The 72,089-nt window shown below is 31.3% G+C and overlaps 3 protein-coding genes, 2 long non-coding RNA genes and 2 pseudogenes across 6 annotated transcripts; all 7 read right to left on the bottom strand.

The window, feature by feature from the left end:
* Positions 1-8,989: 8,989 nt before the first annotated feature.
* Positions 8,990-9,791, bottom strand: LOC128179667 (C1q-related factor-like; annotated as a pseudogene).
* Positions 9,792-31,173: 21,382 nt separating this feature from the next.
* Positions 31,174-31,888, bottom strand: LOC128179668 (EMILIN-2-like). The gene is made up of 2 exons (XM_052847179.1): positions 31,684-31,888; positions 31,174-31,580 (listed from the first exon to the last, which is right to left on the bottom strand). The coding sequence occupies exons 1-2, from the start codon at positions 31,865-31,867 to the stop codon at positions 31,174-31,176; spliced, it is 591 nt and encodes a 196-aa protein (XP_052703139.1). The 5' UTR covers positions 31,868-31,888.
* Positions 31,889-34,828: 2,940 nt separating this feature from the next.
* LOC128180580 (glucose transporter type 1-like) lies at positions 34,829-39,342 on the bottom strand. Its single transcript, XM_052848703.1, has 4 exons — positions 39,205-39,342; positions 36,907-36,991; positions 35,225-35,352; positions 34,829-34,942 (listed from the first exon to the last, which is right to left on the bottom strand). The coding sequence occupies exons 1-4, from the start codon at positions 39,322-39,324 to the stop codon at positions 34,829-34,831; spliced, it is 447 nt and encodes a 148-aa protein (XP_052704663.1). The 5' UTR covers positions 39,325-39,342.
* Positions 39,343-40,233: 891 nt separating this feature from the next.
* Positions 40,234-43,477, bottom strand: LOC128179675 (uncharacterized). The gene is made up of 4 exons (XR_008243115.1): positions 43,418-43,477; positions 41,095-41,179; positions 40,565-40,692; positions 40,234-40,296 (listed from the first exon to the last, which is right to left on the bottom strand). It is a non-coding gene; the product is annotated as an uncharacterized LOC128179675 (long non-coding RNA).
* A 360-nt stretch (positions 43,478-43,837) lies between these two features.
* On the bottom strand, positions 43,838-47,690 carry LOC128179674 (uncharacterized). Its single transcript, XR_008243114.1, has 4 exons — positions 47,631-47,690; positions 45,308-45,392; positions 44,778-44,905; positions 43,838-44,509 (listed from the first exon to the last, which is right to left on the bottom strand). It is a non-coding gene; the product is annotated as an uncharacterized LOC128179674 (long non-coding RNA).
* A 369-nt stretch (positions 47,691-48,059) lies between these two features.
* Positions 48,060-57,492, bottom strand: LOC128179655 (solute carrier family 2, facilitated glucose transporter member 1-like). Of its 2 annotated transcripts, none has more exons than XM_052847166.1 (12): positions 57,348-57,492; positions 55,147-55,245; positions 54,266-54,438; positions 53,959-54,083; positions 53,334-53,504; positions 52,859-52,966; positions 52,570-52,658; positions 52,310-52,408; positions 51,849-52,064; positions 49,521-49,605; positions 48,991-49,118; positions 48,060-48,722 (listed from the first exon to the last, which is right to left on the bottom strand). In XM_052847166.1, exons 1-12 carry the CDS (start codon positions 57,465-57,467, stop codon positions 48,534-48,536), a joined length of 1,602 nt encoding a protein of 533 aa, XP_052703126.1. In that variant the 5' UTR covers positions 57,468-57,492; the 3' UTR covers positions 48,060-48,533. The 2 variants fall into 2 exon arrangements, with proteins under 2 accessions (XP_052703126.1, XP_052703127.1); XM_052847167.1 differs by lacking the exon at positions 57,348-57,492 and adding an exon at positions 57,288-57,343.
* A 2,320-nt stretch (positions 57,493-59,812) lies between these two features.
* On the bottom strand, positions 59,813-60,536 carry LOC128179665 (complement C1q and tumor necrosis factor-related protein 9A-like; annotated as a pseudogene).
* Positions 60,537-72,089: the final 11,553 nt, after the last annotated feature.

The raw sequence follows: 72,089 nt of genomic DNA, 5'->3' as shown, positions 1-72,089 counted from the left end.
GAGTGGAATGTGTCCTAAAACATGACCCTTTCCTGTTCCTGAATAGTTGCATCCTTTGCTTGTAATATATAAAAAAACACTTTTAACCTGTAAACAGACTATACAACTTCAAATTTCGGGGCTAGTGATATTGTTTAAAGAATATCAGAGGCAAGTAAAGTTTCAAAAGTTGTATTTTTATGTCCTGCAACTTTTTTTTAATTGAATTTTTGTTCAGAAAACGTCCGTAGATAAATAAAAAATTGCAAGTTTTTGTGCTCCATAAATTGCACTTATAAGACTTAAAGAACTCTAGCTCCAAGGTCTTCAGTCGTTCTTTACAATTTTGAAGGTATTTGTGGCGTATTTTTAGTGAATAACAATAATAAAATCTGATTAATTGCTTCATTACTTTAATTAAGGATAAGACTTAAAATATATTATACTGTATAAGGCAATCGCATAACAAACATACAAGCAATAAATATACATAAATAATATTATATTTCTACGTGGCGTAAATTGCAAATATAAAAAACACCACTGCGTTTCCTTAAAGATTGTTATTAGGTTTAAGGACGGAGTCTTCTCGTTATCAAACATACATCTTATAATAAGAAATTCATGAAATTTTGTCAAAGTCAAACGCATCATATTACTAAATGATTCTATCAGTTTAATCAAATTTGACCTTTTTGTTTTCGCATAAAGGTCAGGTCAAGGTCACTACTTTTTTCCTCAACGTAAAGAATGATAAAAATAAGTGTAACTCTTTGTAGTTCTGTAGACATTTGCTTAAAATTTGAAGATTCTATTCTTCAATGAAATGATAGAATATCAGAATGTCTATCAGCTTATACTACTAAATGGAATAAATATTTATATTAAAATTGATATTACTTAACCCGCATTTCCTTTAATTTTCTTAAATTTTAATTATTTTTTTATGCTTCCAATAATAAAATATTTTTGTATTATGAAGACTTTATATGAAGATATAAATTGACAGAAAACTAATATAAAGACCATTTAATAAGAGAGATAAGTCACATAACCAATTTGAAAGGTATATTTTTGCAGACCTATTTTTGTATTCTTATGAAGCAGAATTGATTCAAAAACTTGTACGTGAAACAAAAATCACTTTCTGTGGCCTTCAACTCAACATGTAGGTATATCGACGGCGTATTCTCAATTAACAATTGTTATTTCCATTCTTACGTCGACTCGATATATACCAATAAATATGAAATAAACGATAATACAGAGTCTGCGTCAGCTGTTTCATATATGGATATTTTACTGGAAATGGGCATTGATGGTAACCTAACAACACAATTTTATAATAAACGCGATTACTTCAATTTTTCTATAGTCGACTTTCCTTACTTATGTAGCAATATACCTTCATCACCTGGATATGGTGTTTTTTTTTTTCAGTTAATTTGATACACAAGGAAATGCTCTTCGTATGAACAGTTTCTAAGGCGAGGCAAGCTACTGACAAGTTGATAAAACAGGATTATCAATAGTCTCGTTTAAAGTCATCTTTTCGTAAGTTCTATGGTCGATACAACGACCTTGTCAGTAAATACAATCTTCCACTGGGTCGCATGCTGACTGACGTTTTTCACACTAATTGTTAGACCATAATTTGTCTACGGACTTTTCTGTTTTTTCCCGATTACGACAAAGAGTACACGGCGGGTGTGACCGGTCAGCAGAGGATGCTCACTCCTCCAAGGCACCTGATCCTACCTCTATCTTTTTAGAGGTCCGTGTAGCTCTGCTTTGAATTTGTATTTTGTTTTATGGATTTTTGAGATGTTTGAGAGTTTGTTATTGTTATTTTTCATCTACTTGTTAACAAAAAAGATTTTTTCTACAAAGTTTCTAATACATTTTTTTAGTCGCGAAAACAAACTAAATAACATTTTAACATGGCTGTTCCATGTTTGTTTCTTATACCTAACTAAGAGCGTATATAATAGCTTTATAGCAAGGATACACAATATTTCATACAAATAGACATCAGTAGGAAAATTTAAATATAAGCATTGAATGCTTATTTTTGGATATCACACTAAACGGTGCAGATTTACACCAATTAGCCCCCCTTTTATTTTTTCAGATTTTTAAATAATCAAAAATTGTCTGTTGCTGCGCAGTTCGGCCGCTGTTCTGAGCGAATAAAAAGACACTGTCCTGTTCTTCTATGCACATTTTTCATACAAAATGGCATGTAGGACTTCAAATGTACAAGATGGCCGCACACCCCTTCAATGGCTTTTAGAAATGTTTTGAAGAACGGAGGGAAAATTTATTTATAAATATGTAAGAATCTCGCAAAATTCAAATTAGTATTTAGATATGACATCGAAATACAAAATTTCAAATAATATCCGTCACTTTCATTGATAAAAGTATGTAATAATTAAGCAGGTTTTTTTCAATTTTCAGATTGAATAACACTCATTTTAGAAGATTGTTAAATTTTGTTGGTCCATGAATAGGGACTGTTGTAGTCAATTATAGCATTGCATTTTGGAGGGTTATTGCTTTAAATAACAATAAACTTATAGATTTGACATCCTAAAGTCAAGAAAAAAACATGGTTTTGCGAGCTGCGATCTAAATTTCTAAATATATTTAAAATAATCAGATCATGTACACAAGAACACACACAAATCTTCAAATTTTAGCGGATCTATATCTCGTACTCTTCTAGATACTTATAATAGAATCATCTTGGATGTCTCCGAATAGGTTGTTCTCGAGATCAATGTATAAACCTCAGGAACAAAAAAATAGGTCCTCTGCTTGGGGAAAAAGTCTAAGAAATTGACCATCAGAATCCAGGGTATAAACCGTATTTTCATACGTACGCAAACAACCATGTGACCAAGGATGTCTGTTACAACGGCATTGGCAAAAACCATGCTTCCTTTTTTTTCTCCGTACGAGAATCGTTCCTCATTAAATTTGTCCGTTACTATCAAGGCCCTCCGAAACAAATCTGATACACAAACGTCCCCATTAATGTTCTCTGTAATATAGTTTGGCGATAGGAAGACTCCAGCACTTTTCCCCTCTCCCCCTTCATCATTCCTAAAAGCAAATCTCCATTGATGGTGGAGAAATAAACACTGAATGCCGTCCAGTCTTCAGTGTGTATAAGCTGAATGATCCTGAAGGATGAGGCTTCACAGGTCATTCTGCTTACAAACTTTCCACTGATAAACACCATTCCGTAATGTACATGGCACGGGTCAGACGACTCTGTTGAAGTTTCTTTTTTGGTTCGGATATTCTTGACACTAAATGAATGCGACTTATGATTTTGTCCCTTTCTTGTCTGTTTCTCTTCTGAGAATGAATTCGTTAAACATAGAGATATTGCCGCTTTTTAAACTCCAAATCGACCATTTTAAACAAATATATCATATTATAGCTAAAGCTTCAAACATGATCTGTATGAAAACATTTAAGAAACATTTTTGTCAGGGAGATTTTCATTATAAACATATCAATGAAATAAAATTGTATATTTAAGTGCAAGATCCCGACTTCGCTTTTATGTATATGTATACATGTAGGTCATTGTTTCTTTTGAATAAGAAGGCGGAGTGTCAATCGAGCATGTGAATAGTATGCTTGAGCATAATAAAGTATGCTTGAGGTGTTTATTAAGATTTTAAACTGATATTAAAGAAAGCAATCTAAAAACTCTCTGTTTGGCCTAGGGCCGACAAAATACGTTTAGATTTTGGCGATTTATGATACTGTTTTGTTTTTTATCTCGATGCTCAAAACATGAATGTGTATAGTTCTGAGTCACGTGTTTAGGGCTTTGTTATTCATGAGACGGGTTGAAATTTGTAAACAACCTACCATTACCATCAATCACACAAGATATTGCACTTTTGGAAAAAAATTGATTGCAAGACTGTTCCAATTTCTTTAATGGATATGAGTTGTTAATATAACTGTTATCACTGACCGTATAAACGACAACCTGAAACATAAGTCAGTAATGCTTTCATAAAGAAAACAAGCTTTCAAAATGAGGCTATGGCTTAAAACCTATAAGAAATCGATGTAAACAACATACCCCTGCTATATATATATCCAATGTAAATTAATCGAAACGATGCCTAATTACAATGTTAGGAAGTAAAAAGTAAAATCAAACTTAAACACGTCAACTTTTGAAGAAACGAATGAGACAATAATATATATAAAACGTTTTATTTTATTCCTTTGTAATTCATAGGGGCGATATCGGACGCTTAGAGGATTCATAAAAAATTTGAGGCGTAAGATATAATTATCCATGATTTTATGATGATTATCTATTTTTGCCGAAGTCTGTCTTCTATTTTACAAAGAATTGTTATGTTTTCGGAAAGTACGGAATTCGTTCTTTTGTTTTAAATTTTCATTTTTAAATATATATAAAATCGTTAACTTCATGGGCTACGGGTTGACATTAATATAAAAGTTAGCATTATAGCCCAGGGACATCAATTTTTTTTCCGTTAGAACAATAAAGTAGCTTACTAGGTTTACGGTTACATAAGTCTTCAAATTTTTTTGTCTGTTTCACTTACAGCTTACTGGTAATATTTTTTGTGTTTTGGGGTATTAAAAAGACCTTCATAAGAATATCTTTCTTAATTGAACCGCTTTTAACTGATGGAAATTGTCTCTTTTATGTGTATATGACATGGTTAAGTTTTTCCGTATTGTGTTTTTCAAAATCAAATCTCTGCATCATTGTTTTCGTTTTGTATTTCAACCAGATACCTTCTTGCCAAACATAGTTTGTTTAGTTTATTTTCGCTATGTTTTTTTCCGTATATCTTCTCGGATTAACAGATCAAGTATCAATGCATTGTTTTCAAATTAATCATATTGGACCTCTCTTTCTAAAATATTCAAGCCCTTATATTTTCAACTAAATATTAAAGGGTATAGGGGATGACTGTCTTCAAACTGCGTAAACTGAGGTCAGTAGTTAAATTCTGTTCACTGTATTTTCGTCCGGCAACTGAATTTTGATCATTGACCCTTTGTCAAACAGTACCCAAAAATTCAAATACATGGTTAATGATATATTCATTGAGAACATACTCATTGATATCAGCGGGTTTTGCCAGGCGGTACAATGTGCGACATCGAAAATAGCCAGCCTTTTCGTCGTCGTTAAACGTTTCATATCGTTGACGATAATATTAACATTCTATTTCCCGAAATGTCTTTGAAAATAATATTTTCTTTTAACATGTATATGCGCTCTGCATTTCTAGTTTTCTTTTTAATATTCTCCCTAAGAACAAACGATCTGCTGACTCCAAAAAGCCTTGAATTACTTGTTGCCTATAAACGTTTGTCTTCCCAAAATGTGTCGTTTTTAAAGCGCTACGCATAGCTCAGGGCTTTATTGTCATTAGACTTCTACTTCCGGTGCATCGAATAACTTCCCCATATGAGCAGAAATTTACATCATTTAAACTGGTTGGGGAACCAGTTTCAGGGGTTTACGCACAAATACACAGGGCTTACGTACATCATTGCGGGCTTATTAATTGTTATGACACTTCAAATGTACTTCCGTAAACTGGAATTCTGGGAGATAATTACTAGACAGTCCGTGTTAGAGATATTCGAAGAAAATATGAAATTGGTCGGTTTTTTATGTCAAACTGCGCATCGTCGCTTTGCATACGTGTACTCTGTTACACACTTACTCCTCACATACAGTTACAAGGAAGCATATATTGACGCAAGCTTCAAATGGGCCGCAGAAAATAATTATTGTAAGAATCATCATTGATTGTTTACATAAAATCACACCAAAGAGACGAAAATAACGAGTTGGTTTACTAATTTTTATGGTAAATTTTAATATATTTTCAGCAACACGTTTAGAAGTTTAACATTTTACTACTATTATTAAGAATCGAGTTCGTTAGCATTCTTAACGGTAATTGTATGACCATTGCCATAGTATGAAGTATAGGAGAACACATTGATTTGTATGTATTCAAATACAAAGTTCAACTCATCATTATTCTCTTGGAGATTATGTATTTCAAATCATTTCTATTTTTTGTTGCATTGTATTGAATTAAAACCATATGCATTAGTTTATATGATTTCATAATAAAATAGAAATGGATAATTTTAAAGCTACGTGTAAGATCATATGCTCATCTGGTAGAAACTGCACAATTTTAGGGCAAAAAATTAAGCCGGGTAATTTTTTTCCTAAATGGAATTATAAATCTTATCTACACTTCAGTTTATGAAGATAATCATGCGTAATTAATTGCATGAGGTTCTCAAAAGTTTTAAAGAATAAGGTCAGCTCAAATTTTCAGGTCTTTCATATTTTTTCGTAAGTTATTGATATTTCATGAATCAAATATATCATTTATATAAAATTTCATGTCATTCAGGTCTTTAGTATGTCCCGTATACCGATCCCGATACATTGTTTTGTATAAAACAATGTATCGAATAAAACATATTTCTGCATGCTTTACTTTAAATTCATTTTAAAAAATAAGCATTATATTAATTCTATAAAAAAAAAAACAACTATCCCGCAGAAACGCAGTTACAATATCTAAATGTATATCAAATAACGGACCGCCTTCTGGCGGTCCGTAATGAAGATAAATGTACATCCGCATATTATTTATGACCTTGGAACTATTTGTATCTTGTATTTTTATAGATTGTGCAGTCTCTTGTAACCTAAAATCTATATTACACTGGCTGACTTTCTTGGCTTTTAAAAAAGCTAACCTTGTGAGGAAATATAGTGTGTAAACAGAAGCTGAATGTATAAAAATCAAACCGACTTGTAAATAGCCGTAGTTCTTGGTGCTCGCCGCTCTCCTCACAATACATATATATAAGGAACTGACTAAACACTTCAAGTTTGCATGGTATAACAACAATATAAAAGTGCAAACATTAGACAAACAAACGTATTTAACACGTCGCACACAAGGTCCAGATGTGAAATAAAGTGTAACAAAATCAAAAGCTTTTATATATCATGATTCAGGCAAGTGTCCATTTACAAGTCGTGTCCAGCTTTGATTTAAATTAACTTTAGTGTATATGATAAATCATAAAATACACATGTATATGTATATCTAAAGGAAACGTAATTTCGACCAAGTTTTTTTAATCAAACTTAAATTGAATAAGGAACAAGTATTCCTTTTAAACGAATGATCGGCAATAATGATATATTGATAGCTAGAAGCAATCAACATGATCAGATTGATGTAAACTATTTCAAAAAGTACTGTATTTTTACAAAATATAGAATATTTTGAATCTGTACACCATAATTTCATCATTATAAACCGTCAACAAATTTAATTTTGAAATAAATTTGGGGAAAGCCGTTCGTAAACTCCTTGTCAATTTTATATTTTTAACGTAATTATTAAATGTTAAAGTATCTTCTTCTTCAAAATACTGAGAAGGGCTCTTCGAAGAGCATTAACACGTATACAAAGAAAGAGTTGTATTAAAATAATTTAATGCGACTGAAAAACATTGAATGCCATTATAACTTGCTATTGAGGTCGCATTATAACATTGTTTATAAATTAAGCCGTCTTCCTAGCTACTATTATGCAACATCAATAGATCGAGATCGAGATCAGTTCATGGAGCATCTTTTTATGATTTGAGGTCAGTTCATCGAGGTCAACTGCATTACTGAATGAATCTTTCGATCGAAATTCTTACGCGTGAGACAAAATGTGCATTCTTGAATTAACAGGTCGAACTGTATTTTATGTAATGTATAACCGCCGGGTTTGTACCGTATGGGGTATTTTCCGTACCGGCCGATTACTAGGGAATTAGCTCAACACTCGCTGTATTTTCCACATTTATTCCAGTTAACAACACAATTATACAAACAGTTACTCTCCACTCCGTACACATTAAAAAGGGGGAACTCGCTTATTAATAATTCTAACTTAATGTTAACCTACATATGAAAGTGAGGGAAAACGTAACGGGTTAGACGGACGACTTGTATCTTGACTCCTAACCTCTAACTATCAACTCTGACTCTCTACTCTCTTCAACTAACCTAGAATCATCTGTAAAACATATAATAATATTTTACTGGCGTGACCATCTAAATAATTGACATGTATAAATCATCCAATCAGAGAATATATTTCTTGATCCTAACTGACCATCGTCCAGGTAAACGCCCATTTATTCACCTGCGTTAATCCGCTAATTGTTATGTAATTGCATTAACTCTATTAGTGTCAAACACACATTTCTTAGCTGAAACCATTGTCCTTCAATCCTGCCCTTCTATAATAAGTATATTTCCTAAAGCTACACTTGATTACTTTGATGTCTTATTTCTTTGTTACAGTTATGACGTTTGATAAACATTAATTTACATTCTATCACATCACAGTCAGCAGGAATTTCACGATAATTAAGAAGAGTAAACAACATTAATTTACCAACAAGCTAAACTATAGAAAATGTTCGCAACATGTAAAATATACATTTTACATGGTGATATATGTTTGCATCTCTTAAGGTAAATAAATTGAAATAAAACTGAGTAAAATGTTATATAAATACTAAACAAAACTTCGAGTTTTTATAAGAACTACTTATTCAAGCGGAATGTGTGCGCACGTGGAAGCATTAGCCGGATGCCTCATATGGACATAACAGTGATCGGCCGAAGCCGATCACAAAAGTTTAGATGAATACAAGTTCAACGCCATTTTGACCCTTCTGACATTGACTAATTTCAATTGATAGTAATTAACATATGTCAACATTTCAATAAGACTCATTTCTACCTATATGCGGTCTCCTGAATTTGGTTTACATTAGCCTCATCATATTTTTTAAGATATCTTCAGTGTAGTTTAGATATTGTTTAAGTTACCTCAGGTATGCATGGAATACCATAATGACAAAACTATAAACCAGTACAATGCTTGAAATTTTTATTCGGGTTAGAACTTAAAAAACTTCAAAACATTTCAAAATTGTGAATATGTGTGGTATTTTGTTCCTTGGTCAATACAATAGAGCTCCTGAAAATCCTGAATATAAGTAATGGCGAATGTAACCGTTTTGTGAAACATTTTCAACTTTGACATGGTCCCCGAGCTTCAGCTTCACAATGACTGTCCTGCTTATTTGGACATATGTATCTTTTTGTGTAAATAAGACACATGAAGTCTACCTACTGTAATCTTGTTGACGTTAAGATGTAACATAATTCCGGTTGTGGATAAAGAATCGACAACAAACATGTAGGTTCCCGCCACAGGACACGTGAACACTCCCGTTCTGTCGTCATATCCGTTCCCGTCATTTGTTAGGACTGTGTCGTATTTTACCGTTTGTCCAGCCCCGAGCGTTAGAGAATTCGATTTTAAGCCGACAGAAAAGCCTACTTTTCTTAAAGTGCTGGACGAACCTATAGCCATATGAAAAAAAAAATTGAGACAGTTGACTCCTTTAATTGTGATTATAAATAGGTGAAAACAGTTTTTAGATGTGATTAAACTATCAAGGATATTTAATTACCTGAAGACAGTTGAATCAGTTGTTTTAGAGCTGAGGAATCCAGGGTGACAGTGGCTCTAGTGTTGTCGTAGATTAGCGACTTTAACAAATCTACCTTTGTCCTCATGCCAGTCTGTACATTGCTTCCACTGAACGCAACATCAAGTAAAGCAAAGGACAACGCAAACAGAAGAATCAGCAACATTTTGTTTAATTTTATCGACAAGGACGTCTCTTTCTAACTGTATTAGAAGTGTTCCCCTGTTGGTTTATATAAGTAATAATACAACACCTGTTACGCATTTGACATCATGCTATTTCAACATTAATATATATCCAGTAACTTAATATTATGGTGTAGATGGATATATGAATACATGCAACTTTGCTTTTGCAAAACTTTGTTTAAAGTTTAGAAAACGATTTTTTAAAAAAAATCAGAAAGAGTTTATTTAAAGAATAAATATGAATGAAAGTATTTCAAAATCAAATTTATGTTAGTTTGACCTGGACTTAACTTAATATCAAACTATAGCAATGCATAAACCAACTATTTGTCATTTCAAAGTAAAAAAAGTCTGACAATTTAATTATTGCTATTTTCGAATGTTGTCATCGGAACGCTTAGGTATATTGCGCATGTCCTCATTTCTATCAATTCTATCTTAAATTAAATGATTTTAGCCGTTACCTCCCATCCTCCTGTTAAGGATATCCATTTAGTTTGATCGTGTTTCTGTTGCCCATGTGTATTTCAGAATCTTTTTCTTTATAAAAGGCCTATTTTAAATATATCTACAGATAATTGACATGGCTTTACAACAAACTACTTAATACCCAGGGATTCGTTTTACAGAAGAACTTAACAAACCATTTGTACTTTCTTTTCAGTATCATGAAATAATCCTTCAAAACCATATTTAACAGTTGTAAACTGTAGTTTACGAATGATAATCTAAGTTTATCTGTCTGAAAATAACGTTAACGATCGATTTTGCTGATAAATATACATTTACATCTTTAAACAATGATTTGCATTCGTTAACTATGGTTAAGCATTGTTAATCATATTTTCACACTCCTGAAACTGCATTTATCAGATAAACTATGTTTTGCAATTGCAAATGGTTATTTTCACTGTTAATTATATTTACACTATGTAAAATATAGATTATCGTCGTTAACTGTAGTTTTCCGTCCCTGAACTATAGTTTACAAACGTTAAACCTATTTTATCGACTGTGAAACTATGTTGGGCTCATTTGTGTGAATTTGGCGTGCCATATTTACTTACATTTCTAAATTAGACTTTGAGAGTTTTTTGTGTTTTGTTTTTTGGTTTTTTTTGGTGTTTTTTTTTTTTTGTTTTGTTTTTTGTTTTTTTTTTTGCTTTTTTTTCATTTTGATCCTGTTTATTCTCGAAAACATTATCGCCATGCACACTACACAAATCGACAACTAGAGTCTTTGTTCACTTTCGGTTTGATCAGTTACAGGGAAAAACAAAACAGGCTTGTTATCTTGAAAACGCGATTGATTTTGCTTAACGAAGTGTACGCCAGTGTAAACATTATATAATGTAAATCAAATGCACTTAAATGGTGTGGTGTAGGGATCTCGAGTTTAAATATGGCGGACAAAGATGATGTTTTTACACAGAATTTGATGTTCAGCGACAATCCTTGGCTTTTCTATCATAAATAAGTAAAATAAACATATTAATTTCATATTGAACAATTCTTTACGTGTAGTATTTGTAAATTAGAGATCGGGACATATATTTAAGTTCAATCCAAAACATCAGATATTGATTAATTTGCCTCACTGGACATCAGAGAATTACATATACTAGTATTTTGAGTAACATACTAGTATATAAAAAATATCTTGAAAAAAATAATTATAAATAAACATATTTATAAGATCATTTTTGCGTGGACCCTGAGGTCCACGCAGAAAATATATAAGCGAGGTTAAACCGGATGGTATGGGGAAAATTCAGTCTGCGCATGAGCTAGCCTGGTTCCTGTGCGTAATGGGTAGCTCAGGGAACTAGGCTAGCACGTTTCTCTGAATCGGGATCGGGATTCCGTGCCATATGCACACATAAGTTCAAAGGCACTGTAATTGTAAAGTTGTCGGTAAACAGTACAGAAACAAAGTATTCCTTTTAAAGAAATAATCGGCATGTGATATGAACTATCAGTTTTATGAAATAAGTTAATGTTTTGCCGAAACTACAACATGCATCAAATAGCATAATTTGAAATGTTTTGTTGTTTTCCGAATACACATGTAACTTAACTTTACTTTTATAGTAGGCGAGACTTGAGAACTTCCCGATTAAATTTTGAAGCATTTAAGTATGATTGAATAATTATGCCACTGTATAAAAATTTAAATCTGAAAAAAATGCATCAAAATATGAAATATTTAATTTACACAAAGCTGTCACTGCATAGTTAACAAAGAAGTGTGAATCGTCATGTATGCGCAAATAGTAGAATTCACCGAATGTCTGATATTAAACATGCAAACTTCATTCATAGATAGATCATAATTATTTTAGAAGTATGAATCCTTTAAATTCTGAGATAAAAAGTCAGGGCTATACATATATGTATACGTAATACAACGTACAAATTTAGTGGTTAAAAGCAGAGAGCTAGAGTCGATGGAATCTCTGACAATCTTAAGGCTTTCACGTTTTCGTTCGAAACACATGCAAATAGTCCACGTATTGTAGTCCTTTTTTAAAGGACAGCAACTTGTTTTTAAAATTGTTGAATTGTCAAAAGGAATAATTTGTCGCCCCCTTTACTTTGTAATGGGAAAAACCTAACACATGTATAGGTTATTTTTGCCTTCTGTTATATCTGTGCTCAAATGTATACTCATATATATAACATAAACATGTATGCAAAAACATTTTTTAGGGAAGTTTAAACATAAAAAATACGTCTGCAAATTTTACAGCGTGTACATTGCACTCTGTAGAGGAAAAGATGCATTCTGATTTCAAAACCACGTGGTTTAACATGGTCTCAAGCCTGCCAAATTTGGACAAATATTTTTATTAAATCCAGTATTAAATCATTCATTTGATCCCCATTTTGTGCTTTAAAAAATGCTCTGGCTGGCATTTTTTGCATTTTGAAACATATGGATCCAATCTACTATTTTTTTATCCAAATCTAAAAACAGAAATTTAAAAAAAAAAAAAAAACTATGACAATTTACCGTATATCAGGTTTTTTCCGCCTCATGTTTTTTCCGCGAATCAGAACCTATAACAGTACATAAAAATTACGCGAATCAAATTTTCACTTTTTCATCGTCATACTGAAAATATAATTCAAGATTGTTTAAACCTTTGAAGTGAGAGGGGAAAAAGTATCTAAAATTGTCACTTTTCATGATGAAAACTTGGACAAAGATACAATTTACGCGATTCACTGAATATGAATTAATTACCGATAATTATTATCAATGCGCAAACATTCATCGATCGAAAGATCATGTACCGTTACATATACCAGTAGCTGAGGTATAATTAGACATCCGTTTAGGCAAGGGGAGTGACCGTTTTAATTAGCCTGTCAGTGGATTATTAAATAAACAACGAGGCTTATACATACATGTATCTGTTATCTGGGTCTCGTCCTCCGATCCCGCAATTTCTACATTTAACTAAACAAACTGAACGCATGCAGTTCATCATACTTTTACTTGCAAGTTAACTTTATAAGGAAAGAGAAAACTCTATTACAAGAACAAAACTTTTTTCCAAATTTACGCTGATTTTTTTTCCGCGATTCGGAAATCGTCGCGAACAAAGCGGAAATTGGATGCACGCGGGAAAAAACTGATATACGGTACATGTACGGCATGTAAAGCCTTCGATGAACGATAACTCTTGCTGATTAAAGCAATTTTCATTTCAAACCTATACAACAAAATGCTATACTGAACGAAAAAGCACCGCTTTATCATTTTTTGTAATATAGATTGACAGTGTACCGGTATATAACTTGTATGTGTTGTTTTCGTATACATTTAACATCTTTTATTTTAGCTGCGATGGTCAAATTTTGCTTTTTTATCCCCTATGTTTAAACACATCATCAATTTCTGAACTAACTAGAGCAGAGCTCGTGGCAAAGCCACGAGTAGGTCTTCCGTTGTTGCTGCGAGTTGGAAATATATGATATGGTGTCAAACGATTTTATTTATATTCAAAATATTTTTTGCTTGTAAAGTGTGCTGAAAGCTACGGCAGTTTTAACACTGTAATGCACACAGGGTACTCAAAGATTAAAATGACGAGTTTTATTATGACGTCACAAACGTTGAACGCTGTTAACTGCAACGTCACAAGCGAAAATCAAAGTTCACACTTGCAGCTGTTACTGTGGCTCTTCAATTAATATGAACTAACCCTTAGAATAAGATAGGAATTTTAAGGTATAAATCACATTTGCAGACAAGGCATGAAGTTGAAATTATGTAAATATAAGCATTAAATCATGATTTTTTAAAGTATACAGTCTCATAACTGCAGCAATGTTTGCATACAAATTTTCATAATGCGCTAACGCGAGTTACTCAATTTGTATGCACACACCGCTGCAATTATAAGACTATATACTTCAAAAAATCATGGCTCAATGCTATAGTAATGACTAAACTTTCAGTTCTACTACTACACCGAAAAGCTGCAAATTACGTGCGAGAAACGTTTCGAGTAAACCGTTTAGCGTTTCTTGTGAATCGTGAAGCACTTCATGTAAACCGTTTAACGTTTCGGGCAAAGCGTGCAGGGTTTCGGGCAAATCGTGAAAATCGTTTCGAGCAAAGCGTGCAAGAACCGTGTGAAACGTTCATCAGATTTCATTCGGAACTCTCTGACAATTTAATTGTTTCAAAATGGCGCCCGTGTTTTGCATTACTTTAAACTGTTTGTGATTGGCAAAACTCTTTTGTAGGTATTTTTATTAAAAAAATATATAAGAAATGATATACTTATCTTTTTACAAAATTGAATTAATTTTTAACAAACAAAAGAAATGTATATGTATTGAAATACGACTAGTTACAGACTATATGTATATATAACGTTTTTATACGATGTTTGTACTGGTACAATATTAAAATTCGCTATACATAAAAAATATTAAATACAGTAAGCAAAACATGATTTCTATTGGAACAAACCTAAATCAACTTTAACTTACACGATCGTTTTGATAAGCATGTATTTTTTAAAAATTAATTTACATCGATAACTCTTACTGAGATCATTCGGCTGTGTAAAAGCAGCACACATAACCTCTGACATCGGGTGAGACCTGCACCTGGCTGAACCTGTCAATCAAACTCTGTGTATTTGTTTTCATTGGATGGTCAAGTGTCTCTTTTTTTGTCAATAGCCAATGGAAAATTAAAGCGACAGTACGGCGCATCTTATCGAAAAACCGACTTGAGCAAATTTTCCGATCGGGTTCGGTATTTTTGTACTACTCATGAATGTATAAACTTTTAGAAAATTACAAAGTTCTCCGTGCAATAAATCTAATTATTTCATTAAAATTAATAATTATGTATAACCTATCACATAAATACATCGCAACGTGTTCGGGGTTCAGCCTTCTGTACTATTACGCATGCGTATTTACTGTAAACAAAACACATGCAGGGCTCGCGAAGAATCTTCTGGACAGGTTTGTTGATAAAAATATGTTTTTTTTCTACTTCTCATAGGTAATAACTGTTCAAAGTTTTTTAAACAACCACATTTATTATCTTGTAAGCATGTACATGTATTTTTCGTGTTTATCGTAGGAGTTGCTACAACCTAAATCTATTTTTATAAATGAGGCCCCTTGAGGGGTTAATTGACATATTTATGTCTATTCATTTTAAAATGAACCTAAATTGGTAAACCATTTATAAATTATCGAGTAAGTAAGGATGTGTTTCATTTAGAGAATCGCTTAAACCTCGTTTTCCATGATGACTGTAGTGGGACGAAGATCTTGTAGTTTTCAGCACGTGTCAATTACTGTCAATCAAATTTCACGTGGTACAAATAAATGATATAAGATTATTCCGGTTTGTACGGCCCTTGAATTTCCGGAAGCTCATAATTACGTTAATTAAATATGTGAAAGGGATTTTCATGTATTTCAACTATTATAATAAACGTTATTTCTTATTCCCTAACGATACAATAGGTAAATCTGAAGTTATTCACATATGTGTTTTCAGCTGTACTGTCTCTTTAATGACCTCAAGGTAATCGGAATCAGTATATGATGAAGCACACAAATTAAATGATAGAATATTTATTAATTATTTGAACGAAATTAAATGTAAACATGGAAAGAAAATATACTGTTCTTTGGAATCCAGTTTATAGCTATTTTTACAAGTAATTATTTTAATTATTTAAACCACTGTTAACAGAAAACAAGAAGTCTTGGAAGAAATTAACACACAGGGATTTTCCTACAATGTACACAGTCGTGCATTTACATGTCATTATCATTGGAATCTATACCCATGGTACTTAATTCAAATAGATTATAATAATCTATACACTACACGCCGTTATACGGAGCGCCGGTAATATATACGAATATTGAGTAAAAAATTAAACCATTTTTACATCTTGTTCTTTTCAATACAAGGTTAAATAACTTGAAAAAAAAAATCCGAAATAGTAATTACAAATTTCTATTTTGTTTAATCATTTTAATTTTCTCTGAGGTACATGAATATGTACAGAACAAATTTATTTACGCGAATGATACGACATAGGAAAAAAATTATTGGTTGTTAGTATAACATTTTTTTCTAACGATGGAGACTAATTTAATTTTAAATATTTTTCAACATTATCGATGTAAATAATATGAGGTTTATTTACTGTTTGTATTTTTACATCGTATTCTCTGAAACTAATAAAAGTACTTATGTTAGAAGAAAAATCAAATCCAGCCGAACGCTGAAAAACCGATTACAGTTTGTAATCATACGCATTTTATTTTAGTTATTGACTATTGAGTTCCGGTAACTTTTTTCTGGATGATTTTATTGTTTTATGTAGTAAAAGCACCCTTCCAACTGTTACTCAATTACATAACAATTGATGATCTTGGGCTATATATGTTCTGAGCTGTGGGCGCTGAAGCGACACAAGATTCTCGGTCGCACGTGGCGATTGAATTGACAGAGACTGACCGAATAAATAGGTGGGAAATTGAAACAAAATTTTACACATACATGTGTAAGAAGAAGTCACCAAAAATGATTTTCGACAGATCTGGATATCTTTTCACCAATTAAAAAAAAATCCAGTGCGAGCACCTGTCAGCGGGGCGGGAGGAGGGGGGGGGGGGGGGGCGCAGCAATGAGTTCGCTTCCACAATGAAACGGACGACCATGTAGAAAAACTACAGAAGTGATCAATATGTGACCGATAGAATCTAATCTAAGGTTGTTTAAAACTCATGTGAATATTCTTTAAAATAATCATCGAATGCCTCAATTCAGGACATTCTTTTATCGTGCTAGCACCTACCGCAAACATGTAACATGGAACTTTGATTATAATTTGATTTGATTTTTAAACTACCTTGTACGCTATTGTATAAATCAATGCTTAATCAACTGTACAAGTAAAAAAAATTACCTTTTCATCTTAAACCAATATAATAGTTGAAAATATAATAAAATATAGTTGTGTCCGTGCAAAATATGAAACATGAACGCGTGATAAGGTACATGTAGATGAACACGAACCGACCGCGGATAACTTGTCCACTCGCGCCGGATCTCCTCAGCCATGTGCGAGAGATGGTTTAATTTTTTTTTTTTTGGGGGGGGGGGGTGTTGATTTTAAACAACAATTGTACAGTTTTTAAAATATTTTAGATAAACAAACCAACCATTAATTTATGTCTGACGATGTTTCCGATTTGGAGAAATATCGTTCGTAAATATTCATTTACACTCAAATGTTTAACTAAAGAAATACAAGATGGACAAACTTTTATAACATAAAATTAAAACAGTTCTTGTATTTACGGCTATATTACCTCAAATACGTTCATATGGATGCAAGTGAACGTCGCGGTGTGCAAATCTTGTGTATTAGATAACCGCTTACCGCTAGGTAGTGCAGCCGTGGCTGATCTCCTCGGCCGTGGGCGAAGGATAGATTACGTAAAGGTACAACGCACAGACACGCACAGCTCAGAACCCAGGAAGATTTGAAAAGTTTGCAGTATAATGACCTTACTCTATCAAATAGAAGTTCTTTATTTTAAACTAAAAACCCACAATTGATCGATGTTTATTATTGCTTTAGATTGAGATTGACATTGCTTTTATTACTTAACTGAACGATTTCTTAATTGACACCCAATCGTTTAATCCAAAAAAAATTATGTGTAATCAAAACTAAAACAATTTTTGAGTTCGCGGCAAAATAAACTCGTACATGAGAAACGCAACTCTCGTGTATTAGATAACCACTGACCACTAGGTAGTCCAGCCGCGACCACGTTGACCGATTTTCTCGGCCGCGGGCGAGGGAGAGCTTACGTAATGATACACACACAGCTCTGACTCAAGGTAGATTTTGAATGCATGGTGTTTATAACAAAAAGGTAATGCATATATTTTTTCATTCCATATTTTGTGTTTACTAGAAAAGAAAAGAATGTTTTGTTTTCCAATTCGCGTTTTTAAGGATTGTGCACTATAACAACTTAACAACAATGACTTAAACTCCTAAAAAAAGAGCATGTATTCTAAAAAAAAAAATTCTTATGAATTAATGCCTCCTGTATAAACCAGCATACTTTCTGCGGTAACTTCATGCCAGTTATACGCACAAAGTCTTTCGTTAACTTGTCAAATAAAAACAGGTACATGCTAACATGTAAAGCTTTTTACACTCATACTACACAAATCACTTACAAAATAACATTGAAACGACCTTCATGAGATCCCAACAAACAACTTTTTCAGCGACATCCATATCAAAATCCTAACCGTTTTTGAGTTATTAAGCAAAATTTTTTAGGGGCCATTGGCCCTTAATTTAAGGGGCCAGCCCCTTTTTATTGGTGTCAAATAAAAGCCCTTGATATTTTGCACAACTTTTATTCTACATGTCTTAACAAAATGTTTTTCGTTTAAAAGATATAAAGGAAAACATGTCTAAATTTTTGCACTTTTTTAAATCCTGTTTTTTGACCCCCTACCTTTTCCTAAATAAAAAACGTAATCTAAAAACAAAAACAGATGTGCACAACTACAATGTCTCTGTTATTCAAATTCGTTAGATTCCCATTCCCTGCTATCATAGTCTCGGAGCCTTTGTCTGGAAACAAAAGGCCCTAAAAAAATTTAAAAGGGGAATAACTCTTTAACGGAAAGGGAATTCTACATTTTATGAATTGCTTAAGATAGTGTTTCGTAAAGTACATTAGCCCTGAAAATTTGAGCAAAAACCGTTCAGAAATGATCAAGATATGAAGCCTCAAAGTTCGCGTCTAGGAAACAAAAAAAAAAAAGAAAAATAAGAATAATCTTAATTTTTTTCCCGCACAATAATAGAAAGGTCTTCCGTTGGAAACGGAAGACCTTAACTAGCAGTGCTTAACCACTTCTGTGCCACAGGGCCGATTTTGGGCCGATCACACAGTTGCATAGAGTGCCACGGGGCCGATTTTGGGCCGATTTAAACATAAGATATTTAATACATCTTTTATGGTTCTAAAGATAACAGTGATGAAAGTTTTGCACATTTAAAATATTATATAATGCAATTTTTGTGGATTATATATGATTTTTTCATAAATTAACAATAAAAAAAAATTATATGTATAATGAGAAGAGAGTATACATATAATTTTTTTTTATAATTACATGTGCGTGCTCGTGTATTCTGCTGTTTGGCGTCATGCCCCGCCCACCCAAACAAATGTAATTTACAGCACAGTAAAATGCATATCACTTATCACTTAATTACAATATTTACGTCTATTTTCTAACTAGAAATCTCAAAATATAGTTCTTTGTCATACAAGTATTTGCCAAATACAGTGAAAAAATATGAATAAAAAAAATGTGAGCGGTGAATTTTATGTGACATGGGGATCCAAACGATTTGCCAGAGTAGAATTCTAGCATGATACCATCATATTCTGTTTCATAGATAAAAAATTATGGTTTTGAAAATGTTATATGAGTTGATCCCTGTCAATCGTTTACCAATATACTATCTTTAAGTGTAATGCTAATGTTTTACATGCGTCACAATTTCCTGAACATTCATTTTCATATTTACACCTTCCGAGTATAATTCCTTCTATTTCTTACGGAAGCGTATAGTTAGTTTATAGCTCTATAGAAACAGCCAGACTGAAATCTTCGCATCCCGTTTATCGATTGGTCGAACCTACATCGACTGAAACTGACAGGACTTTAAATATTCACGCTCCGTTTATGGATTGGTCAAAACCTACAGCGACCTAAGAGAAATCACGGACTGCACGAAATTATTATGATGATGTCAGACTCAAATTCCCATGAGAGACGATTTGGTCGTTTCTTTTAGCTAACTTATTGATGTACATTAACAGTAATATAGTGGATTTTACTTACTTTTTACAATCAATTTATTATTGATTTTAAAAGAAAGATTTAAAATATAGACAACAAAACGCTTTCTTTGATGATTCATGCGGGTTATGAAGGAATAGCTATTTGCCATTCAATTATAATCACACGTAAAATTGTATTTATGTTTAGAGCTTTGTCATTTATTAATTTCATTCATGTCGGTTTCCTTGAGAAAATAATTCAAAATCTTTAAAGTTCATTAACTGGGACGTAAAATGCATATATACTTTTGAAATCATTCTAAAAGATTAAATGTTCTCATGACAACTAGTGTTAAGATCGAGATCAAGTTAAATCAAGTGTTTGTCCCGAGTTTTTGCTTCCACCACTTTTAGCTTGATATTTTGAAAATAATAAATACTTTTGTGCTCAAACTACGTTCATCCACTAATTTGAAAAATGTCCAGATTATCTGTTTTGAAACGCCCCCTCTACTGCTTCAGGTGTCAATACACTTCCAAAAATAGAAAGTCTACGGGGATTTTGCATTGCATCAACCATTAATAAGCCCGGATGATAACGCTGAAAAATTGCGCGAGGTATCCCGAGTACTTCCGAATTGAGAAAAGATGTAAACATTTCCCATTATAAATCTCCGTAAGTTTGTTTTCGTTCCTGTGAACTTTTATGAGTGAAAAATGATAATTGTTCCATGAAGATATCTTGGATATATTCCCTTTTATCGATTTCAACTGTATTTCTTTCACAGGTATGTGTATTTTTATTAAAATTCATCAAAAAGTGATGGAAGCAATTACTAGGGAAAGACTATAGTATATTCGTTTGAATGGGATTGCCAGTTTTGTAGGGATGTAAAATTACCGAGATAGAAATTAGTGACATGGCGCTACCACAACCGATTGCGAAATTGGATTAAAATGAATTCCATGTACACAAGTTTTATGATGAACGCCATTTATATCAAATCGAATAGCGGAACAACTTTCCTCTCTTTAGTGTGTTTGTCAATGAGTAGCCTAGGAGATGTTATCCGGTCGCATATTAAATTTTAAACTCGAAATTTGCTACTCGTTTATGAATGCATATAACAACAACTGGGATCATGAAAAGCTTGCAACTCTGCTGAATCTTTAGGGACTGTGTGAAGCTTGGAGGCTCTTGACAAATTCTCTGTGAGAAGTGATAGAAAAAAACATAGTCTGATTGGCTGAAAAACTTGTTTGAAAGTAAGATTATATAAAAGAAAGGCGCATGCATGTGCACGCAATGTAATCAGTCGTTTTTAAGACACGAGTCCTACACTCCTAAATCCTACACTCTCGAAATATTTACAATTACAGATTATCTTTTGTAAAGATGAATTTTGACTTATAGAATAGCCCTTAAACTAGGCTCAAAATTCTTTTACGGAATGAGAGATTTACTGTCATTCTAAAATCAAAAATCTACAAATATAATAGTGTCTGCCTGAAAGGTTTAAATATTTGTTTGGAAAAATATTCAAAGTTATACATAATCGTATTTCACCAAAATAATTAATCGATTTATTTTTATTATCGCCGTTCTTTGTGTTAGAGCAAATTTGGCAATAAAGAGCACCCACTGAAAGTGCTGAGATTTGCAGGAAAAAATTCCATAGTTCACTTGTACAGAACTATGAAAATGCGCCCCGAACTGTGTGCAGTAATTGTCGGTTAACTTTTGATCGGTTGAACTTAAAGTTAGGGTAAATAAATGTTTTTATCCAATTTCTAGAATGGAAAGAATAATTAAATTCCTACTGTCCTTTACAAAAATTGAGTTTCATTAATATCCAAATTTGTACAAGGCAATTTTATAATATACGAAAAAAATCTAATTCAATGCAATCACGAACACCTTGATTTTTTCCAAGGCACTCCGCCCACAGTATCCAATTTTCAAGGATGAATGGGTGACTGTAAACGTATTACATTTGACTGTGTATTCTTTATAGCGTTTATGGTTGAAAACCATAGATATATATTTAAAAATACGATAATTTAGACACTTATTTGTAAAAATTATTTTTTTCCCAATATCGTACACGTTAGATATAATACTCAGTACTCCTCAATTGATATTTATCCATAAATAAATAATTAAAATCATTCTTCAAGCCAATTTATACCAAGTTTTACCCGTAATTTAAAATACGCATTTTTTAAAAAGAGCTTTTACTTTTTATGTAGTGTTATTTAACCTTGTTTTGTTTGTTTGGTTTTTTTTTGGGGGGGGGGGGCTGTTGATGTTTTAGAATATGGAAAAATTATCACCCGCCTTAACAGAAATTTGGATAGGACTTAGTCATTAAAAAATACACCATATTTTTCATTATCACAACAAAAAGTACGTGTGTACAGATCACTGAACTGTGAGTCAAGTACGAGTTGTTTATCCGATTTGCTAAAGTTTCTTCTTCATTCCGAAAAGATTTTTTTCATGTAATTAATTCCATGTAGCTATATCAATTCATCATGCATTGTATATGTAACTATTGTCATTCATTGCGAGGGTGTTTTAGTGTTGGGTAGTATACATGTACATTGTACTTACTGTACATGTATATACGTATAAATGGTTAGCTAAACTAAACATGCTATCGTTATTGTTTCTTATTTTAAATTTAATTCAACTCATTGCTGTTGTAGCTTGCGTCAATCCTGTTATTATTTTCATGTGTATAACTTTTATGATCGAGTTGCTCAGTATTAAAAATTGAAAATAAACTGTTAGCACGCAATGACAATATTTATTTGCGCCATTTTACAAGTGCTTTGATTTTCGGTGGGATGTAACGAACTATAGTTTGCTCAGGAAAACAAGCTGTCAAATAATGATAGCCATTTTATCTGAATATCTACAAAAAACTCATTATTTATTCGCACGTTTTTATATATCTATGACATCAAACATTTAAACTTTTCTTTCTTATTCTTATGCATAATCTAAATTCTTTCATAACTTAAGAAGTGCTTGCATAATCTACTTGACGTCATTTATCGTACCTCGTTTTTTTTTTTTGGCTAAATAAAACATAAATCAAAGTCCAATATTGTTCGCTATTGAGAAATGATGATAAACCTTACAAATTAAGGTTAGAATGAAATAAATACAAATTTCTTCCGGTGAACATGATATTGTAACATCATGTTCGCACTATACCCTCGCTACAGAACAAAAATCAACTTCGTGCATTTTACATGTATGTAACATTATAGAAAAAGAATGATTGAACGATATTTTCTTTTCAAAGTTAAATTTTCAAAAACCAATAAAAAGGTACATATATATCAAGATAAACATTTGCGTTTTTCATTTCAAATTTCAACTTTGTTTCCTTTGAATTTATTGATATTGGCTTTGATGAAAATAAATATAAAGACATTTTTAAAATATATGGTAAAATTACACCTTAGGACAAAAGAACTTTACAAAAGTCATCTAACTTCAAACTCATGCAAACTCTGTTTATTATGTTTAAATATTAAAGTGACTTTTACGTGACCATTTATTATTGCAGTGAAAAATTGTCGATAATTTTCTTTAAATAAAAATACATACATCCAGATGAGTTTTAGATATCTAAAGTACTTGAAACCTGTGCTCTATAACGAGATGCATTATATAAGCAGTTCGTGAAGAATTGATTTCCATGTACTGCCTTTTGCAAGAAATCAACCCACCATTTTCTTTGTATAATAGATCAACCTAATAACTTCTTACTGACTAATATCATCTTTGAATTAATTTAAATTATACGAAATACAATGCCGTTTGTGCACAATTGTTTTTTTTTCTACAAGTCTCAGCGGATAGAACATTTCTATAGGTCTACACAATAAGAGTCTATCTAATTCAATTTAGAATCATTTTACCGTTTTCAAATTTATTTACATTGGATGTTTTCTGAAAATATTCAAGGTCATATATTTTCAAACAAACTTTAATGGGTATATGTTTTGCACATGTCCTTTACTAAGTCTTCAAACAATGACTCTGGTTACCGGATGTAATTATCCAATCCTCGAAATTTTGTATCTCCTTTCGTTGTTGATACACTGCATTTGAACTTGTTGTTAAAACACCTTTTAGTTGGAAAAATGACAAAACTGTTAAAATTTTATTCAAAAATGAAAATAGCTTAATGATGTGTTGTATTTATTTCTTGTCAATGTAACAGATTTCCTGAAAATTCTGAATACATTTATGGTTTATGTAACCGCTGTTTCCATATTTTTCAACTTTGACATGGCCTGCAGACCTCAACTTCACGATAACTGTCTTGCTTATTTCGATAAAAGGGGTTTCATTGTAACCACAAGTAGACAAGTGCAGTTTACCTGTTATTTTCTTGTTGACTTTCAGAATATAACCAAAGCCTGGGCAAGAAAAAGAATCGGTAACAAATGTGTACGTTCCCGCCACAGGACACGTGAACACTCCCGTTCTGTCGTCATATCCGTTCCCGTCATTCATTAGGACTGCGTCATATTTTATTGTTTGTCCAGCCCCGAGTGTTAGAGGTTTCGATTCTAAGTTGACAGAAAAGCTGACTCGTTATGGAGAACTAGACGAATCTGTTGCCATATTTTAAAAAAAACCTGAACATATATGATATGTTTATGCGTAACTAAGAGGGAAATATGAAATGTTCTAGTTAGGTTTAATTTGTTTTTAAACAATTACCTGAAGACAGTTGAATCAGTTGTTTCAGAGCTGATGAATCCATCGTAGATTAACGATTTTTTGGGGGTGAAGAGTTTTTTTTTATTTTCATTCCCTGATTCATTCCAAATCTATCAATAATAGATCCTTAACATCTAAAGATAAAAAAAAAAGGATGGGGCCATGACTAATAATCTCCGATATTGGTAATAATTCTAGGTCTACAACATGAAATAAATTATTACATCTAGATCAATATTTATATATGCATGTATTTCTAGGTCACATCACAGAATATTTGGGGGTTTTTTCTTTTTGTTTTTTTGTTTTGTTTTTTTTTTTTGTTTTATGGTGTTTTGGTTTTCAACTTGTTTTTTTTTTTTTTGGTTTTTTTTTTTTTGGGGGGGGGGGGATATTCATTTTTTTGTCTGTTTTGTTTGTTTGCTTGGTTTTTTGTGTGGGGGAGGGGGGTTGGGTTGTATTTTTTATTTTTTTTTGCTATCTATTAGTAAATAAATTAACAGTACTGAATTATAATATAAAGAGCAAGAAATACAGTAGGTACATACACAGGAGTTTGAAAACTAGTTTCACAAACAGGTATTGAGATATTTGATATAGTTTATTATACTGTAAAAGTGCTTATTTACCCATTTCTATAGAATAAAGGTAATTGTATGATACTTAAAATTCCTCCTTTAGAAGTTCGGCATTTTGAAAGAAAATATATATCTATATGAAGTTCTCTACACTGATTATTCAGAATATCAAATAGGACGTCTTTTGATTTTAAGTAATTTTGGAATCTATGCTGCTTTTCATGATTTTACTTTACAGTCTATATCTACATGTACTATAGAGAATGTATTTCATTTAAACCTTTCTGTTTAGTCTCAAATGAAATAAAAAATCAATCTGTGCTTTTATTTTTTTTCTATAAAGTTGCTATCGGAAGACACAATATCGTCGAAGTATTTATTAGTTTTGAAAAAGCTAGTGTGAAATAATACATGCTTTACTAAAGAGTGTTTATTTTCTTCGTTTCCAAGATTAAAAAAGTTTTTCCATATCATGGTAAATTCTATTCAGTTTATTTATGTTAGCATTATTCGTTATTGTGACCTATATAAATACCAAAACATTAAAGATGGTTTGCTAATGTGAATTAAAGTACACCGGTTTATATTTTCAAATTTTACAATAAAATTTTTTTACAATATTTGACCAAAAAATATTTTTTAAAACATTTTAAAGCCCCAAATGGGATTCGAATTTATGACTTACAGATTGGTGGTGAACGCTTTAAGGTGGCAGGGGGCAGTTTTTTGGATACAATTCATTGTTACCAAAGGATGCATGTCTTCGGAACAAAATTACAAGTCAAAACCTGTAAAATTCTCTACATACTGGTTTTTATGAGGTTTTGACCCTTTCATATTTTGCTAATTTTTCATGATTTTTCAGCTTTTTATACCTCCCCCAGCTAATTCCCTGCAGAGGGTTGACCTTCCGTACCGCGTGCATGTTGCACTATCACATGTCAGAAACTTACCGGTGTATAGTTTACAATGTCCCATCCACTTACTTTTCGTGTTATTTTACATCCCGTCTGTAACTTTCAATTTCACTGTGTAAAGACAACACAACAGTCATAGCCGCAGGTTTCGCATTTTACTTCTGATTCTCATGCACCAAACTAAGGGGCCTACATATTGCATATCAATTTCAACAAAATACACCCCTCTAACTAATGATAATCATTAAAAATCATTTCATGAATTTTAGCAACACTCATAAGCCTTCAGGTACAGCAACGCTCAATTTTACAAAAATATTGACGGGTACTTTATCCGAAACTGTCCCTTGTTACCTAACCCTTTCCACTACGCTGTTTGGTAGGTATTTCTGGAAAGAAATAATTTATGAATTTATACTTATTTTATTGTTTATTTCCTTAAAAAGTACGTCACAATATGGAAATCTCAAATGCCAACTTAATAACTTTATTTGTTGGTCTGATTCCATGAAACTATTCAAATTCGTTTTTCATATCTTCTAACAATATGCATTCAGTTTTATTAGTACTAATTTTTTACCCAGCCCATTAGCAGATGCTTTTATTACATCTAGAGTACTCTTCATCGAGATTTCGTCATTTTAATCTTCTGTTAAGTCATCTGCCTGCTGTTTACTTTAATTTTGTAGTTATTTATTTTAATACCATCTATGTTTTGATTTTTTTTTATTTTAACCGCTAACATTTCCTCTACAAAGAGAAATAAACGCGTTGACAGAAGACAATATTGTTTACTTCCTGTTGTCATTAAACATGATTCAGATAAATAACCGTTATTTTTTATTTAAAAATCTAGTTTGTAAACAAAATAGCTGTTTATGTTATGAAATTTTAACCGATATTGAATGCCTCAAAAACTTTAAAAAGAACATTCCATTTAACGAAATCAAAAGGTTTTTAAAAATCTAAAAATAACAGAATTCCACCCATGTTTTCTGAACAAAACAAGCAAATATCCACAAAAAAAGCCGAGCATTTTATCCAATGTGTCTTCCTTTTATATGGCAGTTTAATTTTTTTAATTAAGGGATTTACACCAAATTAAAACCAAATTGCATATTTTTTTCATTGTCCATTCTTTTATAGATTATTTGTTTCACAAAAATTTATTTCTTCTAACCTAAATTAAAAAAATAGGTTCTATCTCCATTGATATTGTATTTAACTATCCACGAATAACAGCCTACATTAGTAATGAATCTTTCAATTTGAGACAAAATCGCTTGACAAAAGCCATTTAACTTCAAGCTTATGCAAACTTTGATAATCATGTTTAGATATCATAGTGAATTATAGTTGACAATATATCCTTGTAGTGAACAAATTGTCAATAATTAAAAACAGAATTCATACATCAAATATATTTTGTATTGTCCACACCCCCCGCACATTATACAATATATTAGGTTTTTAGTTCTGAAAGTCACGCCGGAGTTTACCTTAAATTCCCGGTCTCCGATTTTGAAGATGTTTCCTTCCTTTAAATATTGACAGGTTCCACATGGCTGATCTGGACTTTTCTAACTGTATACAAATTGTTATTGCAAAAGTTTGCAAATTTGCAAAGTTCGCGTTTCAGATTTTTAGGATGTCCTTACTTTCGATTACGCGGAAATTTTCGAGAACTTTAGACATCCTTTCATCTCTTTTGAGTACTTCGTACTACAATCCGAAAAATAAGAACATATCCCGTTTGTTAAACACCTTAACGAATACAATATGGATTTTACTGACCATTTATAAACAATATTAGGTTAACTACAAACCATGTAACTATATATATATATATATATATATATATATATATATATATATATATATATATATATATATATATATATATATAAACATTAATAGGTTTGGGTTTTTTTTACAATTGCTATACCAGGTCTGAAAACTGTAACTCTGGTTACAGGAAAAAAAATTTAGTTCTTTGAATTTATGTTCTTCATCAACTGCAATCGGGATTAAATTTTTGTAATCGTTATTTAAACTCTACGGGTATGTGAATATGATTTTACAAATCATATTGCTAGTTGACACTTTTTGGTTTGTTAACATTTGTGTATGATTGTTTTTACAGCACATCTACACGGACTAACCATTTGCGGTTCCATTTCTTACGTTTTTTCTGTAGAACAGTACCAGAAAATTAAAGTCATTTTAGTATCATTTTATCTTTTTCAAATTTATTCACAATGGATTTTTTTTAGCAATCTAGTTCATATATTTGTATACAAATATTAAAGGATATATAATTGCACACTAGCGATACCAGGCCTTAAAACAATAGCTCTGGTTACTTGGGCCTTAATAATAAGAAATTTCTTATATATCCTCTGTTTATATAATGTGTTTGAACTATTTAATGAAATTCCTTTAGTAAGTTTGCAAAACTGTTTATATTTTTATCATACCGAACTTTTATGATAATTTGATAGTTAAACTTTGGAATCTCAATGTTCTCTAACAAACCCTCGGGTTAACCTTACCACGGTGTTTGTACTGGAGTTATATCCTCATCTACATGGGGAGAAGCCGGATTTCACTGTACAAAAAATAGAGACAACTAGATACGATCTCGTTACGAGTAACGAGTAGGTCTTCCGTTCAATTTTTAAACGATACGATTAAAATATCAATAACATTTCTGAATTCCACCTCAAACACTCCCTTTCAGATAATGTATACGATTGTCAATATCATTTAAAATGCATAACAAAGTGTTTTGCTTTTTCACATTTTGCATATTAAAGATTTAAGAGTTAAGTCTCCTAAAATCAATAATTACGTCATCAATGGGTGTGGCAATGCGTTTTACAAACTGATATAGTTATGATCAACAACTTTGTTTCTGTAATGAATAATAAAATCTTTATGGTTTTTAAGGTATATCAAAAAGACTTTACGAGTGGTTTGGCCTCTAATTTAAGGGTCCAGCCCCTTTTTCTTGAATTCGGTCGAAAGGTCTCACAAATTCTAACATTTTTTCTTATTACACGTATCTAAAATTGTTGATCATATTTGAGATACAAATGATTGAATATTTTAGGGGCCAGCCCTCTAGATCCTTAATGGGGACAGATATTGGTGTTTTGATTGATAGAATCGATTAGAATTATCAACGCAAGCATTTTCTCTTTTACAAAGCTTAACAAAATATGTCTCCTTCTCTTGATATATTGTCTCAAAGTTTAAGTACTTTGGCCCCTAAAAATCCCTAATTACGTAATGAATGGGCGTGGCAATGATTTTTCCTGATAGATATTGTTACGAGCAACAACTTTGCTTCTATAATGCATTACGAAATCTTTATCATTTTTAAGTTATCTGTAATAGAGTTAACGAGTGTCTTGGCCCCTAATTTAAGGGGCCAGCCCCTTTTTCTTGAATTCAATCGAAAGGTCTTACAAATTCTAACATTTTTTGTTCTTACATCTATTAAAAATTGTTTATCATTTTTGAGATACAAATGTTTGAATATTTAAGGGGCCAGCCCTCTAGATCCCTAATGGGGACGGAAATTTGTGTTGTGATAAGTGGAATCGATTTAAATCATAAATTCAAACATTTTCTCTTCTACGATGTCTAACAAAATATTTTTACTTTTCTAGTTATATTGCGTCAAAGTTTAAATACTCTGGCCCCTAAAAATCCCTAATTACGTAATAAATGGGCGTGGCAATTATTTTTTCTAATAGATATTGGTACGATCAACAACTTTGCTTCTATAATGCATTACAAAATCTTTATCGTTTTTAAGTTATTTGTAATAGAGTTTATAAGTGTTTTGGCCCCTAAAAAAAGGGGCCAGCCCCTTTTTCTTAAATTTGTTGGAAAGAAATTTTTATTATCTACCACTTTTGTTATATATGTTTTAACAAAATATTAACTGATAAAAAGATACAGATCAAAATGTATGAAGTTTTTGATGCAAAATTCGTATCCAATTTTTGAGCCTAGGCGAGCTCAAAGGAATGGCGCCACTGGCGCAAAAAAAATACGTTCTGCACATCTTCAAACTATGGTCTACCTATCCTGAAAATTTCATATTTATATCTCTTATAGTCTCTGAGTTTATGTCTGCACAAAATGGGTCGTAAAAACTTACAAAATCGGCCGTAAATCGGAACCGGAAGTGACGATTTCAAAATTTCAAAAAACTTCTAGAATTATGACCACTGGCAATCATCTGTGAAAAAATGGTCGAAATCGGCCGAATAGTTTTCGAGATATCGCGTGCACAAATTTTGTGGAAAAAAATAATAATAATAATAATAAGAAACAGTACGAAAACAATAAGGTCTTCCGTTGGAAACGGAAGACCTTAAAAAGACAGATTTCAGTAAACTACGAGCGTGCTGCTTTTTTCTCCCAACTAATATTTTAAACTTAGACGCCGTTTCTCAAAAAATCCCAACCTTTTAAGTAAATACGGTCATGTTCATACTAATGAAATGACGCACAGTGGACAGCAGTTACACTTTATTTATATTTCTGACCCGGAGCTGACAGGTACCTCACTGGAATTTATTACAAATTTCTCTTTAAACATAAACGGTCATAAGTAATCTGTATCTCGTACGCACTTTCACCAATTTTGGTAGAATTTTCGTCATCATATTTTTATTAGGGACCTTCGTAACATTTCATAATGCTTACAATATGTGGTATCTTAATCTTGGTCAATACAAGAGGACTCCTGAAAATTCTGAATACATGAAATGACGTATGTAACCGTTGTTTACAACATTTTCAACTTTGACATGGTCTCCAGACTTCAACTTCACGATGACTGTCCTGCTCATTTGGACATATGTATCGCCGCCGTGTACATATGACACATAAAGTCTACCAACTGTAATCTTGTTGACGTTAAGATGTAACAGGGTCGTAGCTTTAGACAAAGAATCGACAACAAACATGTAGGTTCCCGCCACAGGACACGTGAACACTCCCGTTCTGTCGTCATATCCGTTCCCGTCATTCGTCAGGACTGTGTTATATTTAACAGTTTGTCCAGCTCCAAGTGTTAGAGGTTTCGATTTTAAGTTGACAGAAAAACTTACTATTCTTAAAGTGTTGGATGAATCTGTAGCCATAGGAAATTAAAACAGTTTACTTTTTTTAAATGTGATTGTATATAGGTAAAAAAAAATTGAGATGCGATTTAACTTTCCAGGATATTTAGTTACCTGAAAACATTTGAATGAGTTGTTTTAGAGCTAATGAATCCAGGGTCACCGTTGCTTTGGTGTTGTCGTAGATTAACGATTTCAACAAATCAATATTTGTCCTCAAGTCTGTCTGTACATTGTTTCCACTGTACGCAACATCGAGTAAACCAAAGGACAACGCAAACAATAGAGTTAGCAACATTGTTTTGAAATCAAAAACACAATGATGTCTCAATTTAACTGTAAGTGAATTAAGCTTGCTCTGTTGGTTTATATAAGAAATGAACTAAACATCTGTTACACATTCAACATCATGCTATTTCAACATTAATATATCAAGTTACTAAATATTTAATATTTTGGTTTAGATAGATAAATATACATGCAACTTTGCTTTAGCAACAGTTTGTTTAAAATTTACAAAATTGTTTTATCAAGAAGAAAACCTCTATGTATCACAATTATATAATGAATGTGTGTGTGTGTGTGTGTGTGTGTGTGTGTGTGTGTGTGTGTGTGTGTGTGTGTGTGTGTGTGTGTGTGTGTGTGTGTGTGTGTGTGTGTGTGTGTGTGTGTGTGTGTGTGTGTGTGTGTGTGTGTGTGTGTGTGCGCGTGCGTGTAACTATCTTGGTTTTTAATTATTTTATTCATTTATTTAGAAGTGTGGAAGCCTCAGGGGCATGCAGTCTACCTGCGGTCGTGAACGCCGTTAGAATAAAAAATACAGGAAATAAAAATTTAGTCAGAATTTATCTTAGTTGGAATACCTTATTGTTCTTAATATCTATATGAAGAGATTTTATACAAAATGAATTCATTCTAACAGTTGTACTGTTCTACATCGGAGTATGTGTCTTCCGAATTTTCTCTAAACAAACGTGCATGTGTGAATAAATGCAGTAAATTAATTTTGTTATCAATTTAGCTAAATACATTGTGTTTAGCACTTGAAATTGTTAAATGTAGTTAATTTTAATAAATTATTAAAAAAATACTCAGACATGTTCCCCTGCAAATGGTGCAATTATATTACAGACTTGTAACTTTTTTATTTTAAACTTTAATAACATATTGATAATCGTAATATGATCTTTAAGCTAATTTAATTTCAACGAATCAGATTGCCATTTGTGTACGATTGTTGTGTTTTTCTGCAAGTGTCCACAGATTAAACATTTCTATAGGAAAATACGAGTCAGTCAATTTTGAATCATTTTACCGTTTTCAAGTTCATTCACATTGGATGTTTAATCAATAATTTCAGGTTCATATATTTTGAAACAAACATGTATGGGTATATGTTTTTGCACACTCCTATACCGTCCTTAAAACACTAACTCTGGTTACCGGATAATTTTTCAATCCTGGGAATTTCGTATTTTTTTTTTCGCTGTTTTTACAATGCATTTGAACTTGTTTATGAAATACTTTTTAGTTAGTTAAAATGCAAAGCTGTTACTCTACTTCTGCATTTTTATTAGGATCAGAACTTAAAAGATCTTAATGACATTTTAAAATGGTTAATATGTATTGTATGTATTTCTTGGTCAATATAACTCAGTTCCTGAAAATCCTCAGTACATGTCAGGATGTATGTAACCATTGTTTACATGATTTTCAACTTTGACATGGTCTCCAGACTTCAGCTTCACGATGACTGTCCTGCTTATTTGGATTAAAGGGGTTGAATTCAAACCATCAGCAGACACGTTAAGTTTACCTTTAGTTTTCTTGTTGACTTTTATATATTACCATATTCCTGGGTACGATAAAGAATCGACAACAAACATGTAGGTTCCCGCCACAGGACACGTGAACACTCCCGTTTGTCGTCATATTCGTTCCCATCATTCGTCAGGACTGTGTTATATTTTACTGTTTGTCTAGCTCCAAGTCTGAGAGGTTTTGACAAATTCCGATTTCTTTACAGACTCATCAAATACTCCATCATGAGTAAAATTCTATTAGAACACATGTATTCCAAATGATTTCAATCTGTGTTCGTAAAATAAATGGTATTACGGTACTTGACTACACCGAAACTTATACGTTTTAAAACACTACGTCACAAGATGGCGATTTAAATGTTTTGATAAACTGTTTGTATCAACCGATTCAGATGTATATCATGTTTAATGAATGACATTTTTGAAAATATCATTTTTTTATCTAAAATTGCACATTTTTCCGCATATTTGACACATATTCTTCTTATCCATCATGCTATCTATCATAATCAAGTAATTTTCTGCTGATTTTAGAAACTATTTCAAGGTGTAGTAAGGTACTTTAATGAGTTATTAGAAATGATAAATAAGGGCTGAAGTCGTAAGTTCCTTAAGCTTTTTCATTGACTTGCCAATATTTGTTCGAAATATTTGTTCTTTCAGGCATGTGGAAAAAAATCGGGCTCCTTGTCATAGACTTATTGATCATTGATTTAACCTGACCAAGTACATTTGTTTAAATGACATTGTTGCTGTACAGTTGATTGGTTGAGTGTTGATTATATATTATAAAAAAAACTTTATTTATACGTTTGTTGTTACGTTGACTAGTTGTACAAGGTTAAACTTTTTTAACTTTCGATTACAATCTCAAATATAAGTCAGGCATTGTTTTTAAAAACAAGGTTCCAGCTATATGCACACAAAGTACAAGTATTTCTATAAAAAGCGTTAGAAATGCATTTCTAACGATCTACCAAAATTTAAGTGTCAATCTTTGAGTTATACGCAAGATACAGACATATTAGTTCTTAAGGGTCATGCCTTGATTTTGTTCACATTGGTCCATATATCAGTATAATATCTTTCATTGTTTAAAGAATTAAAGAAGTTAATATATTCCAAATACACTTTTAAATGATTTTGCTTTACAATTAGAAATGTCTTATTGAGACATGGTAAAAGTGGAAAAATAATTCTGATCAAAATCGTGACTATACCCCTATACAACAATTACACAGTAGTTTTATTTTTCTTCTAACAAGAAATTTAGATTGAAAAAAAAGTTTTTATCTAATACTAAATGCATACACTGGAATGCAACAAAGAAAGATTTGATGAATCGCGGAGATGCATTTCTATTGTGGACCTTGGTCTATGGTGTATTAATAGAATCTTGCTGAATAATGCTTTCATAAACCATCATGTCAGGCCTTCTAAACAGCAGTGAAATTTGTTTTTGTCTCTGGGACTCTTCTGTAAATGAAGTTTAAGAAATTAATCAGCAGCGCCACAAACGGAAGGAAGGAGTATTGATGAATTGCCAGCTCCTGAAAATGTATATTTTCAATTCAATTTACAAAGTGAATGAGAACAATATTACTTTATATATGTTGGTAAAATACAGGTCAACAATATTTCTTAAACAGCTATTTTGTTATTGAATGTACGTGATTTATGTCTAGTAAAGATGAAATTATGACAACGGAAGAGAAACGGTACGTGCATGTAATCGTGTTAACATTGTAATTTATGATCATGCATGACCCTTTTTCTTCTCATGTATACGTTGAAATCAAAATTTTAAACACAGCCGTATGAAATATACTTACATTCAATAAAGGGAAAACTAGTCCAACTGTGAAGTTAGAGAACCAGTTTACCATGGTGGACACGGAAACTGCCGCTGATCGCGGACCTTGCGAAAAGATCTCAGCGACCATAAACCAAGGTATTGATCCTGAGGTAAGAATGAGAGATTAATTCATTGAGAAATGACTGCAATGTTATAGTTTACCTTCATCGATAATCAAACTAATATTTATCATTTCAATATGGCATTACGAAAAAGTATGATTTGATTTTAAGTTGATAAATATTTATATACAGAATATGACAACAATATGAAAGAAAATAAAACAAAGAGATAAAATTAAAATACAAATGTACATTTTACATAGAGTTAATTAAAGTGTTTTCATTCAAAATCAAAAAGGGGAAAAATGACTTTCCTATTGCTATCAAACATTAGGTATTGTGATAAACTTTATTTGCAATTGATTAAACATTTCTCTTTCATTTAATTGGTAGCTTCATTCTCGAACAATCTAAATAAAAGGAATAGATTTTTAAACGGGCATAATCACAATTTTCTTTAAATTTGACTGTTTACAAAAGGACTATGAGCGGTTTTATGCATTCTTTGCCCCCAAAACCAAAGTTTTAAAAAGAGGTTTAAAAAAAGGGGAAAGATAGTTTAAATCATATTGGAAATAAAGGTGTAAAAAGTTATCACCACAGTGACGTCATAATGTAGAAATGACGTCATGAAGATTGCATTATTTTGATAAATTGATATTTTGTTGCAAAATATGGTTTTCCGATGGTTTTTCGACTGAGAAACATCGAGCGCAGGCTTGCTCAAGTACCACTTTTAAATATAATGTGTATAACTATCTGACAAAAAAAAATTTGTTAAAATCGCACTTGAGCAGACCTGCGCTCTTTACTTCCGAATGAAAAATATGGAGCAAAAATGAGAATATTTTCATTTTTGTGGAAATTTGAGGGAATTAGGTCATTAGGTGACGTCATAGATAAACAGCGAATGAACAATGATGACTAAAATCAAGATTTAAGTTATAGGCACCCTCTATACAATGATTTGTGAAGATTTTATTTTTATACGATACTTTTTAAAAATTGGTTGAAATCGGGGGTAGATATTTGACCATACCGCACATAGTCCTTTTATTAAATGGTCATTACAAATGGTCAGTACAAATTTTGACTTCAGTTTTAATATACGCGAACATCTTACAGATCTTACATTTCAATGTAATATGTTTTCCTTAAACTTTTCTATATGAAGGCTTATTATGAACTAAATCAATTTCTAATGTTGATTTTCACTTTTTATTTTATCATAAATAATCTACTTTTTTATTTGACAACCTAGATGTAAACAATAACCTAACATGAGCCTTAATTACATAACAAAGAATTGTGAGCACTGCATTCTTGCTTATAATTTGAAAACTAGCATTAAAATCTTTGCTTACCATTAAAATATTACTATTAAAATTTGAAATCCGCCAAAGACTGAACACAATGTTGCATGTTCCTCAACTACCCATTGGCAGGTTTCTGTGAGAAATCTATTTTTACTATGAGAAGTTGCCAGGGGACACTTTTTTGGAAAGTGTATATTGAAATATGAAACATGTTTATATTATGTGAATCATGAGTGAAATTAATAGAGATGAAATATTTAAATATATTTTACTGAACACACCTGGACCTGAGGCAAATGCAATGATGTAACATATCACAGACACGATAGCTAGGTAAGGCAACCATACGACTGTTATGTTCAGTTCCTGTAAAAAAACAAAAAAAACATTTAATGGTTTTTAAGGATCATTTAATACTGTTAGGCAATGACTAAATCTCGAACATGTTTAAAAATATACTACGACATAAGTGAAACATAGAACAAGACTTCTGCAAACATTTCGTTACTGTAGTGGAAAGACTTCTATTATAGTGAGGTAATGTACAAAGAGAAAATATGTGTATATCGCTTACCTACGCAACAACGTCCGACTTAAATTTAATTGACAAAATGGCTTCACTATGATAATTTATTTATAGAAATATGATATCCTCTTTCAAAAATGATCAATCTGACTATAAGCGTTGTTGCATGGACATATTTCAAAATTCTCTTTAAAAACCTGCTTTTTTACCTTTATATTTCATCTTTTAATTCTTTATGAGAAAAAAAGGAATTTCAACACCTTTGTTTAACAATTGTGTTGTTAGAGTATATGTTTGCCCTTCATTTTCACTAGCTTTTTTATCAATTTATGAATTTTCGCCCTAATTCTCACCATGGTACTATATCTATCAAACACAACCTGCACACATTATCAGCTGCACCCACAATATATCGTGGATTCCCTTATCATATGTTTTGGTATGGATAAAGTAAACAATACTTTCGACATGCTTGCTTTAACTATAGAAATTATATCTACAGGAAGTACTTTTTAAAAAAAATTTGTAACCTGTCTAGTTTACGGATATCTCTTACATTCTTCCTGATCTTGGCAAAACATACTTCTATTTATAAGGTTGCTTTGACTAAATTTAAAAAGTTTTCACCACTATGTTCTAAATATGAATCCACGTATATTTCTGATATGTCTGTTCAAATTTTTGAATCCCAATATGAAGGGAAGTTATGATATAACTGCCATTTTACTTGATTTTACTGCATACATCCTACATTTAATACTAAGCATTTTTTCATCATTCCCCCTTGGATGAGGGATTGGTATTTTCTTTACACAAACGCAAACGTCTATACACAAAGACACTCTGTATTAAGTTTTGAAAATGAATTTATTAATGTCAAAGATGTTAAAAGTTTATAAAATAGGAACGGAAAAACAAACGTGTACGTACATACAGAATCTAGAAGAATTAGATTAGAAAAGTTTAAAAATTTTACGTACATGTGGACTAAAAACATGTATTCGTGAGGCAAACCTTTGTAGATAATCAATTGTCAGCTATCAACAGCTTTTAATTGGTTAACAACCATCCAGTAAAAATGGATATGGTTAAAGGAATAGTAAAATGATCGCATGATGCATAAACAAGAACATAACATGCACTGCGCAGAAATTAAAGTACAGGTGGATATCAGTACCTCGGATATCGGTTATCTTGAATAGCCCGTAAATATCAAGTTTTAACGTCAGTCCCGATTGCATTCTCTAAATAATTCATTTTTAAAATTATCTTTTACTTGACAACCATCTAGGCTTGTAGATAGTAAAAAACATAAAAGAAATCTCATATACAAATCTGTTTTAAGTGTCTGACATTTGATAAAAATAGATAATACCAACAAAACTCCTTTCTTTAATAATATATCAATTTTTACTACCCTACCGTTAATCATTAAGTAAAACTATATATGATATGAGTTAAATTTGGCCCCCATAATTCGCCATTTTTTAAGTGTTTCGGGTACAAAAAAAAGTTAACTTCTTTTTTAGAAGAGTTGATATAAAATATATTTTTCATATATTTATTTGATTTTTTGCTCTCACTGGCAGGATATGACGCCAGAAGTGACGCTATTTTTAGAATTCAATCAAAATCAGTCAAAAATTGACATTTTTTTATCTTTTTACGAATGGTAAACATAGAGCGCATGCTTGAACAAGATTAATTTTTTTGTCACTTATAAGTCTTGGCTAGATACATCTCTGATTAAAATCTTTTGTTTGTTCAAGCATGCGGTCTATGTTTTCTGAAAGAAAAACTGCTTGAAAACAAGCTGTTTTATGCTAAAAATGCAAAAATGGCGGGAAAAGGTTGTCTTTACGATGTCATATTTCTATATTATGGGCACTTGAATCAAACGAATATTATGTAAACACATCACATATATATTTGAACTAAAAAATCAAAGAATTACAGTAAAATGATGCTGTTTATTTTAGGGGGCCATATATAGTCCTTTGCTTGCTTGTTCTTAAGTGCCAAAATTTAATTACGAGCAATGTACTGTACTTACTTTGATAAGTATTAGAGACAGAGCAAGAATAGCACTGAAGATTAGTAACCCTCCCACTCCAACTAACAGGAGGGTACGGCGTCCGACTCGATCCATAAGGAACGCAGACACTAATGTCATAACGACATTGACCCCTCCTGTTGCTATGGTAGCATTTTCCGAATAGATTATAGTCTCGATAAAAACTCGCCAAACATGACAATCTACTAAGTATGACCTAATTTACATTGACGAGTAAAATAAAAATATGTGATATTTTTTAAAAGGCATAAAACATATTTCTAGATGCAAATTTACTTTTAATACATAAAAATAAGCATTTTATTAATTCTATTAGAAAAGAACTATCCCGCAGGAACGCAGTTACAATATTTAAATGTTTATCAAATAACGGACCGCCTTCTGGCGGCCCGTAATAACTTTACAATCTGACAAATGCACAACTATTCATTGAATTTGAATAATTGAATGAAACCAAGGCATGCATTTTAACATTAAAGCTGGTTTATTTAAAAATAGTATTTGATGTCTTTAAAGTTTATTGAGATTTTATACCATTGCATGACACTACATATCTTATCAACTTTTTATTAATTTTTTTATTCAGTTTATACAAGATTAAACAATTTGCGATTAGAAAATAATAATTCCTTCCAACTGTTTTTGATTGACCATGTTCATTGAGGTGTTTAACTAAGTTCCATGTGGGAAAGTGAATTTAGTAAACATTTTTTTAAAAACAATTACATACTAATTGAAATTGTTGTTTTGAATTTTTCTTCCAACAAAAACGTTTTCTTATACTGATTGCACATATAAAAATATAATAGTTATATTAATAAAAATTATAATAATATAATAAGTTAATGAATTGTGGGATGAATCTTCATTTTGTAACCTGGTCTATGCTGTATTAATAGAATCCTGCTGAATAATGCTTTCATAAACCATCATGTCAGGCCTTCTAAACAGTAGTGAGATCTGTACAAAGGTTTTCCCTTTCGTCTCGGGAACCCTTCTGTATAAGAAGTTTAAGAATATAATCAACAGCACCACAAACGGAAGGAAGGAGTATTGATGAATTGCCAGCTCCTGAAAATGTATATTTTCAATTCAATTTACAAAGTGAATGAGAACAATATTACTTTATATATGTTGGTAAAATACAGGTCAACAATATTTCTTAAACAGCTTTTTTGTTATCGAATGTGATTTATGTCTAGTAAAGATGAAAAATAATGTCAACAGAAGGAAAACGGTACGTATCGACATTGTTATTTATGATCAACCATGACCCCTTTTCTTCCCATGCATACGTTGAAATCAAAATTTTAAAATGAGCCGTATAAAAAATACTTACATTCAATAAAGGGAAAAGTAGTCCAACTGTGAAGTTCGAGAACCAGTTTACCATGGTGGACACAGAAATTGCCGCTGATCGTGGACCTTGCGAAAAAATCTCAGCAACCATAAACCATGGTATTGATCCTAAAGTAAGAATGAGAGATTAATTCATTGAGAAATGACTGCAATGTTATAGTATATCGTCATCGATAAACAAACTAATATAAATCATTTCAATATAACATTACTTAAAAGTATGATTTGATTTTAAGTTGATGAATATTCATATACAGAATATGAACAAAAATGTGAAAGAAAATTAAACAGAGAGATAAAATTAAAATACAAATGTACATTTTACATAGCGTTAAAGTGTTTTCATTCAAAATAAAAAAGGGGAAGAATGACTTTCCTATTGCTATCAAACATTAGGTATTGTGATAAAATTGTATAAGTGTATATTGAAATATGAAACATGTTTATTTTATGTGAATCATGAATGAATTAATAGAGATGAAATATTTAAATATATTTTACTGAACACACCTGGACCTGAGGCAAATGCAATAATGTAACATATCACAGACACGATAGCTAGGTAAGGCAACCATACAACTGTAATGTTCAGTTCCTGTAAAAAAAACAAAAAAAAACCATTTAATGCTTTTTAAGAATCATTTAATACTGTTAGTCAATAACTAAATCTCGAACATGTTTAAAAATATACTACGACATAAGTGAAACATAGAACAAGACTTCTGCAAACATTTCGTTACTGTAGTGGTAAGACTTCTATTATAGTGAGGTAATGAACAAAGAGAAAATAGGTGTATATCGCTTACCTACGCAACAACGTCCGACTTAAATTTAATTGACAAAATGGCTTCACTATGATTATTTATTTATAGAAATATGATATCCTCTTTCAAAAATGATGTCAATCTGACTATAAGCGTTGTTGCATGGACATATTTAAAATTCTCTTTAAACACCTGCTTTTTTACCTTTATATTTTATCTTTGAATTCTTTATGAGAAAAAAAGGAATTTCAACACCTTTGTTTAACAATTGTGTTGTTAGAGTATATGTTTGCCCTTAATAAATTTAAAACGCCTTCATTTTCACTAGCTTTTTTATCAATTTATGAATTTTCGCCCTAATTCTCACCATGGTACTATATCTATCAAACACAACCTGCACACATTATCAGCTGCACCCACAATATATCGTGGATTCCCTTATCATATGTTTTGGTATGGATAAAGTAAACAATACTTTCGACATGCTTGCTTTAACTATAAAAAATTATATTTACAGGAAGTACTTTTTTTTTTAATTGTAACCTGTCTAGATTTCGGATATCTCTTACATTCTTCCTGATCTTGGCAAAACGTACTTCTATTTATAAGGTCGCTTTGACTAAATTTAAAAAGTTTTCACCACTATGTTCTAAATATGAATCCACGTATATTTCTGATATGTCTGTTCAAATTTTTGAATCCCAATATGAAGGGAAGTTATGATACAACTGCCATTTTACTTGATTTTACTGCATACATCCTACATTTAATACTAAGCATTTTTTCATCATTCCCCCTTGGATGAGGGATTGGTATTTTCTTTACACAAACGCAAACGTCTATACACAAAGACACTCTGTATTAAGTTTTGAAAATGAATTTATTAATGTCAAAGATGTTAAAAGTTTATAAAATAGGAACGGAAAAACAAACGTGTACGTACATACAGAATCTAGAAGAATTAGATTAGAAAAGTTTAAAAATTTTACGTACATGTGGACTAAAAACATGTATTCGTGAGGCAAACCTTTGTAGATAATCAATTATGTCAGCTATCAACAGCTTTTAATTGGTTAACAACCATCCAGTAAAAATGGATATGGTTAAAGGAATAGTAAAATGATCGCATGATGCATAAACAAGAACATAAAATGCACTGCGCAGAAACTAAAGTACAGGTGGATATCAGTACCTCGGATATCGGTTATCTTGAATAGCCCGTAAATATCAAGTTTTAACGTCAGTCCCGATTGCATTCTCTAAATAATTCATTTTTAAAATTATCTTTTACTTGACAACCATCTAGGCTTGTAGATAGTAAAAAACATAAATGAAATATTATAAACAAATCTGTTTTAAGTGTCTGGCATTTGATAAAAATAGATAATACCAACAAAACTCCTTTCTTTAATAATATATCAATTTTTACTACCCTTCCGTTAATCATTAAGTAAAACTATATATGATATGAGTTAAATTTGGCCCCCATAATACGCCATTTTTTAAGTGTTTCGGGTACAAAAAAAAGTTAACTTCTTTTTTAGAAGAGTTGATATAAAATATATTTTTCATATATTTATTTGATTTTTTGCTCTCACTGGCAGGATATGACGTCAGAAGTGACGCTATTTTTAGAATTCAATCAAAATCAGTCAAAAATTGACATTTTTTTTATCTTTTTACGAATGGTAAACATAGAGCGCATGCTTGAACAAGATTAATTTTTTTGTCACTTATAAGTCTTGGCTAGATACATCTCTGATTAAAATCTTTTGTTTGTTCAAGCATGCGGTCTATGTCTTCTGAAAGAAAAACTGCTTGAAAACAAGCTGTTTTATGCTAAAAATGCAAAAATGGCGGGAAAAGGTTGTCTTTACGATGTCATATTTCTATATTATGGGCACTTGAATCAAACGAATATTATGTAAACACATCACATATATATTTGAACTAAAAAATCAAAGAATTACAGTAAAATGATGCTGTTTATTTTAGGGGGCCATATATAGTCCTTTGCTTGCTTGTTCTTAAGTGCCAAAATTTAATTACGAGCAATGTACTGTACTTACTTTGATAAGTATTAGAGACAGAGCAAGAATAGCACTGAAGATTAGTAACCCTCCCACTCCAACTAACAGGAGGGTACGGCGTCCGACTCGATCCATAAGGAACGCAGACACTAATGTCATAACGACATTGACCCCTCCTGTTGCTATGGTAGCATTTTCCGAATAGATTATAGTCTCGATAAAAACTCGCCAAACATGACAATCTACTAAGTATGACCTAATTTACATTGACGAGTAAAATAAAAATATGTGATATTTTTTAAAAGGCATAAAACATATTTCTAGATGCAAATTTACTTTTAATACATAAAAATAAGCATTTTATTAATTCTATTAGAAAAGAACTATCCCGCAGGAACGCAGTTACAATATTTAAATGTTTATCAAATAACGGACCGCCTTCTGGCGGCCCGTAATAACTTTACAATCTGACAAATGCACAACTATTCATTGAATTTGAATAATTGAATGAAACCAAGGCATGCATTTTAACATTAAAGCTGGTTTATTTAAAAATAGTATTTGATGTCTTTAAAGTTTATTGAGATTTTATACCATTGCATGACACTACATATCTTATCAACTTTTTATTAATTTTTTTATTCAGTTTATACAAGATTAAACAATTTGCGATTAGAAAATAATAATTCCTTCCAACTGTTTTTGATTGACCATGTTCATTGAGGTGTTTAACTAAGTTCCATGTGGGAAAGTGAATTTAGTAAACATTTTTTTAAAAACAATTACATACTAATTGAAATTGTTGTTTTGAATTTTTCTTCCAACAAAAACGTTTTCTTATACTGATTGCACATATAAAAATATAATAGTTATATTAATAAAAATTATAATAATATAATAAGTTAATGAATTGTGGGATGAATCTTCATTTTGTAACCTGGTCTATGCTGTATTAATAGAATCCTGCTGAATAATGCTTTCATAAACCATCATGTCAGGCCTTCTAAACAGTAGTGAGATCTGTTCAAAGGTTTTCCCTTTCGTCTCGGGAACCCTTCTGTATATGAAGTTTAAGAATATAATCAACAGCACCACAAACGGAAGGAAGGAGTATTGATGAATTGCCAGCTCCTGAAAATGTATATTTTCAATTCAATTTACAAAGTGAATGAGAACAATATTACTTTATATATGTTGGTAAAATACAGGTCAACAATATTTCTTAAACAGCTTTTTTGTTATCGAATGTGATTTATGTCTAGTAAAGATGAAAAATAATGTCAACAGAAGGAAAACGGTACGTATCGACATTGTTATTTATGATCAACCATGACCCCTTTTCTTCCCATGCATACGTTGAAATCAAAATTTTAAAATGAGCCGTATAAAAAATACTTACATTCAATAAAGGGAAAAGTAGTCCAACTGTGAAGTTCGAGAACCAGTTTACCATGGTGGACACAGAAATTGCCGCTGATCGTGGACCTTGCGAAAAAATCTCAGCAACCATAAACCATGGTATTGATCCTAAAGTAAGAATGAGAGATTAATTCATTGAGAAATGACTGCAATGTTATAGTATATCGTCATCGATAAACAAACTAATATAAATCATTTCAATATAACATTACTTAAAAGTATGATTTGATTTTAAGTTGATGAATATTCATATACAGAATATGAACAAAAATGTGAAAGAAAATTAAACAGAGAGATAAAATTAAAATACAAATGTACATTTTACATAGCGTTAAAGTGTTTTCATTCAAAATAAAAAAGGGGAAGAATAACTTTCCTATTGCTATCAAACATTAGGTATTGTGATAAAATTGTATAAGTGTATATTGAAATATGAAACATGTTTATTTTATGTGAATCATGAATGAATTAATAGAGATGAAATATTTAAATATATTTTACTGAACACACCTGGACCTGAGGCAAATGCAATAATGTAACATATCACAGACACGATAGCTAGGTAAGGCAACCATACAACTGTAATGTTCAGTTCCTGTAAAAAAAACAAAAAAAAACCATTTAATGCTTTTTAAGAATCATTTAATACTGTTAGTCAATAACTAAATCTCGAACATGTTTAAAAATATACTACGACATAAGTGAAACATAGAACAAGACTTCTGCAAACATTTCGTTACTGTAGTGGTAAGACTTCTATTATAGTGAGGTAATGAACAAAGAGAAAATAGGTGTATATCGCTTACCTACGCAACAACGTCCGACTTAAATTTAATTGACAAAATGGCTTCACTATGATTATTTATTTATAGAAATATGATATCCTCTTTCAAAAATGATGTCAATCTGACTATAAGCGTTGTTGCATGGACATATTTAAAATTCTCTTTAAACACCTGCTTTTTTACCTTTATATTTTATCTTTGAATTCTTTATGAGAAAAAAAGGAATTTCAACACCTTTGTTTAACAATTGTGTTGTTAGAGTATATGTTTGCCCTTAATAAATTTAAAACGCCTTCATTTTCACTAGCTTTTTTATCAATTTATGAATTTTCGCCCTAATTCTCACCATGGTACTATATCTATCAAACACAACCTGGACACATTATCAGCTGCACCCACAATATATCGTGGATTCCCTTATCATATGTTTTGGTATGGATAAAGTAAACAATACTTTCGACATGCTTGCTTTAACTATAAAAAATTATATTTACAGGAAGTACTTTTTTTTTAATTGTAACCTGTCTAGATTTCGGATATCTCTTACATTCTTCCTGATCTTGGCAAAACGTACTTCTATTTATAAGGTCGCTTTGACTAAATTTAAAAAGTTTTCACCACTATGTTCTAAATATGAATCCACGTATATTTCTGATATGTCTGTTCAAATTTTTGAATCCCAATATGAAGGGAAGTTATGATACAACTGCCATTTTACTTGATTTTACTGCATACATCCTACATTTAATACTAAGCATTTTTTCATCATTCCCCCTTGGATGAGGGATTGGTATTTTCTTTACACAAACGCAAACGTCTATACACAAAGACACTCTGTATTAAGTTTTGAAAATGAATTTATTAATGTCAAAGATGTTAAAAGTTTATAAAATAGGAACGGAAAAACAAACGTGTACGTACATACAGAATCTAGAAGAATTAGATTAGAAAAGTTTAAAAATTTTACGTACATGTGGACTAAAAACATGTATTCGTGAGGCAAACCTTTGTAGATAATCAATTATGTCAGCTATCAACAGCTTTTAATTGGTTAACAACCATCCAGTAAAAATGGATATGGTTAAAGGAATAGTAAAATGATCGCATGATGCATAAACAAGAACATAACATGCACTGCGCAGAAATTAAAGTACAGGTGGATATCAGTACCTCGGATATCGGTTATCTTGAATAGCCCGTAAATATCAAGTTTTAACGTCAGTCCCGATTGCATTCTCTAAATAATTCATTTTTAAAATTATCTTTTACTTGACAACCATCTAGGCTTGTAGATAGTAAAAAACATAAAAGAAATCTCATATACAAATCTGTTTTAAGTGTCTGACATTTGATAAAAATAGATAATACCAACAAAACTCCTTTCTTTAATAATATATCAATTTTTACTACCCTTCCGTTAATCATTAAGTAAAACTATATATGATATGAGTTAAATTTGGCCCCCATAATTCGCCATTTTTTAAGTGTTTCGGGTACAAAAAAAAGTTAACTTCTTTTTTAGAAGAGTTGATATAAAATATATTTTTCATATATTTATTTGATTTTTTGCTCTCACTGGCAGGATATGACGTCAGAAGTGACGCTATTTTTAGAATTCAATCAAAATCAGTCAAAAATTGACATTTTTTTTTATCTTTTTACGAATGGTAAACATAGAGCGCATGCTTGAACAAGATTAATTTTTTTGTCACTTATAAGTCTTGGCTAGATACATCTCTGATTAAAATCTTTTGTTTGTTCAAGCATGCGCTCTATGTTTTCTGAAAGAAAAACTGCTTGAAAACAAGCTGTTTTATGCTAAAAATGCAAAAATGGCGGGAAAAGGTTGTCTTTACGATGTCATATTTCTATATTGTGGGCACTTGAATCAAACGAATATTATGTAAACACATCACATATATATTTGAACTAAAAAATCAAAGAATTACAGTAAAATGATGCTGTTTATTTTAGGGGGCCATATATAGTCCTTTGCTTGCTTGTTCTTAAGTGCCAAAATTTAATTACGAGCAATGTACTGTACTTACTTTGATAAGTATTAGAGACAGAGCAAGAATAGCACTGAAGATTAGTAACCCTCCCACTCCAACTAACAGGAGGGTACGGCGTCCGACTCGATCCATAAGGAACGCAGACACTAATGTCATAACGACATTGACCCCTCCTGTTGCTATGGTAGCATTTTCCGAATAGATTATAGTCTCGATAAAAACTCGCCAAACATGACAATCTACTAAGTATGACCTAATTTACATTGACGAGTAAAATAAAAATATGTGATATTTTTTAAAAGTCATAAAACATATTTCTAGATGCAAATTTACTTTTAATACATAAAAATAAGCATTTTATTAATTCTATTAGAAAAGAACTATCCCGCAGGAACGCAGTTACAATATTTAAATGTTTATCAAATAACGGACCGCCTTCTGGCGGCCCGTAATAACTTTACAATCTGACAAATGCACAACTATTCATTGAATTTGAATAATTGAATGAAACCAAGGCATGCATTTTAACATTAAAGCTGGTTTATTTAAAAATAGTATTTGATGTCTTTAAAGTTTATTGAGATTTTATACCATTGCATGACACTACATATCTTATCAACTTTTTATTAATTTTTTTATTCAGTTTATACAAGATTAAACAATTTGCGATTAGAAAATAATAATTCCTTCCAACTGTTTTTGATTGACCATGTTCATTGAGGTGTTTAACTAAGTTCCATGTGGGAAAGTGAATTTAGTAAACATTTTTTTAAAAACAATTACATACTAATTGAAATTGTTGTTTTGAATTTTTCTTCCAACAAAAACGTTTTCTTATACTGATTGCACATATAAAAATATAATAGTTATATTAATAAAAATTATAATAATATAATAAGTTAATGAATTGTGGGATGAATCTTCATTTTGTAACCTGGTCTATGCTGTATTAATAGAATCCTGCTGAATAATGCTTTCATAAACCATCATGTCAGGCCTTCTAAACAGTAGTGAGATCTGTTCAAAGGTTTTCCCTTTCGTCTCGGGAACCCTTCTGTATATGAAGTTTAAGAATATAATCAACAGCACCACAAACGGAAGGAAGGAGTATTGATGAATTGCCAGCTCCTGAAAATGTATATTTTCAATTCAATTTACAAAGTGAATGAGAACAATATTACTTTATATATGTTGGTAAAATACAGGTCAACAATATTTCTTAAACAGCTTTTTTGTTATCGAATGTGATTTATGTCTAGTAAAGATGAAAAATAATGTCAACAGAAGGAAAACGGTACGTATCGACATTGTTATTTATGATCAACCATGACCCCTTTTCTTCCCATGCATACGTTGAAATCAAAATTTTAAAATGAGCCGTATAAAAAATACTTACATTCAATAAAGGGAAAAGTAGTCCAACTGTGAAGTTCGAGAACCAGTTTACCATGGTGGACACAGAAATTGCCGCTGATCGTGGACCTTGCGAAAAAATCTCAGCAACCATAAACCATGGTATTGATCCTAAAGTAAGAATGAGAGATTAATTCATTGAGAAATGACTGCAATGTTATAGTATATCGTCATCGATAAACAAACTAATATAAATCATTTCAATATAACATTACTTAAAAGTATGATTTGATTTTAAGTTGATGAATATTCATATACAGAATATGAACAAAAATGTGAAAGAAAATTAAACAGAGAGATAAAATTAAAATACAAATGTACATTTTACATAGCGTTAAAGTGTTTTCATTCAAAATAAAAAAGGGGAAGAATAACTTTCCTATTGCTATCAAACATTAGGTATTGTGATAAAATTGTATAAGTGTATATTGAAATATGAAACATGTTTATTTTATGTGAATCATGAATGAATTAATAGAGATGAAATATTTAAATATATTTTACTGAACACACCTGGACCTGAGGCAAATGCAATAATGTAACATATCACAGACACGATAGCTAGGTAAGGCAACCATACAACTGTAATGTTCAGTTCCTGTAAAAAAAAAACCAAAAAAAAAACCATTTAATGCTTTTTAAGAATCATTTAATACTGTTAGTCAATAACTAAATCTCGAACATGTTTAAAAATATACTACGACATAAGTGAAACATAGAACAAGACTTCTGCAAACATTTCGTTACTGTAGTGGTAAGACTTCTATTATAGTGAGGTAATGAACAAAGAGAAAATAGGTGTATATCGCTTACCTACGCAACAACGTCCGACTTAAATTTAATTGACAAAATGGCTTCACTATGATTATTTATTTATAGAAATATGATATCCTCTTTCAAAAATGATGTCAATCTGACTATAAGCGTTGTTGCATGGACATATTTAAAATTCTCTTTAAACACCTGCTTTTTTACCTTTATATTTTATCTTTGAATTCTTTATGAGAAAAAAAGGAATTTCAACACCTTTGTTTAACAATTGTGTTGTTAGAGTATATGTTTGCCCTTAATAAATTTAAAACGCCTTCATTTTCACTAGCTTTTTTATCAATTTATGAATTTTCGCCCTAATTCTCACCATGGTACTATATCTATCAAACACAACCTGCACACATTATCAGCTGCACCCACAATATATCGTGGATTCCCTTATCATATGTTTTGGTATGGATAAAGTTAACAATACTTTCGACATGCTTGCTTTAACTATAAAAAATTATATTTACAGGAAGTACTTTTTTTTTTTAATTGTAACCTGTCTAGATTTCGGATATCTCTTACATTCTTCCTGATCTTGGCAAAACGTACTTCTATTTATAAGGTCGCTTTGACTAAATTTAAAAAGTTTTCACCACTATGTTCTAAATATGAATCCACGTATATTTCTGATATGTCTGTTCAAATTTTTGAATCCCAATATGAAGGGAAGTTATGATACAACTGCCATTTTACTTGATTTTACTGCATACATCCTACATTTAATACTAAGCATTTTTTCATCATTCCCCCTTGGATGAGGGATTGGTATTTTCTTTACACAAACGCAAACGTCTATACACAAAGACACTCTGTATTAAGTTTTGAAAATGAATTTATTAATGTCAAAGATGTTAAAAGTTTATAAAATAGGAACGGAAAAACAAACGTGTACGTACATACAGAATCTAGAAGAATTAGATTAGAAAAGTTTAAAAATTTTACGTACATGTGGACTAAAAACATGTATTCGTGAGGCAAACCTTTGTAGATAATCAATTATGTCAGCTATCAACAGCTTTTAATTGGTTAACAACCATCCAGTAAAAATGGATATGGTTAAAGGAATAGTAAAATGATCGCATGATGCATAAACAAGAACATAAAATGCACTGCGCAGAAACTAAAGTACAGGTGGATATCAGTACCTCGGATATCGGTTATCTTGAATAGCCCGTAAATATCAAGTTTTAACGTCAGTCCCGATTGCATTCTCTAAATAATTCATTTTTAAAATTATCTTTTACTTGACAACCATCTAGGCTTGTAGATAGTAAAAAACATAAATGAAATATTATAAACAAATCTGTTTTAAGTGTCTGGCATTTGATAAAAATAGATAAGACCAACAAAACTCCTTTCTTTAATAATATATCAATTTTTACTACCCTTCCGTTAATCATTAAGTAAAACTATATATGATATGAGTTAAATTTGGCCCCCATAATACGCCATTTTTTAAGTGTTTCGGGTACAAAAAAAAGTTAACTTCTTTTTTAGAAGAGTTGATATAAAATATATTTTTCATATATTTATTTGATTTTTTGCTCTCACTGGCAGGATATGACGTCAGAAGTGACGCTATTTTTAGAATTCAATCAAAATCAGTCAAAAATTGACATTTTTCTTATCTTTTTACGAATGGTAAACATAGAGCGCATGCTTGAACAAGATTAATTTTTTTGTCACTTATAAGTCTTGGCTAGATACATCTCTGATTAAAATTTTTTGTTTGTTCAAGCATGCGCTCTATGTTTTCTGAAAGAAAAACTGCTTGAAAACAAGCTGTTTTATGCTAAAAATGCAAAAATGGCGGGAAAAGGTTGTCTTTACGATGTCATATTTCTATATTGTGGGCACTTGAATCAAACGAATATTATGTAAACACATCACATATATATTTGAACTAAAAAATCAAAGAATTACAGTAAAATGATGATGTTCATTTTAGGGGGCCATATATAGTCCTTTGCTTGCTTGTTCTTAAGTGCCAAAATTTAATTACGAGCAATGTACTGTACTTACTTTGATAAGTATTAGAGACAGAGCAAGAATAGCACTGAAGATTAGTAACCCTCCCACTCCGACTAACAGGAGGGTACGGCGTCCGACTCGATCCATAAGGAACGCAGACACTAATGTCATAACGACATTGACCCCTCCTGTTGCTATGGTAGCATACTCAGCCCAATGTGCACTTAAACCAGCTGTTTTAAAAATTTCGGTGGAGTAATATATCACCTAAAAGGATATGAAAGGTAGACATGTGCACTGCTTAATGTTTCTAGTCCAACATTAAAATGGAAGACATATGTTTTTTTTAAATACTGAATGGTTAGAAAAATACTTACAAAATTTAAAGAATAAAATAACATAACGTCTGTTCATTTATCTTTGATAGAAATATCACATTAATTATTAACCCCAAAAGAATGTTTGTTCTACAGCAGAATTCGACATGGTGAATTTGTATAGACATTTCTTACAGCGTTGATGCCACTGAACTGCTGTGTCAGTTGTAGAACTACGCTTATAGTCAACGGCTCTCTGAAAAATTTGTTCCGGAACAAATCCATGAAAGCAAACTGAAATAGGGAGAGAAAACAAGTTTTTTACAAAACTGTCTTTAAAAAAATACCTATTACTGTTAGTTATAATTTTATCCATTATGACGAATATGAATGTTCTCATATTGATTTGTTATGTCAGTCCAGCATAATAATTCGCAATTAGCATCTTTTGTTACCTCTGGCATCCTCGTCTGCGTCTCTGCTTCCCTTTTCATTTCATCCATATCCTCTCCTACATCTTCAGTTTCCCTTAACCAGATTAGAGCTATCAAATAAGTCATGAAATATTCATCTTTTTCGTGTGTAAATGTTTTATCGTAATGAAAAAAAACAATTTTGTAGAATATGCAATATTTTGAAAGTAGTAGAATAACTCATTGAAATAATAAAACATTAGATACTTTATACCCATTATGGAATCTTTATTTGCTGAAAGTCATTAAACCTTACTATTTTGCTTCTTACCTTTTTCAGCCTTGTTTTCATCCATTGCAGTAAGCATTAGATATCGCGGAGATTCTGGACACCATGGCAGAGAACACAACATTATAACTATTGGTACAACAGTTGCTCCTTCAAATCAAAAAATAATTATACTTCCTCGAGTATTTCTGGTCTTAGTAAGCATTTTATTAAAGCTATTTTTATATAAGTCGCACCTTCAAATTCAAAACTATTCATGAAATAATTTTGCCAGAGTAATCACAGCATCAACGGTATCGTTATAACAGTCGTACAAACATCTTTGCCATGGAAAAGACAGTCTCGCATTCATGTCATAAAATAAAATAACACATGACATATAATAATTTGTTGCTCGTTATAATTCACTGAAAACATATTCAGCAAATTTATGCCTTCGTATAACAGTGATAGTTTATCTTAATATAATGAATATGGCTTAATACAAATAAAAAAAACAAGTACTGTTTATATTTACCCAAGTCGTATGGCCAAAGGTCTTTAGTTCCCATGACAGAATCCAGTCCCAATATTTGAGAGACCAGAATGCCTATGTTGATGGCTAGCTGGTTGAAGACCCCAGCAAATCCTCTCAGAGACGTGGGTGCTATCTCCATCAAGTATAACGGGGCAGCCCCTGAGTTTATTCCTTATTTTTTGGTTTAAATTTAAAAAAAAAAATAGCATGTACATGGCAGTTATATACATTATATAAACTCTTTGAGACAAAATGATTGCATGGTTTTATTAGAGATGGTGTTATTTTCCTTTTCATAAAAAAGAAAAATCAGTTGAATAAGTGATAAAAAAAAATTCTGCATTATTGCGGGAAAAATATCAGTAGTAATTTATTTAAAAAGTATCATAATTAAAAAAAGTTAAGAAACGCAAGATCGGTTTTTCCTTGTGATAGGAATCCATGATAAAAACAATAGTATGAACTGTTGTCAGTATGATCACGATTTTTTGTGAATATCAATGCAAGTTTGTCAGCTTTGGAAAATATTTATGTTATTTCTTCTCAGATATACGAAATGATAATTAACTACGCACAGAGAGGTGTATATTTACAGTACTTGATAATGGTAGATTTGTAAGTATACCTGCACATATCCCGACCAAAAGTCGACCAGCTATCAACATTTCATAGGAGTTTAAAAAGTGAGAATAATACATCAAAGCAGCTGATATTAAATGCAAAAGGTTGTTTCTCAGCAAGGCTCCTTTTCTGCAACGAAAATTCCTCTTTTAAGTCAATGCAAACTAATTGTAGGCATATATCTAAGACATAATATTTCCATTAAATCTATATACTCCATATAATATTTATATTTCATTCTATTAAAATAAATCCGAGTAGTCTTCCAGTAAGCATTGAAACACAGGTACTTGGAAAGAGGTTTGAGCTACCTTCCGTATTTATTGCACCAATACCCTGCGCTGAGCCCCCCAATCATTCCACCCAATGCAAAAACAGAAACGGTAGTGGCCCAAAGGACTGAGATGCTTATGGTACTGAGGTACTTTGAGGAGTTTGTTCCTTGTCTCTTGTTGTAGCTTGCGTTGTAGAAATCTTTGATTATCTACAAAAAAGGCATAATAGGTACTTCTAATATATTCACTTATATTAAATAGAATACAATTGCTGACTGTTCCAATGATCCATGTACAGTCGTGCGCATATGGTACTCTCTACGAAATATAAACCCTTTATTCATTACTAAGGAATGATAAGTTGCTCGCGTTCACTCATGCTGTAGTACCAATAGATGCGTTTAATTCCGGAGAATTAAGCATTGTAAATGGCAACACTTTTCCACATGAATACTAGTGTGTATACAATGTTTAAGGAGGCTGGGTTGTCATCAGATCAACCAGACCACCTATAACCATTGTACACTTAAAAATAACGTGTTTAATCTATTACTTCTTATTTTCTTTGAAAAACACATATTGCAGAATTTTAATTTGAACACATTATCATATTATTTACTCTCTGTATAAAGTTCTAGTCCTTAAACTTTAGCTGACCATTAAAAATACTTTGAATTGACATTTATTTGTAGAAGCATAAAATGAAGGATATACAGTTTAAAAAATATCACACATTCCTTCTATGCCTATGTAAAATGGAGACGTACTGTTCATCTGAACCTGAACACTATTTATTTCACAACGATTGATAAACAAGTTCTACAACTTATATTAATATCTCTCGTTGGCACGGATGTTAGCACGAAGGGGTCATTGTTATGGGAAGAAGCCGGAGTACCCGGAGAAAACCAACTTACTGTTGCTGGTGTATTGACGACTCCGGTGTTGTAGCCCAACATAAAAGACGAGCCACACACGCATGCTGCTATGGCAAATGCAAGGTTCTTTGTGTAGTGCTGAAATTCGGATTTATTTTACAGGTGAAAAATTAATTAACAAATCTTAGCATGTTCCATTTTTTTCATTACACCGCCACATATGCTATAAACTCAAAAAACCTGTTTCTCATACCATTTCGTTTCTTTACCTCGGAAGATTTTAGTTTTCATTTTAAATTACCATCAAACTTCGGAGTATATGCATTGTAGCATATTTTTTCAATACAAAAATGCTACAAGAAAGAATGTATGTGTTATCACAGCAGATTAAGTTGAACTATCAAAATTAGAACAAATAAATAAACAAAAAGTGGATGTCTAAAATTTTTGCTAACTTTCATGTTTTGTTGTTGTTGTATAAATGATGTATTGCAATATTTGGAGAGTTCTTAATTGACGAGAGCAATTTAACTTTTGACGCGGCGTGTTAGGACATTTGCGCAGTACATGTTCTGGTACATGTACACACACATCTTTACTCTTCCTAATAACATTTTATAAATACTCACTTACTAATTTAATTTGTTGTGCATACCTCATGGTCGACGCAATAAGCAAACAATCCAATTAATGTTTTAGCATGCTTATTCCAGACATTGAATGCTTATTCCGACATTGAATGATACTATGTGTAAAATGGTATTGAATCAACCTTTTAAATTTGAGATATCCAAAAATGAAAAAAAGAATAATGATTTTTCCAATGTGATCCGTAAAGCGCAAGAATTCATTTACTTTTATTTTTTTGGTCACGTCATAGGAACAAATAAATTGAACTATGTTTAAACATATCAATCTGCATTGTGGTAATAAAATGTTTGTAACTCACTCATATCTACTAGGAAGTCATTTTTATATATGTTTTATGTATGATTAAAATGTCAATATGATATGATAATATTTTTAAAAAATTGTTCAAGTGGAGCAAGATATTGGACATAATCAAATATAGTACTCAATAGATACGAGTACCTGACTTTAATTTGATGGGTAGTTATAATACACAGTGAATCTAAACAGGTAATATTTTAAATCCTGGTTCAATAATTAATGTTATCAAATTACTTTATGACATCGGTTTGACAAACATTCAAGTATGCATCAACTAATGTATGAAGACAAGCGTGCGTAAACAACGAGAAAGAAAATATAGTACCCGTAACTAATTTTATGAAAATGCGAAATATTTATGAAAATACAAATTATTATTAAAAACATAGTTTCCACACTTTAAACAGTACCTGCTTAGAGAATGGTCAATGGTGGTAAGAAGCTAATTTTTCTGATGTTCTAGCGTTTTAATGTAAATGCAGCAAATATGTGAAAAGAATTCAAAAATGGTTTTTTTTAATAATGTGCTTTTTCAAGGTGAGATTAGCAAATTTTACACTACACTCATTCAAACTTTTTCCACAATTGCTGTTCATTGAGATAGTTTAAAATAATTATAATTAGTGGGGAGTAAATAACAAAAAATCTGGCATACAACTTTTGTACAATGACGCATAATAGCTGATATGTACAACTGGTTGTAATGTCAGTTACGTTGGTTAAACATCTAGTTTATGTTGAATAACACATAATGTATTTCTTTCTTTATTAAGACATTTCATGTGACTTAACCAACATTTTGACAGGTATTTAAAATCTTTAAAACGTCAGCTTAGCATACGGAATTTGAAAGCTATTTCTTGCATAAAAGAGATAATTTAATAATGAAACTTTACATTGCATTTTGTAAAATTAGTGGTCGGGTGTTTGTATAGTGGGAAATCATTAAAACCGTGGGATTTTTTTTTCTTGGCACAATCGGTAAGTCATTTAACTTTTATACTCAAGTTTTATATCATTCATTTTCATGATGTATGATTAGTATATCTACATGCGAGCTTATTGAAAAAAAGTAATGTTTTAAGAATGATAATAGAAATACAACCTTGATTTTTTTTTTCAAATTGAATGTTATTTAATTTACGTCTTTAAAAACTTCCAAGAAATGCGAAAATGATTTCAAATTGAGCGCTGGGAAAAGATTATATTATTGAAGTATTCATAAATACCGTAAAACGAGTAACTGAAAGAGATTGCTAATACAATCCAATAAAAGAAGTCATCGATACCCGTTCTGTTGCAACCGTCACGTCTGCGTCATGTGCTCCTGTTATTAACGTTTGTTTCTCTTCAGTGTTTTCTGAATTGTGAATTCCTCTTCGGAAACCAAGCAACGGTTGTTTTTCCATACTCAAGTTAGAGGATCGTCACGCTTTAAAAGTTGGGACGTTAATTACTAAAGTTTGTTTTTGTTTAATGGTTTTGTTGTGGTGGCAATCACGTGACACTCAAGTGACTTTCATATTGTTCGAATGTATCTAGATGACACTGCTATGCACAATAAAAAAATATCGAAAATTTCTGCGCCGAATTTTTACATTTAAACAATTAAGTGTTGATTTTTTTTTTTACTTAAAAAAAATATTGCACAATTGTATTTTTCCATACGACACGAGTAAAATTAATGTGTTATTGAATTTATCCTAATATTCAACATTGCAATGGAATGAATAAGTTTTTTAAATTCACAACTTATTTATGTATGGAATATTTTCACTTAATATACTGAATTGAATTTAAAAATTATGCGATCTTTCTGTACTAGTTTTATACAAATCATATAGATTTGGCCACAAACTGGATCACTTTTCCATTCGTGAAATTGTATGATCATGCGTGAACATGTAATATAAAGTATATAAACAAAGATATGGAGGCAATTATGTATAACAAACTCGTTTTATCTTAACACGCACTGATTGACGCGATAGATTATACAAATAGTCACGAACATTCATTTTATTGATAAAAAAACCTGTTCACCAGACTCTGTCCCAGCAACCAATCAGTGATACGCAGATTTGACCAATAGAAAACGTTGTGGTCAGGACGCGGACATTGTCTGAACTTGTTGGAGTCGTTGAAATTGAAGATAACGCAATTTAAAAAGTCATGACAAACAGTATAGTGTCTTTTCCGATATATTTCATTTTATCAAGTAAAAATGACTACCGGTGTAATGAAGAATAATGACCCCCGTAGAATACGCAGAAAAATGACCCCCCAGTCATTATTCTACGTAGAAAAATGACCCCTTTGCCTGAAGAATAAGTGTCATTTTCTTAAAAATGAGCACACTCCACGTGAAGAAAAGTGACCCCTGTAGAATAATGACCCCCTTATAGATTAAAGTTTTTCAGTATATTTTTTTATTATTTGTGAAATAGTCTTTACACTATAATTATATTAATTATATATAATTATATTAATTATAATTCATATTCGTATAAACTTAAAGTGAAAGAAGGGGTATATCTTAGAAAATTAAAATTCTTCCGTTATAACAAGATATTGATGTATTGCATCGGGGTATGGTTGTCATCTTAACAATTACATTAATTTACATAAATATATGGTGTTCCGATAGGGCCACTTCGACCTAAGTTGCAAGGGCGATAGTGCGAAGGCGAAGGAGCAAAAGTGCGAAGATGCGACGACGAAGCGCGAAGATGTCGTTATAACCAAATTATTTATCGGGTAAATAATAAAATAACAAACAAATTTCATTGCATTTATTCTTTAATATTTTTATTCAAAAAAGTACTCATTCTCGCGATTTTAACTTTTATTTTAAATTTTCATTTTTGACATTGCACCGCACGTCGAATTTAAAATGAGTATGCTTTCATTTCAGTAATTTCATCTCATACAGCATTTGATATCAAAACTTTAATATATTGCAAATTACTTTAATCCTTTGTGGCACAAGTTTCATCTTCCTGTTTCTTCGATTCACTGAATAACGTCACTTGGCTACGCAGTTTTGAGACAACCCTCGTATGTTTGAATACTTTCTATGCCAGGCATAAGCAATACCTCGGATTACCTGATACTTGTACAATTTTTGAAAGTTTAAACTGTTTTCTTTGCTTAAACATTTCATTTGTACTGCATAATGAACTCTCTCTTAGTAAAATATTAGTTTATCAAAAATCAAAATTCACTCTTGAAAGTTTTGAAAAATTTAGACTGTTGTAATTTATCCCTCTTCGGAAGATATACACATAATTGGTTTATCAAAAAATCGAAACTCACTCTTGGATGTTTTGAAAAATTTAAATTGCAGCAATTTATCATCCCTTGAAGTCATATTGAGGGAAAAGTACATTTTTTAAATCTTCTTAGTGTAAGCTTTTTTCTTAAAATCCCTTTTAGCATAAGATATCCTTGAAAAATGTTGATAACATGATTTCATTTTCACGAAAGGAAGACAACTATTTAAAACATTTTATGCACACAACGTTCATTGACTATATGCAGTCTCCTGAATTTGGTTTACATTAGCCTCATCATACTTTTGAAGATATCTTCAGTGTAGTTTAGATATTGTTTAATTTACCTCAGGTATACGTGGAATACCATAATGACGAAACTATAAATCAGTACAATGCTTGAAATTTTTATTCAGGTTAGAACTTAAAAAAACTTCAAAACATTTCAAAATGGTTATTATGTGTAGTACTTTGTTCCTTGGTCAATACAATAGAGCTCCTGAAAATCCTGAATATAAGTAATGGCGAATGTAAGCGTTTTGTGAAACATTTTTCAACTTTGACATGGTCCCCGAGCTTCAGCTTCACAATGACTGTCCTGCTTATTTGGACAGATGTATCTTTTTCGTGTAAATTAGACACATGCAGTATACCTACTGTAGTCTTGTTGACGTTAAGATGTAACATAATTCCGGGTGTGAATAAAGAATCAACAATAAACATGTAGGTTCCCGCCACAGGACACGTAAACACTCCCGTTCTGTCGTCATATCCGTTCCCGTGATTTGTTAGGACTGTCATATTTTACCGTTTGTCCAGTCCCGAGCGTTAGAGAATTCGATTTTAAGCCGACAGAAAAGCTTACTTTTCTTAAAGTGCTGGACGAACCTGTAGCCATATGAAAAGAAATTTAGACAGTTGACTCCTTTAATTGTGATTATAAATAGGTGAAAACAGTTTTAAGATGTGAATTAACTATCAACGATATTTAATTACCTGAAGACAGTTGAATCAGTTGTTTTAGAGCTGAGGAATCCAGGGTGACAGTGGCTCTAGTGTTGTCGTAGATTAGCGACTTTAACAAATCTACCTTTGTCCTCATGCCTGTCTGTATATTGTTTCCACCGAATACAACATCAGGTAAACCAAAGGACAACGCAAACAGAAGAATCAGCAACATTTTGTTTTATTTATACGACAAGGACGTCTCTTTCTAACTGTATTAGAAGTGTTCCCCTGTTGGTTTCTATAAGTAATAATACAACACCTGTTACGCATTTGACATTATGCTATTTCAACATTAAAATATATATAACTTAATATTTTGGTGTAGATGGATATATGAATGCATGCAACTTTGCTTTTGCAAAACTTTGATTAAATTTTAGAAAACGATTTTATCAAAAAAATCAGAAAGAGTATATTTAAAAATAAATATGAATGAACGTATTTCAAAATCAAATTTATGTTAGTTTGACCTGGACTTAACTCAATATCAAACCATAGCAATGCATAAACCAACTATTTGTCATTTCAAAGTAAAAAAAAGTCTGACAATTCAATTATTGCTATTTTCGAATGACGTCTATCTTAAATTAAATGATTTTAGCCTCTACCTCCCATCCTCCTGTTATGGATATCCATTTAGTTTGATCGTGTTTCTGTTGCTCGTGTGTATTTCAGAATCCTTTCCTTTATAAAAGACATATTTCCTTTATAAAAGACCTATTTTAAATATATCTTCAGGTAATTGACATGGCTTTACAACAAACTACTTAATACCCAGGGATGCGTTTTACAGAAGAACTTAACAAACCATTTGTACTTTCTTTTCAGCATCATGACATAATCCTTCAAACCCATATTTAACGTTTGTAAACTATAGCTTACGAATGATAATCTAAGTTTATCTGTCTGAAAATAACGTTAACGATCGATTTTGCTGATAAATATAGATTTACATCTTTAAACAATGATTTGCATTCGTTAACTATGGTTAAGCATTGTTAATCATATTTTCACACACCTGAAACTATATTTATCAGATAAACTATGTTTTGCAATTGCAAATGGTTGTTTTCAGTTGTGATTATATTTACACTTCTGAAACATCGATGATTGGTTTACAGATGTAAAATATAGATTATCGTCGTTATCTGTAGTTTTCCGTCCGTGAACTATAGTTTATAACCGTTAAACCTATTTTATCGACTGTGAAACTATGATGGGCTCATTTGTGTGAATTTGGCGTGCCATATTTACTTACATCTCTAAATTAGACTTTGATAGTTTTTTTGTGGGTTTGTTGTGTTGTTTTTTTTTTGTTTTTTTGTTGGTTGGGTTTTTTTTGCTTTTTTTCATTTTGATCCTGTTCATTCTCGAAAACATTAACGCCATGCACACTACACAAATCGACAACAAGAGTCTTTTTTCACTTTCAGTTTGATCAGTTACAGGGAAAAACAAAACAGGTTTGTTATTATTAAAACGCGATTGATTTAGCTTAACGAAGTGTACGCCAGTGTAAACATTATATAATGTAAATCAAATGCACTTAAATGGTGTGGTGTAGGGATCTCGAGTATAAATATGGCGGACAAAGGTGATGTTTTAACACAGAATTTGATGTTCAGCGACAATCCTTGGCTTTTCTAATATAAATAAATAAAATAAAACAAACATATTAATTTCATATTGAACAATTCTTTACATGTAGTATTTGTTAATTCCATGTTAAAGCAATTAGATATCGGGACATATATTTAAGTTCAATCCAAAACATCAGATATTGATTAATTTGTCTCACTGGGCATCAGAGAATTACATATACTAGCATTTTGAGTAACATACTAGTATATAAAAATATCTTTAAACAAATAATTATAAATTAATTAATTTATAAGATCATTTTTTTTAAATTGTTGAATTGTCAAAAGGAATAATTTGTCGCCCCCTTTATCTTCTAATGGGAAAAACCTAACACATGTATAGGTTATTTTTGCCTTTTGTTAAATCTGTGCTCAAATGTATACTCATATATAAAAGACATAAACATGTATGCAAAAACATTATTTAGGGAAGTTTAAACATAAAAAATACGTCTGAAAATTTTACAGCGCGTACATTACACTCTGTAGAGGAAAAGATGCATTCTGATATCAAAGCCACGTGGTTTATATGGTTTCAAGCCTACCAAATTTGCACATACATTTTTTATTAAATCCAGTATTAAATCATTCATTTGATCCCCATTTTGTGTTTTAAAAAATGCTCTGGCTGGCTTTTTTTGCATTTGAAAACATATGGATCCAATCAACTATTTTTTTTATCCAGATTTAAAAACAGAAAACCTTTTTTTAAAAATCAAAACTATGACAATTTACCTCATGTTTTTTTTCCACGAATCAGAACCTAGAACAGTATATAAAAATTACGCGAATCAAATTTTCACTATTTCAAAGTCATACTGAAAATATAATTCACGATTGTTTAAACCTTTGAAGTGAGAGGGGGAAAAGTATCTAAAATTGTCACTTTTCATGATGGAAAATGTGGACAAAGATACAATTTACGCGATTCCCTGAATATGAAATAATAACCGATAATTATTATCAGAGACGCAAACATTCATAGATCGAAAGATCACGTACCGTTACATATACCAGTAGCTCAGGTATAATTAGACATCCGTTTAGGCAAGGGGAGTGACCGTTTTAATTAGCCTGACAGTGGATTATTAAATAAACAACGAGGCTTATACATACATGTATCTGTTATCTGGGTCTCGTCCTCCAATCCCGCAATTTCTACCTTTAACTAAACAAACTGAACGCATGCAGTTCACCGTACTTTTACTTGCCAGTTAATTTTATAAGGAAAGAGAAAACTTTATAACAAGAACAAAACTTTTTTTTCCAAATTTACGCTGATTTTTTTCCCCGCGATTAGGAAATCGTCGCGAACAAAGCAGAAATTGGATGCACGCGGGAAAAAAACCTGATATACGGTATCATGTGCGGCATGTAAAGCCTTCGATGAACGATAACTCCTGCTGATTAAAGCAATTTTCGTTTCAAACCTATACAACAAAATGCTATACTGAACGAAAAAGCACCGCTTTATCATTTTTAAAGCGCTAAGCATAGCTGCAGCGCTTTTTTGTCGCCAGATTTCTAAACCTACTTCCACTTTCGTTTTCGCGTTTCCTATATACCGCCACCTACTGGCGGATGCTGGAGAGGTCGTATCATGGAGAAGTCGTACTCTGGAAAAATCATAACTATGCAGTAGGGAGAACTTAATCATCTTCAAGTTATCCTGCATGCAGATGCATTTGTTCCTTTAGTATTAAATTAACAATAAGTTTCATTTAAATGTCATAATTATATATCGGATACGGGTGCTCCAAAAGCCATCATATCATAATGATTTATTTCGAGAAAAAATGGATGTTATATGCATTAAGTTGTGTTTTAGGTGTTTAGTAATAATTGGAATAATTCTACAATATCAAGGTTTTGAGTGTTTTAAATGTAATATGTTACAGTTATGAACACCATGTTTTATATAAAAATGTAGAATTTATATATATATAATTTTTCAATTAACATCGGACCCTTTCCACGATAATTTGTGCTGCTTTTTATAAACATTATTTTAGGCTTTGTTTCCTGTATGCAATATTTCAAAAATATTTTTCTTTCAATTTGCATTGATATGTAATTTTATAATTATCCAAAACCAATTATTTGATTATTATTTATGAAAAAAATATTACTGTCGAGTTACTTGAAATACTACAGTAAATATATGTAATAATCTTTATAACATGATACCAGCTAACCTCGTTTAATTTAAATTGCAAATATGATCTTAATAATGATTTAATTTATGTGCAGTATGGACAAATTACGCACTAATAAAAACACTTCGTAACAGTAAAAATGTGTAAGATTCAACATTGCTATGCATTAAATATAACTTTTAGATATTTAAATGAATTCGCTTATTATGTGATAACTGTACCCATTATATTGGTATATATGAAATAAACCTTCTTGCCAATTTAATATTGCTTGATAACGTCGAAAATATACTAAAAGTTTTCTATCTGAGTTCAATTTTTCTAAAAGAACCCGTACCCTATGACATGGCTACGGGTTTTCTTTAATACGACCTCTGTTACGCTGGTGAAAACAGTTCCTCCATCCAATGGCAACTTCTCGGGCCTTTCCGGCAGACCTTGTATGTATTACAGGTGTCACAACAGTATTAAAGTTTACTATATATCCCTACCATAAATGCGCATCTTTAGATACAAGTCAAAATTCAAAACAAACTTCTGCGAAAATCTTTTTGATATTTTTTAAAACAACACTTCTTCTCCAATTTAGTATCAAAAACACAAGCAAGGCACGAGAGGTTTTTTTACGTCGAAGTTACACGTGTGCTTGAAAAGCACAAGACCACAAGCCAAGAACTTATCACCCCTCTTCCCATAAAAACAACACACATCACAAAAAAATGACCTAGCTCGCATTGTTACAAAACGTGAATAGTCAGACATCTTACACATTATTTTTTTCCTTCATAAAAGGTAGCCCCTGTTGCAGGCGGAAACGGCCCAAATTCGAAGGAGAATTCGGGAATGGTTTTGCCTCAGCTAGGTTTAGACGTGAACCTAGTACGGTGAAATATTGTTTTGACATCTGCATAGGCGTCCATGACAACATCCTTTTAATAAAACTTGTTAAAAACACGATACTTTTTACGTCTGATGAGATGTGAGCTAGACTTCATCAAATTCAGTGATATACCCTAAAATATACCTCAGAAGAGACCGTCTAGTTGATGCTTAAATGAAAAGAAGACGCGACTCCATTTTGATATTCTAACATCAGGTAATGTGAATACATTAGGGGTCTTTGCATGATGTATTGTAAAATAAGGCTGGAAATATTGTTCAAATACCAAATCTTATATTTTGAAGAATACGTAGCATTCCCTGCAAGGCAGATCTGTAATGCGGTTAGTATTATCTTACTTTTGTCCTTTTATTTTGCAATAATATTGGTATCGTAATTTGCCACTTTTTTTTAAGTGTTCATTATTTATATTTTTTTAATTATTGGTTTGGAAGTTGTCAAGTGTAAAAACAAAGAAATGATGAAAATGAGCAAGTAATTTAAACTTGAATATATATTAATCATCGTTTGATCGTTGTTATTGGCGACAATCTTATTTTACTTTATTTTCTTCACAAGGAGCACGCACTCTGCAGCTCTGCTAAACAGTTGAGAAATCTGTTTAAAACTAACAAGCAATATCATTATAAAATTACTACAAATGATATCGATTTCCAGAAATTGCTAAAATTTTAAAATCAAGCATTTTTTCAACATGGCTTAAGGCAGATTGTTATACTGTAAATTTTGACTTTACAGTCAAATGGATATACCATTTATGCTTACATTTATTGCGATATGCTTTTATTATGATTTTTTAAAAAGTCAGTCATCAGTATTTTGTTTTCATGTAACACGACAGCATGCATTAATCATTAAAAAGAATTATGCATTCTATAACTGAGACACATCCAAATTCTACATCATTTCTGAATTCTGAGTAAGTGCATTTTTCTCAATAACGAACAATATGATTCTTTACATGTATTTTCATATCAATCGATGTATTTTTAACACTTTCTTCCCGACTTAGCGCTTTTCAGTACTTTCAGTACTTTGATTTTGTAATATAGATTGACAGTGTACCGGTACATAACTTGAATATGTTGTTTTCTTATACATTTAACATTTTTCATTTTAGCTGCGATGGTCAAATTTTGCTTTTTTTATCCCCTATGTTTAGACACATCATCAATTTCTGAACTAAGTAGCAGTGCTTAATCACTTCAACTTTGTTTCCTTTGAATTTATTGATATTGGCTTTGATGAAAATAAATATAAAGACATTTTTAAAATATATGGTAAAATTACACCTTAGGACAAAAGAACTTTACAAAAGTCATCTAACTTCAAACTCATGCAAACTATGTTAATTATGTTTAAATATTAAAGTGACTTTTACGTGACCATTTATTATTGCAGTGAAAAAATGTCGATAATTTTCTTCAATTGAAAATACATCCAGATGAGTTTTAGATATCTGAAGTACTTGTTGTAACAACGTATCGAGAAACCTGTGCTTTATAAAAAGATGCATTATATAAGCAGTTCGTAAAGAACCGATTTCCGTGTACTGCCTTTTGCAAGAAATCAACCCACCATTTTCTTTGTATAGTATATCAACCTGATAACTTCTTACTGACTAATATCATCTTTGAATTAATTTAACTCTACGAAATACATGTACAATGCCGTTTGTGCAAATTTTTTTTTCTACAAGTCTCAGCAGATAGAGCATTTCTATAGGTCTAGACAATAAGAGGCTATCTAATTCAATTTAGAATCATTTTACCGTTTTTAAATTTATTTACATTGGATGTTTTCTGAAAATATTCAAGGTCATATATTTTCAAACAAACTTTAATGGGTATATGTTTTGCACATGTCCTTTACTAAGTCTTCAAACACTGACTCTGGTTACCGGATGTAATGATCCAATCCTCGAAATGTTGTATCTCCTTTCGTTGTTGATACACTGCATTTGAACTTGTTGTTAATACACCTTTTAGTTAGAAAAATAACAAAACTGTTACAATTGTATTCATAAATGAAAATAGCTTAATGATGTGTTGTATTTATTTCTTGTCAATGTAACAGAGTTCCTGAAAATTATGAATACATTTATGGTTTATGTAACCGCTGTTTCCATGTTTTTTAACTTTGACATGGCCCCCAGACTTCAACTTCACGATAACTGGCCTGCTTATTTGGATAAAAAGGGTTTCATTGTAGCCACAAGTAGACAAGTGCAGCTTACCTGTTATTTTCGTGTTGACTTTCAGAATATAACCAAAGCCTGGGCAAGAAAAGGAATCGGTAACAAATGTGTACGTTCCTGCCACACGTGAACACTCCTGTTCTGTCGTCATATCCGTTCCCGTCATTCATCAGAACTGCGTCATATTTTATTGTTTGTCCAGCCCCAAGTGTTAGAGGTTTTGATTCTAAGTTGACAGAAAAGCTGACTCGTTATGGAGAACTAGACGAATCTGTTGCCATATTAAAAAAAACCTGAACATATATGACAGCTAGTATGTTTATGCGTAACTAACAGGGAAATATAAAATGTTTTAGTTAAGTTTAATTTGTTTTTAAACAATTACCTGAAGACAGTTGAATCAGTTGAATCCACCGTAGATTAACGATTTCAACAAATCAACCTTTGTAACTTTGCCTGTTTGTAAGCTCTTTCCGCTGTACGCCACACCGACTTAACCAATAGACAACGCAAACAGCAGACCCAGCAACATTTTTTTTACTCAAACGATGAGGAAGTAATGATTTATGAAGAAGCTTTTCACCGTTGTTTAAATAAGTAATGATACATCACCTGTTATACATTAGACAACATCCTTATTCAACATAAATTATCAAGTAACCAAACATTTTTGCAAAGATAAATCGATATGCATGCAACTTTGCTTTTACAGAGCCTTTTTGTAATTTGTTTTTTAAGTTTGGAAAAAATGGTTTTATCCAGAACAAAAAGTGCATGTATCACAAAAACATAAATGGATTGTGATATAAAGATAAAATTCATTTGATTTTTTGGGGTGAAGAGTTTTTTTAATTTTCATTCCCTGATTCATTCCAAATCTATAAATAATAGATCCATAACATCTAAAGATAAAAATAAAAAGGATGGGGCCATGACTAATCATCTCCGATGTTGGTAATAATTCTAGGTCTACAACATGAAATAAATTATTACATCTAGATCAATATTTATAAATGCATGTATTTCTAGGTCACATCACAGAATATTTGGAGTTTTTTTCTTTTTGGCTTTTTTTTTTTGGTTGTTTTTTTTTGGGGGGGGGGGGGGGGTGGTTCATTTTTTTGTCTGTTTTGTTTGTTTGTTTAGTTTTTTGCGTGTGTGGTTTTTTTTTGTTTTTTTTTTTCGCTTTCAATTAGTAAATTAATTAACAGTACTGAATTGTTATATAAAGAGCAAGAAATACAGTAGGTACATACAACATCTCAGAGGAGTTTTAGTTTCACAAACAGGTATTTGATATGGTTTAATATACTGTAAAAGTGCTTATTTACCCATTTCTATAGAATAAAGTTAATTGTAAGATACTTAAAAAATCCTCCTTTAGAAGTTGGGCATTTTAAAAGAAAATATATATCTATATGAAGTTCTCTACACTGTTTATTCAGAATATCAAAGAGGACGTCTTTTGATTTTAAGTAATTTTGGAATCTATGCTGTTTTTCATGATTTTACTTTACAGGCTATATCTACATGTACTGTAGACAATGTATTTCATTTAAACCTTTCTGTTTAGTCTCAAATGAAATAAAAAATCAATCTGTGCTTTTATTTTTTTTTTCTATAAAGTTGCTATCGGAAGACACAATATCGTCGACGTATTTATTAGTTTTGAAAAACCTAGTGTCAAATAATACATGCTTTACTAAAGAGTGTTTATTTTCTTCGTTTCCAAGATTAAAAAAGTTTTTCCATATCATGGTAAATTCTATTGAGTTTTTTTATGTTAGCATTCTTCCTTATTGTGACCTATATAAATACCAAAAAATTAAAGATGGTATGCTAATGTGAATTAAAGTACATTATAATCAAAATACTTTCACCGGTTTATATTTTCAAATTTTACAATAACATTTTTTTACAATATTTGACCAAAAAAATTTGTTTTTAATTTGTGGAATGGTAAACATTTTAAAGCCCCAAATGGGATTCGAATTCATGACTTACAGATTGGTGGTGAACGCTTTAAGGTGGCAGGGGACAGTTTTTTGGATATTGTATTCATTGTAACCAAAGGATGCATGTCTTCGGAACTCTGTAACTAGAATTTCCTCAGTTCCCTTTCAGCACAAATACCTTTAATTCCCTCTTTATAAGGCAAATCACCAATTTCTGAAGAAAATTACTAGTCAAAACCTGTAAAATTCTCTACATACTGGTTTTTATGAGGTTTTGACCCTTTCATATTTTGCTAATTTTTCATGATTTTTCAGCTTTTAAGACCTCCCCCAGCTAATTCCTTGCAGAGGGTTGACCTTCCGTACCGCGTGCATATTGCACTATCACATGTCAGAAACTTACCGGTGTATAGTTTACAATGTCCCATCCAATTACTATTCGTGTTATTTTACATCCCGTCTATAACTTTCAATTTCACTTTAAAGACAACACAACAGTCATAGCCGCAGGTTTCGCATTTTACTTCTGATTCTCATGCACCTAACATAAGGGGCCTACATATTGCATATCAATTTCAACAAGAGACACCCCTCCCTCTAACTAATGATAATCATTAAAAATAATTTCATGAATTTTAGCAACACTCATAAGCCTTCAGGTACAGCAACGCTCAATTTTACAAAAATATTGACGGATACTTTATCCGAAACTGTCCCTTGCTACCTAACCCTTTCCACTACGCTGTTTGGTAGGTATTTCGTGCAAGAAATAATTTATGAATTTATACTTATTTTATTGTTTATTTCGTTAAAAGTACGCCACAATATGGAAATCTCAAATGCCAACTTAATAACTTTATTTGTTAGTCTGATTCCATGAAACTATTCAAATTCGTTTTTCATATCTTCTAACAATAATGCATTCAGTTTTATTAGTACTAATTTTTTACCCAGCCCATAAGTAGAATGCTTTTATTACATCTAGAGTACTCTTCATCGAGATTTCTTCATTTTAAGCTTCTGTTAAGTCATCTGCCTGCTGTGTACTTTAATTTTATAGTTATTTTATTTAAAACCATCTATGTTTTGATTATTTTTTTTTATTTTAACCGCTAACATTTCCGCTACAAAAAAAAATAAACGCCTTGATAGAGGACAATATTAATTACTTCCTGTTGTCATTAAACATGATTCAGATAAATAACCGTTATTTTTTATTTAAAAAATCTAGTTTGTAAACAAAATAGCTGTTTATGTTATGAAATTTTAACCGATATTGAATGCCTTAAAAACTTTAAAAAGAACGAAATCAAAAGGTTTTTAAAAATCTAAAAATAACAGAATTCCACCCATGTTTTTCTGAACAAAACTAGCAAATATCCACCCAAAAAAAGCCGATCATTTTATCCAATCTATCTTCCTTTTATATGGCAGTTTAATTTTTTTATTTAAGGGATTTACACCAAATTAAAACCAAATTGCATATTTTTTCATTGTCCATTCTTTTATAGATAATTTGTTTCACAAAAATGTATTTCTTCTAACCTAAATTAAAATAATAGGTTCTATCTTCATTGATATTGTATTTAACTATCCACGAATAACAGCCTACATTAGTTATGAATCTTTCAATTTGAGACAAAAGCGCTTGACAAAAGCCATCTAACTTCAAGCTTATGCAAACTTTGATAATTATGTTTATATACCATAGTGAATTATAGTTAACAATATATCCTTGTAGTGAACAAATTGTCAATAATTGAAAACAGAATTCATACATCAAACTAATTTTGTCCACACCCCCGCACATTATACAATATATTAGGTTTTTAGTTCTGCAAGTCATGCTGGAGTTTACATTAAATTACCGGTCTCCGATTTTGAAGATGTTTCCTTCCTTTAAATATTGACAGGTTCCACATCGTTGATCTGGACTTTTCTAACTGTATACAAATTGTTATTGCAAAAGTAAGATTTGCAAAGTATGCGTTTCAGATATTTAGGATGTCCTTACTTTCGATTACGCGGAAATTTTCAAGAACTTTAGACATCCTTTCATCTGTTTTGAGTACTTCGTACTACAATCCGAAATATAAGAACAGTACACCGTTTGTTAAACACCTTAACGAATACCATATAGAATTTACTGACCATTTATTAACAATATTAGGTCATCTACAAACCATGTAACTATATATATATATATATATATATATATATATATATATATATATATATATATATATATATATATATATGACTGCCGTCATGAGAAAAGGGCCCTTATCTTTTGACGTCACAATGCTCAGAAAACGACGTCAAAGTTGCGGCATTGTAAACGCAGTTTTTCTTATTTTCTGTTTCTATTTTTTTCTGCGTCTATGTTGTGATTTCTGACTAACTTCAGTCTGGCCTTGTTTTTATACTGCGATTAATATTTATTAGTCAAATATTACATGTTGATTTAAAAAATTAATATTTGATAAATGAAATATACACATGTAACGTCAATATCTACACATTTCGAACGCGTAATATTGCATACAAATTGATGCTGAGACGTCATAAAATTGCTGCTTTTGTATCCGCTATGAAACTAAAACACCACATTTTACATTCTAGAGTGTGATGAAAATATGCTCTAATTAGAAATCCTTTTTTTTTTTTTTTTATTAAATTATTATTAGAAAGCAAAGACCCGTCTCGCATACGCGTATACTTGAATGCGAGACGGGTAGTGGATTTCCGATGATGATTTATAAAGTAATCTGAGTAAAATTACACAACTTTAGTTTGCATGAGCAGTATATGTATGACTTAATAAAGTAAAAAAAAAACCTACATTGCACACTCGTTGTTTATAAGAGGGGTTGAAGGCTGAGACATACCTAATCGATGCAGA

The sequence above is a fragment of the Crassostrea angulata genome, chromosome 4, assembly GCF_025612915.1.
Source record: "Crassostrea angulata isolate pt1a10 chromosome 4, ASM2561291v2, whole genome shotgun sequence".
Classification (NCBI taxonomy): domain Eukaryota; kingdom Metazoa; phylum Mollusca; class Bivalvia; order Ostreida; family Ostreidae; genus Magallana; species Magallana angulata.
Note: the sequence above shows the minus strand (reverse complement) of the source record. Positions and strands in the feature narration are given on the sequence as shown.

What these genes read in the sequence shown, in the direction of transcription:
- LOC128180580 (XM_052848703.1), bottom strand. Translation starts at nt 39,324, where the DNA reads ATGACATTAGTGTCTGCGTTCCTTATGGATCGAGTCGGACGCCGTACC. An exon ending in TGCATTTGCCTCAGGTCCAG is followed by an intron (nt 35,353 to 36,906) that starts GTGTGTTCAGTA and finishes TTCTTACCTCAG; the next exon opens with GATCAATACCTTGGTTTATG. An exon ending in TAGTTTTCCCTTTATTGAAT is followed by an intron (nt 34,943 to 35,224) that starts GTAAGTATATTT and finishes ATACATTTTCAG; the next exon opens with GAGCTGGCAATTCATCAATA.
- LOC128179655 (XM_052847166.1), bottom strand. Translation starts at nt 57,467, where the DNA reads ATGGAAAAACAACCGTTGCTTGGTTTCCGAAGAGGAATTCACAATTCA. An exon ending in TTTGGTCGGGATATGTGCAG is followed by an intron (nt 53,505 to 53,958) that starts GTATACTTACAA and finishes CCAAAAAATAAG; the next exon opens with GAATAAACTCAGGGGCTGCC. An exon ending in TGCATTTGCCTCAGGTCCAG is followed by an intron (nt 49,119 to 49,520) that starts GTGTGTTCAGTA and finishes TTCTTACTTTAG; the next exon opens with GATCAATACCATGGTTTATG.
- LOC128179668 (XM_052847179.1), bottom strand. Translation starts at nt 31,867, where the DNA reads ATGTTGCTAACTCTATTGTTTGCGTTGTCCTTTGGTTTACTCGATGTT. An exon ending in ACTCATTCAAATGTTTTCAG is followed by an intron (nt 31,581 to 31,683) that starts GTAACTAAATAT and finishes CTATGGCTACAG; the next exon opens with ATTCATCCAACACTTTAAGA.